Source organism: Adiantum capillus-veneris, chromosome 14 (assembly GCF_014529385.1).
Source record: "Adiantum capillus-veneris isolate H3 chromosome 14, ASM1452938v2, whole genome shotgun sequence".
Taxonomy (NCBI): Eukaryota; Viridiplantae; Streptophyta; class Polypodiopsida; order Polypodiales; family Pteridaceae; genus Adiantum; species Adiantum capillus-veneris.
In genome coordinates, this window is record NC_140944.1 from 99673775 (window position 1) to 99745863 (window position 72089).

The window sequence follows — 72089 nt, forward strand, 5'->3', positions numbered from 1 at the left end:
GGCTGGTGAGTTCTTACACTACAAGCATAAGCAAACAAAACACTTAGCTGCTACTTGTAAAAAATCTTTAGTCTTGGAGCGTAGCCTAAGCTCTAATACCACTGCCACAACGGGAGCGTAGAGAGCCCTGCAAAATACTCAAAATAGCGCATAGCAAGACATAAACAAATAAAATCTACGTACCTGTCGACTCGCACAAATCCATAATCGAGCACAATACGAACAGAGAGAGACGAAGTGTGAGAGAGAGCAATAGCGTGCGTGCAGACGCACCTCCTAGAACGGAGTGCTACGCCGGCACGGTGACAGAGAAGAGAAGAAGGGAGAGAAGAATGAGACGGACACTGGGTGCAATCTCCCTCCGTGCAAGAGTGAGCATTTCCCTCTTGCACGCATTTATTTATAGATTTCTTGAATGCCCAAAAATGAGTACAAACTGGCCGTCCGGACATAATTGGCCAAAGCTCATAAAGAGCACTTGAATAATCAAATATACATAAAATGTAACATCGTTCTACATAATCCATTATCTGCTGATGCTTTTGCCACGTGTCAGCTGCAATAGATAATAAAATATCAATTCTATAACAATTAAGAGGCGGTAAGATTATCCGACTGTATCTTATTTAGTTTAAGGACTATCCTTTTAAAGATGCTAGATGGATGCAAGGCATACAATTAAAGGATAACCTAAACCTTGTCAATGCACCTAAAGCAAATGTACAAATGTTGAAAATGAACAAAGTTTTTGTCTTATAAAACTTTTCTTTATTGTGCACAAATGTTAAGTAGTATGCATGCTTAGGATCAAGTTTGCGGAGACGACGTCTTCCAAACACCAAGTAGAGCTTGTCACTCTACTATGGAAGATTGATAGGACTAATGCGCAGACATGCTTGTGGCAGCTTGGGCTCTCAAGTGCCAAATGGATTATTCATCCATTCTGGAACGATGTCGTAGGGTAAGATAGGGATCCTCTACCCGCTAGAAAAAGGACTAATGACTATGCTTTATCATCTCTACCTCATAGTCGAGGACGAGTATGATTTCAAGAGAGAGGTAATGTCATAATAACTAATATCTAATTCTCCTAAATGATTTTCTCATGTTAAACTGATCATTTAATATGGGAAAAGTGCCAGGGGAGAAAAAGCTAGATTATTGGTAAGGCTAGCAGACTGGTCACAATAGGGATCCAAAGGAGGGAAAGTAGGGATCCAAAGGGGGACCATCTGCAGAAGAGCAATGTGCAAGCAATGGGCTTCAAAGACCTAAGGTTCAGCCCATTAAGACTTCCAAAATGCTAAGGTTCCAAATTTCAAAGGGTAAGTCCAAATGGTCAAGCTTAAGGAAATTGGATGCTTTGTAATTGTACACAAAGTCTTCCTAGATCCCTACATGGGAGGGGGCGAGCCCTAAAGGTAGGGGAAGAGAGAGAAAGAGGTGAGATAACACACACACACACACACACACACACTCAAAGGCTCCCCTTTACACAAAGGGCATAGTGGACACATGTCAGGTTCCTAGCCCAGTTGCCCCCAAAGTGTATTCAAATCCTATTGGATGACCATAGAGGTGGACCAATGAGAATTAGGCTAGAGTAAATTTAGTTTAATTAATTTATAAACACTTTATAAAAAGAACCAATGAAAATTAAGTCTCCTGGATGATTATTGGATAGCCTGCCCAAGGGGTCCAATAGGAATTAAGCAGCCCAATGGCTTGCTTAATTTCTATTGGCCAGAAGGTGAAAAGGTCCAATCGGGATTTAATAGAATCAATCTAATTAATTAAGCTCTCATTAAAGGGGAAAGAGGGACACATGTCACAAGGCTCTTCATTTGACCACTTAATTCCTATCGGCTAAGCTTGGAGAGGTCCAATGAGAAGCCAGCAAGAGGAGTCGACCAAGATGAGAGAGGGGGCTGATTTGTGAGGCATCATTCCACACACACTCACACTAGCTCATGTGTGAAGCAAGGAAAGTCTATCTCCTTCTCAAGCTTTAATGGAAAGCTCTTCATCTACTCCAAGCTTGTGAGAAGGGAAGCCTACATCGACACACTCTTGACTTGTGATGCAAATCCAACCAAGAGACAAGCTCCAATGCATGCTCATCTCCTCTACCATGCTAATTATTAAGCTATGCTAAGCTATTACGAGTGATTATGTGAGGAGAAATACTTCTTTTTCCTCTAGATCTACTCTCATACCCTGCTAGCTCTCACCATCTTTGAAGGTGTGTGAGGTCTTGGGTTTGAGACCAACGAGGAATTGATGTTGTGTTTTAAAGTGTTTGCTTAGTGCTTGAAGCTTCCATCTTCATTGCACTAGCTAGTTATTGAAGGAACACAAAGAAATGTATTGTAAAATGTCTCCCTTGATGGGGGAAACCTATAATACAAAGCCTTTTGGAGGGGGGACTGGCTCCATGTAAATCCGGTCCTCAACTGTTGTCAATATCTTAATTTCTCTCTCTTTTGAAGTATTGTTCATGCCTATCTAACTAGGTGTTATGCTTTTTGTTGCTCTCTCCATCCAAGCATTCTTGCTATGCTCATTAGGAATCTATTCTAATGAAATGATCATTATGTTTATGCTATTTTTCGCTACACACAAGTTACTAGGCCATTAAATGTTACACACACACACACACACACACACACACACACACACACACACACACACACACACACAGAGAGAGAGAGAGAGAGAGAGAGAGAGAGAGAGAGAGAGAGAGAGAGAGAGAGAGAGAGAGAGAGAGAGAGATCATTTTGAGGCTCTAGTAGCTAGCTTTTCACTGCAACATGAATATGGTGGATGAAGTTGCCTCTTCCTAGATTGATCTTTTCTCTAATTGTAACTTAATTTGATTTTTAACTTGAGCAGCTAATTTGCTCGGCTTTGATGAATCCGAGTGACTAGACATTCATTTTTTCTCACCAAGTGGTGAAAAAACATGGGAATCATGAGGGCTGTAAATTGGCCGTTAATTTGCCCCTGATGGTTATATATATCTTTCTAAAAAAGCCAGTAGATTTAGACTTGGGATGCTTGCTTACTTCTAATTTTGACCCAATACAAAGCTCTTGGGTATGTCACATTGAGGAAAATCAAGGATGCTGATATATACAGTACAATCTGATGCCTAAGTGTTCTTCTTTTGATTTGTTGTAAATAAAAAGTATGGAACAACTTACTAATTCTGCCAAAAATTATGAAGCTAAAACTCATGGTTTTTTTTTTAAATCAAAGGGGGGGGGACTCTCTTTATAAAATATCAAAGGGTTGGACATTGGTTATGGACCATTAAAATCTAATGAATATATTGCTCAAACCATTTTTTGCTACGCACATCAAGAGGAATGATAGTCTTTTGATGGAAATGAAGACGAATCAATATATAATAATGAGAAGAAGAGAAAGAAGTACAACTTATATTTTAAATATAACATTTTTGGAACGTTTGAGGATATCACTGCCCTTCGTATCCCACTTTAAGGTTTTAAGACAATTGCTCCTTCAAAAAGTTTTTAGTTCTATACTAAAATCCTAAAGTTTAAACTAGGCAGGAATGTAATCAATCTAATAATCTTTAAGTTTTGACATTTCTTAAATGTGTTTAGGTTTGTTGCAGTCAGACCTTGAAGATGAAGACTTAAGATGAAGACTTAGTTCATCTATAGAGTTGCTTCTTGTCGTGATGTATAGGGTAATTGAAACGAAAAATCATTTTGATTAAATATACAAGAATGCTTCGAATACAAAAATGTTTTTGTGCAAATACTTTCTTGATGTTTAGAACCAATTATCTTTTGAACATGGTGTTCTTTTGTGTCTAAGTGGTCTATTTAGAACACAACACACACACACACACACACACACACACACACACACACACACGAAATCATGTACATATGCATACTTCTAAATGAAGAATTTTTTTTCCCCAATATTTTGAGGTTGATTTGTATGTTTGTGATATTATCCTAATATATTAAACCACCCAAAAATTTGCGACGATAAAAAAAAGAATAGTTGAGAATTTCTCATGAGCTAGCCATTCCAATTTTTAAATGCTGACTCCATAGATATATTGTAGATTTTTTTTTTCTTTGGGAGCAACTCAAAGAACGATCGTTTCACTCGTTTATTACGACTCGGATTGGAACGCAACGAAATAACACTGTATTACTCCACCATAGGTCGATCATTTGTACATGTGGATGATGTATTTATAAGAGTCCATGTGAACCCGTTTGCTTTTGCTTTTTGCTAAAACAACCTGTACAACGCATTTACCATAGGCTACACACCTTCGTACGCCAGAATGTGGATTATCATGAAAAATCAAAATCGTCAAAGTAAAGCCCTTAGTGGGCAAAAAATTGATATGCTTCGCTTGGGCAGAGTGCATACAATTTTGAGGGGCATGGCAGTTTGGGAGAGATCCAGCAAAGGCAGCCCCAGGTTTGTCTGACCCATCGACTCTGGTTTTGGCATGTACTCGCATGTGGTTTCATGCACAGACATCATGTCCTCATGCATCCATGGTTAGGGATTGGCCCTCCTTTTATGTGTTATCATGTGCCGTGCATGTCCCTGCATGTCCTTCTATGTAAAAATCATCACATCTGGTCTTTCTACATGTTTCTTCAGGCATATACTCGTGTGTTTATATGCTCGTTATCCTGATTTGGGTATGTCTGCTTTCCCGATTTTGCCCTTATGTTCTATGTGGGTAGCTATGGTGATGACTCTTTGTTTGCGTTATTGAAAGAAATTCAGCATTCTCTTTGGTTATTATTTTGTATGTGCTATTTGTGCGTTTTAGGGCTCTGGTTGTATGGATGGGCATGTGGTACATCTTATTTTGGTATTTGATTTGATGTAAATTTCTGTGTTTTCTTTGTCCAGCATGCTGCTATTGTAGAAAATGATGTTACAAGCTCTCTGCAGCAACCATAGTTAGCACTCCTCCATACGTAGTCAATCGAAACACATTCCTTCCCCTCTTAGATGGGCAGAGATAACTGCCCCGACGACTCGGGGCATCACAAACAAAGAGGACAAGCAGCGAAATCAGGGTTTCTGGGTATCCCAGAAGCGCCTGTTTATCACCCAACAGAAGAAGAATTCAAAGATCCCCTGGTTTATATAGAAAAAATAAGGAAAGAGGCAGAAGTTTATGGTATCTGCAAGATTGTACCTCCTAAACAATGGCACCCTCCTTTCACTATAGACAGGAAGACCTTTACTTTCCCCACCAAACTTCAAGCAATTCATCATCTGCAGATGCGCCCCGCTGCACATGATGCTGACACTTTCAAGCTTGAATACACCAGATTTCTTGAGAAAGAGGGCCATGCGGCGGAAAATTGGCCTTCCTTCAGAGGTAAAGACTTGGACCTCTGCCAATTCTTTAGTGCAGTGAAGAGGCATGGGGGCTATCAGAAAGTAACAAAGGATAAAAAATGGGGAGAGGTGCTACAAATTCTGGATCCTTCCTACATGCTTACCTCGCAATCAGAGTCGTTGCAGACTATGCTATCTGCAATGTATGAGACTCATTTGTATGATTATGAAGTGTATTTGTCCAAGTTGGCAGGTAGAAAGAGAAACAGGAATATGGCTGACCAAGATGTGAAGAGTACATTGAGGGAACGCAAGTTGCGAAGGCTCAGCTCTAGTGAATGTGAGTTGAGTGATGGAGATAATAAGGAAGATATTCAAATGAGGGTGAATCAGATTTGTGAACAATGCCAGAGCGGAGTGCATGAGCAATCAATGCTTCTTTGCGATAGATGTGATCGCGGATGGCATCTTTATTGCTTAACACCACCTCTTGCATCTGCGCCTCCTGGCAGCTGGTATTGTTTTGATTGCCTGGCATCGGAAAAGGAAAGCTTTGGATTCACCACTGGCCAGGTTCACAATTTCGATTCCTTTCGGCAAGCAGCGAAACGCTTCAAGAACAAATGGTTTGGAGGCCGAAAGGATGTAAGCTATGCTGAAGTTGAAGAGGAGTTTTGGAGTGTGGTAGAGAGGTGCAAGGGCCCTGTAGAAGTTCTGTATGGCAGTGACTTAGCGAGTGAAGTGTATGGAAGTGGTTTCCCAAGGCCTTCAGATCGGGTTCCCCCCTCAGTAGATAAACATGTATGGAATGAGTATGTTAATAGCCCCTGGAATCTAAACAACTTTCCAAAGCTGGACGGTTCTGTCTTGAAGCATGTGCAGGAAAACATTCCTGGAGTAACAGTGCCTTGGGTTTACATGGGGATGCTGTTTTCTTCTTTCTGCTGGCATTATGAAGATCAATGCTTTTACTCCATCAACTATCTTCACTGGTATGCCTCTACAGTTAACTGCCAAAATGTTTTATGCATTTGCAACATGATAACCGAAGTGTGTGTGCTTCTTTGTGTTTCGCACTCCATAATCTGATGAACTGTGTTTTTTATTTTTCACCTTTGATGAAGTACAACTCCAACTTTTGTTTATTGCACTTGAGGAAATTGAGCAGTATGTCAGAACTAATCAAGACTTGGCTTTTCTGTTAAGCCAGCATGTAGATAGCTTGGCAATGATAAAGTAGAGGGAGAGAGCATGTGATCTAAGGCTGGAAACGAGCAGATGTGCAGTCAATAGGGTGGATGGCAGCTAGTAGGTATTAGTAATTACAGATTGGTGCTGTGGCATTCAACTTACGGAAGAGCTGGGAGCAGAGAGGGAGATTGTAGTTTGGTCACATAGCACAATGATGTGGCATCTTGTATGGATAGCGGTCATGGTGAATTGTACAGATTGACGTCACAGCTGCAAGCTACTGATGTGGCAAAAATTTATGCAAGCTGATGTGGCAGTTTTTCTATGCCAGCGCTTATTGCAAAATCTTAGTGTGGATTATTGGTTTAGGAGATGCTTTTATTAGTAGCTTTTGGGCCCCTTGAGCCTATTATTTGGAGGCTAGAGCTAAGGGGGTCTCATAGAATAATTAGAACCACAAATAGTGAGTAATATAAAAAGAGGTACCGCAGAGGGCACCTTCTAAGGGGCCAGTGCTTGTGAGGGGGGCAACTCCGCCTTTGTTTCTTGAATTATTTCAAGTTGAAAATCTGCAATTGAAAGACTTGAATGAATTGAAAAAGATCGCATTTACTTAGTAGATGACACAAGAGAGGTGGAGTATTGCTCCGGAGAGTGCCCTTGTTGGTATTGTTTTATTATTGTTCAAGAGAACTTCACAACTGTGCGATCACAAACTCCTCAAATTTTGTGTTCACAACTGAGGCCCAACCTCGTTTTAAAGGCACATGGCCTACTCCCCTAAAGTTCTAAGCAGTGTCCTTAAAATCTACCACGTCATTTTAGTTTCCATAGAGGCTACTCAATAGGGTACATCATCAATTGGTTCCATGCGGAGAGAAGCTTCAATTCAAAGGCGCCTGTGAGAGAACTTAGAAGTTCTAGCAAAAATAGTCTTAAACTGTGCCCACGTCTTTGCAACATAAGGTTTAATTATAAGGGCGCTCCACCACTATTTTCTTTGAGAAAATTGGCAACTCCAGAAAGCTTAGACTCTCCGGTATAGTAGCCATTATTGAAGACTCACATCAAATTGTCGGATAAACCATAAAGCTTTTGGTTGGTCTTGAATAGCTCGGAAAGTATCAAACTTGACCATCGATCCACTGTCTGTATAGGGTTTAGGGCCTCGTAACATAGGTAAATGGTAATAAGGAAATTAACTAGGATACATGGGATAGGATGTTCGCATAGGAGGATAAAAGTGTGCAAATGGTGGTGGTGGTGGTGGTAAAGTAGTAGATACTGTAGAGGTTGAAGAAAGAGAGAGAAAAGGGTCCTCATTACCCATGGTGCAAAAACTCCGCCCATCAAAGAGGGATGTGGAGAAGGGATCCATAATAGTAGAAATTGGGAGAAGAAAAATCTTCGGATTTAGAATTGAATAGCTAGTGTTTCGAAGTGATAGCCATGTGCAATTCTCAACAAGATCCCCCAAACATTCGTGATCAAAAGAAATTGTTGTAGGAGCCTAAAAAACAGGAGGATTTTGTGAAGTCGTGTAAAAAAGTTGGGTGATTATTGTGAAGGGGAAGAAGGGAATACCACCTTGCCGATGGAACACAAAGGAATCAAGACGATAGGGTTTGACAAGATAGGAGGATTTTGAGAAACATGAGGATCTTGTGAAGTTCCATTTGAGTAGTATCGTCCTCTTTGAGAACAAGAAGACCGAACTTTGATAACATTGTAATCACCCACCATTTGATGTGTCACAAATTGACGACGTGGCATATGCCGAGAAATCTGGGAGTATAGGTTCTTAGCTTAAATTCTCTCCTCACTTCATCCAGAGACAGACGGGCAGTAGGAGATAGCTAATTCTGTGGTCTTAAGACTTGTTAAAGTCTTATATCTCTAATCAGAAGACTTAGTGGGAGAAGTTTTTACCCTTGGTGGAGTTTGCTTACAATAACACAGCTCATACGTCTATGGGGAAGGCACCATTTGAGATTATCGAGGGTGTCAAGAAGGTTTCACCCATTCTGAGCACCAAAGATAAGATTTTTGAAGCAGATGATTGGGTGCTACCCCGGTTTGAGAAGGCATGATTACAAAAATGGAAGGGTAACGAGAGGCTTTTTCCAAAGCCAGAGACAAGAAAAGATAAATGATGTATCCTTCAGACTGAAGTTACCAAATACTTCGAAGATTCACAATACATTATATGTGAGTCTATTGAGACCTTTCAAAGGTGAAGTGCTAGTGGCCAGGGTGCCAGACGAGAAATCTGAAGTGGAAGAGACGGAAGAGATACTCACTCCTGAAGTTGCTGGCTCACAAGGAAAGGAAGGTGAAAGGTCAGCTGATTGACGGTATTTGGTCAAGTTAAGGAACTATTCGGCTCTTGATGCCAAGTGGATGGAGGACGAGGACTTAGCTATGACTTTATGTAAAGAAGTACTTTAAATGGGAATTCCTAAAATGGATCTGTTACATGTGCTCTCTCATGTGTGTATTGTTTGAGTGCATGTCTGAAAGGCGAAACGATCGCAGCATTTTCTCTTGGGTCACCTAAGGGGTGATGTGGATGTAATAGTAATGAGATTTAGTTGTAATGTACAACCGAAGTGATTGATGGTGAATGCTCAGGATGAGTGCTCTGTGGGTACTCAACGTTCCTTCTACTTCATGAGAGATGTGCAAAGTCTAGAGAGAGAAGAGTGATACTATGAATGAAGGTTCTGTGAGTGTCACAAACGGGAGCGCATAACAATATAAAATACATTCGGATAAATAGAATTTATCACTTAATACTGAAGCCAGAGTATCTAGAGAGAAATAGATAAAGGGAGAGAGAGAGAGTGAGAAGATCGACACAGTACTGGGGACCAGAAGATGGGCTGCCCCCCCCCCCCCCCCCGTAATAGTATCTTTATTACTGAGGAGAAGTCTATACAAGCACTTGAACCGAACGTATTACCACGTTCGTCCTAGAATAAGACTTGATGGTTCCTGGAAGCCTTAGCTTCCGATTCCTAGGGCAAAACCCTATTCCAAGGAACTTCCGTTCCTTATTCCAAATCCGTGAGAACCAAGGTTCTCGCCTCTGGATCTCACCTTCCAGACTCAGGGCATGACATCCCTGCAACTCTCTTTTCCAACTCTATTTCCAGAGTCCTCTTCCCGCAGAACAACTCTGCTTTCCCGGACGCGAAGTCCTTCCCTTGGGAATTTCAACTTCCGGACCACATCTCGAGAGTCTACCTCTCTTCGATCCGAGGACTTGCTTCCCAAACTCGGGTACGAAACCCTTGGGCTGATCTGGCTCTAGTTCCCAGAGTGCTTTTCTCCTGCGGAGGCTCATGCCTTCCTCTGCTCCTACTCCCTCACTAAGAGGAAGTACACCTGCAAACAAATACTCATAACATGAAAATGTTACGAATGAAGGAGTTCCAGATCAATGGCTGACGCTCAAACTCCTCCAAGCTCCGAGGGGATGTCTGACAAGGTCTTTCCTCATCTTCCCCCAAATCCACCACAATAATGATTATAAGGGAATAACAGAATTGAAAGAGTTCCCGCGGCTCGTAACTCCTGTCGCACCCCCCCCCCCCCCGCCCCCCCCCCCCCCCCCCCCCCCCCCCCCTCTCGCCATCCCTGCCTTCCCCCCTACCCTCGCACGCCCTGTGCCTCTCAGTCCCCCCGCCTCACCCGCTGCCCCTCAGCGCGCCCCTGTGCCCCCCCCCCCCCCCCCCCCCCCCCCCCCTCTCCCGCTGCCCGCTGTGCCACCCAGCCCGCCTGCTGCCCTTGCCGCTCAGCCCGTTTCCCCGCCCGCCTTTGCCCAGCCCACCCGCTGCCTCGCTGCTCAGCCCACTACCCCGCCTGCCACTCGCCCATCACGCTCGCTGCCTCTCCCGCTCAGCCCGCTACGCCGTTGCCGCTGCCTTATCCGCATTGCCCCCCCCCCTCCCCCGCGCATCCGCCTTTGTTTTGTTTTTTCGCCTTCCTCCTCGAAGATTTCCTTCAGCTGGCATTGGCAGTACCCCCCTCCTGGGACAATGCTCGTCAAGGTCGTTGACAACGTTATCTCTCTTTCCTCCTTTCCGACACAGCAGTAGACACAGATGGAGGCTCCAGCTCCGCCACAGAGGGACTCGCCCGAAGCCCCCTTGCCCGACCCCGCTGAGCCCACCATTCGACTTGCTCTTTCACCGGCAGAGCAAGCGAGCCTAGCCGCTGAGGTAGAGCGCTTGCAGGCGACGTCGGTCATCTGCAAGATTCTCGGCACCCGACCTAGCAGAGGAGAGCTGCGCGACCTTCTCCAGGGCCGCCTTCTCGCAGAGGTGGGCAAGATCTTGGATGTCCAGATTCTCGGACGGGGGTACTACTAGATCGAGTTCGAGACCTCCGAGATGGCTTCCAAGGTCATAGCTATGAGTCCACTGGCCATCCGAGCATCACGCACCCACTTTCGACAGTGGCAACATGGTTTTGACCTGACTTTGGAAAGCAGACATCCCCATCTCAATTTGCTTTCCGGGTTTACGGAGGGAGTACCTACCACTTCTTTCCAGGATTGGCTCCGCCATCGGGATTGTCCTGGAGACACCTCGTACGGCAGCATCAGTAGCTGCCAAGGCGGCTGGCATCCCCTCAGTGCGAGTTTTGGTGAGAGATACCCACACACTCCCGAAGGTCATCCTTCTGCCTCGGGTGAGTGGGGGTTGGTTTCGACAGAGTGTGGAGTACTCGAGCCTCCCGAACCGGTGCTTCATTTGCAGGCAGATGGGCCACCTAGCGAAGGCCTGTCCACGGAGGAGGCCACGACCTGCACCTCAGTCTCAGCCCCAGCCTGCCAAGGCTGGGCCGCAGCCTTAGCCAGCGGCACAGTGCACAGATTCAGAGCCACCCTCCGAGCCTGGGGCTCCAACGGAGGAGGGGTGGCAGCAGGCCCGTGGCCGTCGACGCCAGGGGCCACAGCGATAGCCTGGCACTCAGAGTGGGCCTCAGGTGCCTACTTAGTAGCAGTGGGTTCCCACGGGGAACCGCTTTGGTCCTCTTGAGCAGGAGGAGCCCCCTACGCCAGCCTCCACCTCCACTTCACCCTCGCCAACCGCCCCTCCTTTAGATGTCCCCTCCTCCTCCTCCTCATCCTCCCCCCCGCCCTCGGCTCCCGTCCACCCCCCACCTCGCTCCTCTACCTCTGTCGCCCCCCCCCCCCCCCCCCCCCCCCCCCCCCCAACAAGCTCCTTCTCCCCCCCCTCCTGCTCCAGTTCCACAGTCGACTCAGAAGACTGGTCCCTCGCCGGCAGCTAGGAGATCTCTTGGCAGCACCTTTGCCACGAGTCGCCTAGCGAGAGAGGGTCAGCCCTTCTTGCGGCCCCCTCTGTAGATTCAGACATCTTCCCTTGTAGCTATCCCTCGCGGTCTGACGAGCGTTGACCTCCGACGCCGTTGGGATTTCTTCGACTACGGGTTCACTCGCTTTCTCGGCGATTCCGCAGCAGACCACGAGGCAGCCTGCTTCAGGGTCCATGCTTTGTTCCTCGCCGCTAGGGGGACAGAGGCCTTGGACTCAACAGTTGGTTTCTCCTTCCCCCTCTGTGGTAGGGCCAAGACAGAGTGGTCCCTCAACTCAGTGTTGGGATGGTTGCATACACAGGTTCTCGAGTTCTCTCACCACATGGGAGAACTTGGAGTTATAGATTTGCTGCAGACTTTGTGGCCACTGGCCAAGTTTGCGGTGACACCCCCAGACTTAGCAGGATGTAGGCAACTTGTGGTGTACTTTTTTGCTGATACGCAGTGTTTGCCTTGCTATGTATACATCCATGAGGACTCCTGGACAGAGGAGGTTGCTTTACGCACGGCTCGCTCTGCTTGGGCTTGGACCAGGCACTCACTGCAGTCTCGCCTATCTAGAGGACGCTCGGATGCGGATTACTCCCCATGCAAGCCAGCCTCGAAGATAGCTCGTCTTGCTACTGCGGCAGCATCTGTTCTCTCTCGCTCCCCATGAGGATCGTCTCGTGGAACGTGCAGGGACTAGGTGGGCCCCAGTTTCAGCGACAGCGGGGCCGATTGCGTCAAGAGCTTCAGCGTTGCCTTGTGGGAGGAGAGATTGATCTCCTTATGCTTCAGGAGGTGTGCAGGCTTTGGAGACCTTCAGTTGTGCATCGGGCGCACTGATCAACTAGAGAAAGACAGTGGCTTTCTTGGTTGGTAGTGCTCCTGTGCCAGATTGGATGCCAGGCGAGGGTTTCAGGTGGATTCCCCGAGGGACTGCAGTTCGGTACTTGGGTTGTTAGGTTGGTTTGGACTTGTCCCCCGAGCAACAGATTGCTCCTCTTCTCCTGTCCATCAGGAGAAAGCTGTTACATTGGAGATCAGCATGGCTTTCGCTGGTGGGTAGAGTAGTAGTTGCCAACCAGGTGTTGTTGGCGACTATGTGGTACATCACTTCTTGCTGGATCTTCTCGAGTTCTTGTATCAGCTAGGTAGAGAGGCTGATCAGGAACTTCCTTTGGTCAGGTCGTGACACTCAGATTGCCCGAGCCAAGGTGGCTTGGTCGGTCATCACACTTCCTTGTTCTCAGGGAGGGCTTGGGATCATTGATCCAGCACAGCAGAGCAGAGCCCTTCTGGGGAAGTTCGTAGTCAGAGGACTTCTTCCAGGAGAGGAGCCGTGGAAGGAGTTCTTGCTGCAGAGGCTTCGTGCCAGGGTGCCTCAGTCAGGAGGCCCTTGGCAACCTTCGACCAGATGGATCTTTACAGAGCTGCACCGAGTTGGTTTGAGCAAGAGACTGGAGGACCGCTTTGCTGTGAGTTTGCTTCGATCTTGGGAGCTCTTACGGCGTGGCCTGGAGCAGAGACAGCCGACGTGCACGGAGTAGCGTCTACGGCAACCCCTCGTCTGGAACCCCATGGTTAGCACGCAGAGAGGCCACTTGGTTGGTAGTAGCAGGTCCAGCGCGCTCTCTAGGTGACTGGCTAGAGTTCAAAGGTTTGTCAGAGGAGGTGCAGGGTTTCCAGCTACAGGACATGAGAGGGGTGCAGAGCATGTGTCAAGACATCACAGAGTCAGTTCCAGCTGAGTGGCTCACGCCTCTCGAGCCAGTGGCACCCCGGTGGATGGGAGCCTTCACACGATTGGAGGTTCTCATTTCAGTCAGGGCCTGCTCAGAGTCTGTCTCAGCCCTGTTCTTCGAGCTTCAGGGTGGGGGACGACTACAGCGAGTTGCAGTAGAGGCCTCGCAGGTAGCAGAGTGTTGTTTTCAGAGGATCCGAGTAGTGGGCATCTGTGGGAGGACTTGCGTCATAGACCCTGACCCAGCAGTTCTTAAGACAGGAAACAGAAGGCAATGGGCTTGGAAGTTGGGAGTGTTGTCCGCTGGCACGAGTACAGTGGGATCCTGGTGAGTGGCTATGGAGGGACCCCTTCTCTTCTGCAGACCACCCAGGAGTCCCTTTCTTTCAGTACACTGTTCGATTGGGACGTCATATACTAGCGGCACAGAGAGAGGCCCTCCCTGCTGCAGCACGTCATTGGCAGGAGGAGGGTCTCACAGTCGAGTTCTTGGCAGACTTTTGGGAGAGGTTGTGGGACTCCAGACAGCCGAGGCGAGTCACCTTGTTTCAGTGGTGGCTGGTCGCACATAGAGCCACAGCAGTAGGAAGCTGGCTGGTGCATAGTGGTCTCTCTGCCACATGTGCAACTTGTGACCATTTGGTGGAGAGTCAGCGTCACTGTCTTTGGGACTGTTCCTCGGCCCAGCAGGTGTGGCTACGAGTTCTTCGGTTGATGCCTGCTCTCTCCACGGCTCGACAGTACACTGGGGGAGCAGCAGCTTGGTCCACCCTCACGGGCCCGACACTTCAGTTTGAGCTATCTTCCACCAGCAGGATGATAGTGATACAGGGGGGGCATCCTACACTCCAGCCTGCTACAGAGCTTACTCCACAGGAGTGGTGCAGTGAGAGAGAGGAGTGTTGGGAGCTCATCAGTGGCCTGACACTTTGGTTCATCTGGCGGGCCCGTTGTTTCCGCATCTTTGAGGCTCGCCTTGTGCCACCAGTAGAGACTGTTCGTGACTTTTGGCTAGAGCTGATCCATACTCTCAGAGGACAGCTTGAGGGACTACAGGACAGCTCCGACCTCATGCGGGAGCGCCGCGAGGCTTTCCTCTGACTCTGGCGCCCTTGGCCTTTTTACACCATAGTCCAGGGGGTGCTCAGATGGCACTACTGTTCACCTGTGTGGCTCTTCCCTCCTCCCATCTCTTGATTTAGCCTCATTGTATATATGCTGTTTTTTCATTGGGAGAGTCTCCCCATCATGCTTGTTGTAGCCCTCTCTTGTAGAGGTGGTTGTAGCCCTATGGGCAATTTTCATTAACTAATAGAAGGATCTTTTTCTCAAAAAAAAAACATGAAAATGTTACCTTCAAAATCTCGACGCTCGAAACGCAACTCGGTTCTCGAAAAGCAATTCCCTGGAAGAGATCTCTGCATAGAAAATCCTCTCTTCCAATCCTACACACAAAAGGGGTGTGTTCTCGGGTTCCTTCTCGTAAATCAGCCCCGTCTACGCCGTTTATGGGCTGAAAACAGAGAAAAACAGCAGCTTGTCGCAATGGAAACTCGCTCCGTAGGCACTTCTTCGCGAGGGAACTCGTGCACTGGGTCTTGGCGACATCAGGTACACTTGGGGAAAGTCCTGGGCATCACTGACAAATGTCTTCTTTGTGGGTGAACTCTGCAGCAGCAGTATCTCCTTCTTGCAAAAACTGATCCTCCTCTCTGAGTGAGGGCATGTGATGCTTTTATAGCTCCTAGCCACAAGCACGAATAGCTGCTCGCGTAGAGATCGCGGCCGGTTTTTTTTTTTTTTCCGATTTTTTTTTCATTTTTTTTTTCGTTGTTCTGCCGGAAAAAAGAGAGAGAGAAAACGTTGGCTGATCTGTTGCCTTATTTATCAGATGGCTGCCCACTTATTAAGTGGGCGGTCGGCGTATTTTAAAAATAGTCTGAACCTGCCCAAAAACTCAATAAAACCTTATAAGTTAAAAACAATGCTTTCACAGCACTTCCCAGGCGACCCTGGATGCAATCACATGCACAGTTGCAATGCAAACATAGACTTCCTCGCGGGAAAGCATCTGCTTTTCCGAAAAGCAATCTCGCTTTCTCAAAAAGCATATGTTTTTCCTCAAAGTTTCCTTTGAACCCATCTTCATTCAAGTGCTTGCTTTTTCCTTGTGCACAATTCTAACACAGTTCGGAATTTCCTCCTGACTATGGATATTCCCTTTTTGATGCACCCGTCACCCACCTTGTGACGCATCAAGAATACCCATCACTTAGTCCTTTCCTACCGAACTTATGGTACAATCTCCTTCACGATGCTCTATGTCACCGATCCTATGACGCATCAGAGATGTCCGTTCCCGGATGGTCGGATACTTCTTTCCGTTGCTCCCTGTCACCCATCCGATGTGACGCATCAGAAGTACCCGTTCCTGGTGGCCTTACAGATATTCCCGTTCTCAGTGCTCCCGTCATTACTTTGAATGACGCATTAGGAATACTCTGTACGCGGATGTCTCTACTGAGAAAGATCCTCTCAATTAAAATTCCAATAATTCATTTAGAATTATTTTTCCTGGTGTTCCAAGCGAGAAAACCCTCTCACTTATAAATCCAATAATTCATTTAGAATTATTTTTATGTCAGATAAAGCCAATTTAGCAACACCCCTCTCACTTATAAACAGTTGTCCTCAACTGTAGAGGTCCAACTCAACTGCCGGAGAGAAACCCGAAAGATTCCAAATCTTGCTCAAGGGTGAGTTGAGCTAGTTCTTTCTCAAAAGAGAACTTAAAAATTAAATTAAAGAAAAATTCAAGAATTCAATACTTACCTTACCGGTTCATGTCCTTCCACTAGTACCTCGAGGAAATCCTTCACCAATCATCAAACTTACGAGCCATGTAAGAACTCATCATTCACGTCTTCCCAACAGATCGAAAGTTTTCCTTATCCGAGAATCTGTTAACTCAATTCCACCTTCTCAATCCCGAGAAGAAAAATTCTCCTAGAAATCAGTCTAGGTCTTTGCCCTTGCACATAACCTTGCGCTATTAGTCCTGAGGATATTAAACCTCTTGTGTCCTCTCGCATAGGGCATGTCGAGAGCATTAAGCTCATGTGAATCTTCCTGTGGCAGACAAAGTGTGCCTTCTTACCAAAGTAAGTTCTTATTCCGGAGCCTTTGCTTTGGGTAGGCCAATTGTTCTGATCCAAAGTTTCCTTATCGGAGACTCTGTTAACTTGATTTTGTCTTCTTAAATTCGAGAAGAATAATCTTCCTAGAAATCAATCTAGGTATCTGTCCTTGCGCATAATCCTGCGCGGTCCATAGGGTATGAAACCTCTTGTGTCCTCCCACATAGGGAATGCCCAAGTCATAGAGCATTAAGGTCGATGTCTTTCTTTCACAATTTGCGATCACCTTAAAGAAGATTCTTGTTCCTGGCCGTCGCTCAACGTAGGCGGACGGTTTCAATCCGAAGATTCCTTGTGCACGGCGGCACTTCCTTCCAATTTTTTCCTCCTTGCGAGCTTCAATGACGCCTTGCAAAATCTCAGGCAGATAGGATTCTAGCCATAGCATTTTCTGAACGTACGTTCAAACCCGGTTCACAATAGAGCGAACCCTCTTTGATTCTCAGGGATGTTCTCCCATATGTAATTCTTACCATTTTGAAACGGTTGGCGAACTATATTCTTACGAACATACTAGTTCAAATTTATTCCAGCAGCGTGTAAATGCTACTTGACGTGCTCATGGAGAAACATATACCGCAACCAAACGTTGCTGCTATAATGGTAAAAGCACATAGCATACTCAATGATCAATGACCATAAAAAAAACCTCTTCTCCGTAGAGAAACTCAAATTCCTTCTACTGAACACATCTCAAATAGAGATTCTCGTGTCGGAATATCCTTGCGCGTAAAAAGGCGCTCAAGAGAGTATTACAAACTCTCGTCCAGTTCCTTGGCATAGGTCTGCATCTTCGTGTGTTATCATGTACTCAAAATTATACATAAGTTTCAGTGAGCCCGAGGAATTACCTTCCCTTCGTAATATCCTTAGAGCGAAGACGCTCAACCTGACGATCCCTTGGCTCAATCTTAGAGCAAAACCCGCTCATCAAATAAACTAGAATTTCAATGCTTGGATTCCTTGGCACAGGCCATAGTCGTCACTTGTTCCTTCCCTCGTAAAGAGAGTGTTCATTCACTTGTGCGAAAAGCACTACCATGTCTTCCCTGACCGGGTAGGGGGTGTTGGTTCATAAGCTTAGTGAAAGCTTTTCTTGGTTGAAAGCTCGGAATGGTTCCTTCCTTTCTGCCGTCCTACCCGCAATAGCAAGTAATTTGTTGGTGAACTACCGGATACGAGATCAATAGTTGACCTTCCGGATGGTTGAGCAAACCAATTCATCTCAGTAAACAATGTTTCAAATTGATCCTACTCTCATAAATACTCGAGAGTGATTGTCCTGGTTAGACACATGCATATCTCGTGCGTAAAAGCAATACGCATTTTATGAGTTCTTCAAAGATTTAACTTTGATCAAAGACCTACCCTCTCACTTAAAGTTTGAGGGTCAAAAACTCAGGAGTTAGATTGAATTCCCTTACTCCAAACTTTCTCCATGTATCCTTCGAGGAGAGGTAACAAAAATTCGTTGTTTCTGTGTTCAATGGTTCTCGTCCCACTGCGGGGATTGTATTCTATGTACATCAAGGTGTACACTTTCAACTTTTATTGCTGACTCCACCATCTGCTGCAAAGTATCTTGCAGATGGGTTTACAAAATTCGGGCAAAAGTCCTTCGTTAAATTTGTTTATCTTTCCTTCCTGAGAGAGGATCAAGAATGGAGCTACCTTGGCAAGAGTGAATCACTACTTGCTTTGACTCGCTCGTGTTCCTCTTAGGCAAACTGATCCCAATCTTCTTGGATGCCTTCCTCAAATCAGATGGCTGCCCACTTATTAAGTGGGCGGCCGGTGTATTTTAAAAATAGTCTGAACCTGCCCAAAAACTCAATAAAACCTTATAAGTTAAAAACAATGCTTTCACAGCACTTCCCAGGCGTCCCTGGATGCAATCACATGCACAGTTGCAATGCAAACATAGACTTCCTCGCGGGAAAGCATCTGCTTTCCCGAAAAGCAATCTCGCTTTCTCAAAAAGCATCTGTTTTTCCTCAAAGTTTCCTCTGAACCCATCTTCATTCAAGTGCTTGCTTTTTCCTTGTGCACAATTCTAACACAGTTCGGAATTTCCTCCTGACTATGGATATTCCCTTTTTGATGCACCCGTCACCCACCTTGTGACGCATCAAGAATACCCATCACTTAGTCCTTTCCTACCGAACTTATGGTACAATCTCCTTCACGATGCTCTATGTCACCGATCCTATGACGCATCAGAGATGTCCGTTCCCGGATGGTCGGATACTTCTTTCCGCTGCTCCCTGTCACCCATCCGATGTGACGCATCAGAAGTACCCGTTCCTGGTGGCCTTACAGATATTCCCGTTCTTAGTGCTCTTGTCATTACTTTGAACGACGCATTAGGAATACTCTATACTCGGATGTCTCTACTGAGAAAGATCCTCTCAACTAAAATTCCAATAATTCATTTAGAATTATTTTTCCTGGTGTTCCAAGCGAGAAAACCCTCTCACTTATAAATCCAATAATTCATTTAGAATTATTTTTATGTCAGATAAAGCCAATTTAGCAACAGAGAGAGAGAGAGAGAGAGAGAGAGAGAGAGAGAGAGAGAGAGAGAGAGAGAGAGAGAGAGAGAGAGAGAGAGAGAGAGAGAGAGAGAGAGAGAGAAAGGAGACTAACACCAGATGGATCCCAAACCCCCCTCCAAGGTTCCCCTTCTCTATCACTATCGCTAGAGAGGTATTTGCTTTAAATTGCACAAAGGTTGATACAATGATCCTAGATGCTGAGATGCTGATGTGATCTTGTTGTAGGTGCTTGGATCTGGAAACGCTCAGACTATGGCTGAAATCTGCAACTTCTAAACCACGCTAGGGCTGAAAACTGACGGCAATGTGAATCTTTTACTGATGGTCGAAAACGCTGATGGTCTGCTGGTCATGACTGAAAATACTGATGCAAAAACGCCATGGATGCTGACGGTATTGCGAGTACTGGGTGCTGGTACTGAGGGTACTCACTTATGCTTGAGAAGTGACCCCTAGGGTTACTTGAGAAGTGACCCCTAGGGTTACTTCTGTAGGGGATAAAAGCTAGGCCGGGCAAACTCATTGAAAATCCCATGATTTCGAAAATGTCACTTATTAATGAGTTAATAAGCTCAGTCATAAGAGGTGCCTCACATGGAGGTAAATACCTAATGCAACTATATGGGAACACTCCCAAGTGCCTACACTTGGCAGACACGGGCTGCGCTCATGTGCAATCAGAGGGTATGCAACTACTCTAAAGTGCTTGGACATGCACGTTCTGCGTACAGGCTCACAAGGGTGCCATAACACTTCCTAGGATGTCCTAAACCCTAGAAATAGGAGTTAGCTTGTCGACATGCACATAGGGTTAGATGTGCACGTGATTAGTATATCAAGATATCCGAGAAAAGATTAGTGCAGTCTAGATATGATTGCTAAATAAGTCACAATGATCATGATTCTCATCTAAGATCTTGACGGTGATAATGATGTGAATGTTTAGTGATTGTTGTCTTCGTGCAAGTGCTAGATGTATGTCACAAACGAGAGCGCATAACAATATTAAATATTCTCGGATAAATAGAATTTATCACTTAATACTGAAGCCAAAGTATATAGAGAGAAATAAAAAGAGAGAGAGAGTGAGAAGATCGACACAGTACTGAGGACCAGAAGATGGGCTGGTCCCCCCCCTTACAGAGAATTCTTTATTAGGGAGAATCTTTTTACAAGCACAAGAACCGGAGAAAACTCCTCCGTTCTAATTCTCTGATTCGATGGTCGTTCCTTCCCGTAAGGGAAATCCGAGAGACGAGCTCACAGTCCCTTTTCCGTCTGTACTCGAAGCTGAGACTCCGCAGACAATTTCCGAATTCCATTTGCGGAATTCCCAAGCGTAGGCCGAAGCCTTCCCGCTTCTCCTTTGCGATAAAGTACTTGCACACACACACACACAAACAGCGACAATAATTCGTATGGCGAATCCACAGTCGCTCTTGCGTGGGAAAAGCGACTTCCGTGCTTTGTAGTCTCGCGATCTCTTGCGTAATCTGGCGACAGAGTCTTCTCTTACTGACGTTGGTAACTCTCTTTCAATGAGGGCATGTGGTGCTTTTATAGCTCCTTGGCCACAGCACGAATAGTTGCTCACGTAGAGATCGCGGCTGTTTTTTTTTTGCGCTGCTCTACGAGAAATAGGGAGAGAGAATGCGCTGGCTGGTTTTATTGCTTTATTTTCTAAGTGGCTGCCCACTTATTAAGTGGGCGGTCGGTATATTTCAAAATTGGTCTGAACCTGCCCAAAAACTCAATAAAACCTTGTAAGTTTAAAACTATGCTTTTCACAACACTTCCCAGGCGTCCCTGGATGCAACCACATGCACGAATGCAATGCAAACATAGATTCCTCGCGGGAAAGCGTCTGCTCTTCCCGGAAAACTCGTTAAAATATTCCGCTTTTTAAGAAAAGCTTCTCAAAACCCATCTTTATTCTTGTGCTTGCGTCTTTACGCGTATTCCTCTTTCCAGTTCGGATTTCCTCTCGACTATGGATATCCCCTTTCCAATGCACCCGTCACCCACCTTGTGATGCATCAGGAATACCCATCACCTAGTCCTTTCCTACCGAACTTACGGTACAATCCTCTTCACGATGCTCTATGTCACCCATCCTATGACGCATCAGAGATGTCCGTTCCCGGATGGTCGGATACCTTTTACTGATGCTCCCTGTCACCCATCCGTTGTGACGCATCAGAAGTACCCGTTCCTGGTGGCTTTACAGATATTCCCTTTCACAGTGCTCCCGTCATTACTTTGAATGACGCACTAGGAATACGCTGTACTCGGATGTCTCCAGTGAGAAAAACCCTCACTTAAAATTCCAATAATTCATTTAGAATTATTTTCTTGGTGTTCCAAGCGAGAAAACCCTCTCACCTATAAATCCAATAATTCATTCAGAATTATTTTTCTGTAAGAGAAAGCCAATTTAGCAACAATGTATGTGGTCTAGTACGTCGGTACTTAGAGTCAATGTCTACTGAACTAAATTTTGTCCTATGTTTTGTTTTGTAGGCGTAATGGAGGGCGATTACAATTTTTTCAGGAGAGGGGGGGGGGGGGGGGTAAAGTGATGACGTGGCATGATCTAAAGGACACTGAGCCCGGACAGAAGGGTCCAAACCCCTATCGAAAAAGGCAAAATAAGTTTTATCATTTTACCAACTCATAGATTATGGCTGAGTGGCCCAGAAGGCGTTAGTTTTAAAAACCTAACCCATGCCAACTTAAGGCACTTGGCCAAGGGGCCTAAAACTTTTAAAATAAAAAGCAGGGCCCTAAAAATTGCGTAGCGCGGATGACACGGCAGGCTGTACAAATGTCCGTGATTTGCGACGCTTTTTGTGGATGGTTGCTGACGTGACAGACCATAGGACAACCCATGGGGCACTTGCTTTTTGGCACTAGATGCTTTCAGAATTACAACTTTTATGTAATTGCTCTTGAGTTTGGCCAAGGGCCTTTATAAGCATGCCCAAGGCCTCACTTCTACTCAGTTTTGCGTGGGAGCGCTAAGAGGAGGACCCTTAGACGTTATACCTTGAGAAGCATTATAATAAAGAAATACCAAGCAGGGGCGCCAGTCTTTGGGGCCAGTGCGTCTAGGTGTGGAACTCCATCTATTTTCAGTTGTGTTCAATTGTTTCAAGTTTTCCTTATGTGTGTTGCTGTGGATCTTCGCGCTTGGAGTGTCCAAGTCTATTACAATTGCCAAAAGAGATTCGACGGTATTGTTTGCAACAGAAGTCTGATTCCATTCAGAGACTTGTGGGACATATCAAGCAAGGTTTTGGTATGCATGCCGGCTCATTGACCTACCCTACGGACAAGCCAATGTCCACCTCAACAAGGCAAGAGTTTTCCAAGGATGAGAAAGAACCAAGGGAACCGGATGATAGTTTATCAGAGAATTCCGAAGAAGTAAGAGAATCCGTTGATAGTGCATCTGAGGGTTTCGAGGAAGCAAGGGAATTAGTTAATGGTTTATTAGAGAATTCCGACGATTTAGATTGAGGTGTTAGTGGACAAGGGAGGCCAGCGGGGCTACCAACAGGTCACAAGGCACAAGGCACAAGGAAAGAAAAGAAAGGTAAGTTGGATAATTTCATCAAGGGCACTTTTGGCTCTCGATGCAAAGTGGATGGAGGAGGAGAACATCACAAATTCTCTTCAGTTTTGAGCTGTACCCTGAAGCTTTTGGATTATTTGCAGTGTCTATGCCAAAAGTTACAGAAGAATTAGCAAGTTGAATTTGGTGCGGTGCGGAGAGGGGAGCCACTCCACTCCTTTGTCACAGATTGCCTAGATTGAATAAAGTCAATAATTTCTCATTGAGATTTTGGGATACTGACGGGCTGATAGTATTTTTGGAGTGACTTTATGGAAATATGTATATTGAATTGGAAATTTTCTCGAATTGAACGTGCTCTTTCATTTGTGTACGGTTAAGAGTATGTGATGGAAAGATGAAATGTCTGCAACATTTTGTCTGATGAATGATTTGAACTTAGTGCATCTAGAAATTTGTTAGAGATTAGCGAGATCTGGATGTGATGGCTAAGTGAATGAGATTCTAGTGTATCAAGATTTCTATCTGGATGAGATGACTAGATACTGTTGTGAGTGCATCAAGAGTTCTGGAAGCATGACATTGGCTACACAGGGATCTAGGTGCATCAAGAGTCGTGGATGGGATGAGGTGGCTAGATTGAAAGATTGAAACAAAGTGTTCAGTGTGAACTAAGTGTGTGCATCAACATTTCTATCTGGATGAGATGACTAGATACTGTTGTGCGTGCATCAAGAGTTCGGGAAGGATGAGATTGGCTACACAGGGATCTAGGTGCATCAAGAGTCGTGGACGAGATGAGATGGCTAGATTGAAAGATTGAAACACAGTGTTCAGTGTGAACTAAGTACTTGATTTTGTAAATTGTATCCTGTGTGAATGTACTGTCTTGGGCATGGCTTGTTTGAAATGTGAAAAGAAAGATTATGAATCTGATAGTAACAAGATTTAGTAGATCAAGACATTCATGAAAAGATCAATGCGGTCTCGACAACATTGTGATTGATCAATGATTGATGTCTTTGTAAAATTGCTTGATTTGTGGAATCTAGTGCATGGGTACATAGTGTCAGTGTCTACTGAAGAAAGTTTCTGTCCTTTGGCTATTTTGCATGCGTAATCGAGGGCGATTTTCTTTCAGGAGGGGGGAATGTCACAAAGTGATGATATAGCGTGCCCAACTGGATAGAATTGGCCGAGAGGACAAGAGGAATTGAATCGAGAAAGTGTGACAGAGAGGACCATAGGGTTAGAGTCGAAAACTCTTAACCCCTGAAGGTTATGGTTGAGGGGCCTAAACCCTAACAATGCAAAGCGTAAGGACTAGTTGAAAAGTCCGTGATTTGTGTTGACATGATGATGTCGCATAAATTTTGTAATTTGAGGTGACACGTTGACGGGACAATGCTGTACGGATTTCCGCAAGTCATGTTGGGGTAGGTTTTGCACATGCTTTTTGACAACAGAAGCGTTTTGGCTCAAGTGCTTCTGGATGAGAACTTTTGGGCTTTCTTTGTACGTTTGATGCCCAGAGGACCACTCTTTTAAAGGCATCTGGACCGTTGGGAGTTGTACCTTTGCGAAGCAATAATAAAGAAATATCGAAAGGGGCGCCAGTCTTTGGGGCTAGTGCGTCTTGGCTCGGAACTCCGCTGTGCCGTGTCGACCCTCCTTTTCCTCCTCTCGCTTGAAATGCTCAGAGAAGTGGATTTATCACAGAGGGGGCTTACTAGAAACTCACAGGATAAAGAACACACTGAATATGGGAGACATCTCATGGAGATGGCAACTATACATGGTTTGGCCATACTTTATGGTCTAGAGAATTTCCCGTCATCTGGGGGATTCACATGCTTTCCGCACAGGCATGGGGCCAGTACAGTGGATTATGTCATGACCTCACCAAGCTTTATTTCTAGTATCAAGGACTTTAAGGTGGACCCATACCGGTTGGGATTGCAGTGGATCATGCTCTCTTGACCTTATCAATCTCCTTCCAATACAATGCCTCTCAAGTACAAGGGAAGAAGACACACACAAGATATACTTTCACGCCAGAGACCGATTCAGTCTATGTGGAAAAGATCTATAATAGGATGTTGGCAGCCGAGTCAGTATATATTGTAGAGGAGATTACTTCTCAGTTAACAGAGATACTACATGGAGCAGCACAAGAGGCATACCCACAAACTCAACCTGATCAGAAGAGAGGATCTGGGAACATGCCTCAAAACAGTTGGTATGACGAGGAATGCAGAGAGACGAGAACCCAGGTCCAAAAAGAGCTTACACTTGGGATCATCACATATAAGCAGTCTCGGATTGCTCTTCGACGTATAGTACGTCGCAAGAAAAGGGCATTTTTAGCCAAACTGGAGAAGGATTTATATCAGCTCTTCTTGAGTCAGGACTCGCATGAGGCCTGGCGCTTATTTCACGAGCACTCACCGCCTCCGACGATTACTTCTCTTGAGATTTGGGGTCAATATGTAACATCATTATATATGGTATCTGGACAGCCTCCATTACCAGATCCGCTAGAACCATGCCCTGCTACTATTACTTTCTTTACTACGGAAATGGTGAAAAAAGCCATTGATAAGATGAAGACAAGAAGAGCATATGATCATGATGGTTTAGTAGCAGAACATCTGATCCATGCCAGGGACCTACTTTCAAAAGTCCTTGCTCGTCTGTTTAATCGGGTCATGTGTGAAGGATTACCTGATTCTTGGAAATTATCTACTATCGTACCTATTTTCAAGTCAAGGGATCCTATTATACCCGGGAACTACCGTACCATTATGGTAGGTCACACATTGACCCGACTGTACGCATTGATTCTTGAACAAAAATTGAGTAGATGGGCATAGAATGAGGGCATAAGGGCAACAGGACAAGCTGGATTTAGAAGGGGTTATTCCACTTTAGATCATATTCTTACGCTCAGAGCCATTATTGAGGAAGGAAGAGCAAACGGGAGAAGGATGTATTGCTGCTTTGTGGATTTTCGGAAAGCTTTTGATACAGTACCAAGGGCCAGATTGATGCACAGGATGCAAGAGTTAAGGGTCCCCAAAGAGATTATTTGGGGGATCATGGCCTTATACGGGTCAGTAACTGGTTATGTACGTACTCCAGAAGGGGATTCGAATATTGTTCATTCCACCGTTGGAGTAAAGCAGGGATGCCCACTGTCCCCTACTTTATTTGGTATGTACATAGATGAGGTATCAGATTACATTGATAGAAAGGGTGACAGAGGTGCTCAACTTGCAGGGTCATGGATCCCTTTGTTGTTGTATGCAGATGATATTGTATTGATAACAGAATCACCAGATGGAATGCAGAGGCAGCTAGATGCATTACATAAATTCGCGGAGGACAGTGGACTGTCGGTAAACTTGGGTAAAACCAAAGTTATGGTGTTTAACACCACACCGCAGTGGGTTAGGAGATCGGCACCTACATTTGCATATGGCCAGGATACAGTAGAGTACATAGATGCATACACATACCTTGGTGTGGTATTTGCAGGACTGAAGTTTACTCTTAAGAAAGCAGCGGATGCTAGATTATCCAGAGCCTCTGCGGCCTTGGGAGGGTTGGAGAGGATGTGTTCACAAGTGCAGTTTCAGGAACCACGAACAAAACTATGGCTCTTTGATACTGGGGTGGCCTCGGCTATGCTTTATGGGGTCTAGATTTGGGGACCATCTATGGATCAGGATAATTGGAAGTCAATGGAGAGACCTTTGGTATCTATGATTTCCCGAATGATTAGAGCCAAGGCCTCCGTACCACACGCGATTACCCGAGCGGAGCTAGTTGCCCCTCCGATAGAAATTGAAGCTCTTACCAGATCAGTGTCCTTTATACATGGTTTGTGGGATACAAATAATTGCCGATATACTAGACTAGCCCTCGAATCCTCTCGACAACTGGCAATGAAAGGGGATACATCATGCTGGTATGCGCAACTATCCTCGTGGTTTCAGAGACACGGGTTCAATATGGACAGATTACCCCCCTTCCAATACTCTCTTGAGGCTCCATCACTGGCAATTACACGAACGGAGATTAATAAAATCATCCGACAGGATCTTATACAGTTGGATACTAAGAGGACATGGGTAGACCCTACACAAGAATTGGGCACGAAGATGGCCGACTACAAAGAAAACTTCCTACAACTATCTGAAGATGGATTTGTGATTCGCCCGAGCTACATGGATACCCACATGTCTCATGGTTTGAGATGTGCTATTGGTCAGATTCGTACATCCTCACACCAATTGGAGTTTGAATTTGGCAGATTTAGGGGAATCCCACTCGAGAGCAGAATTTGCAAGTTATGCGGAATGGAGCTGGAGACAGAATTACACTACATATGCCACTGCACAGTATACTATGAGATACGTGGGCGTTTCCATTGCCTATTTAAAGAAGGCTTTGGACCTCTAGATAGAATCATGCAATACCAAGATCAAAGATGCTTAGGCTTGTACCTACTGGAACTACATTGGCACAGGGATAATCTAATGAGAAGACAAAGAGCACTACAGCCTCAGAGGCCGATCACAGATTTCTTCGGATCGAGAGAAGCAGGAGTGGAAGGAGAAGCAAGAGGCCAGCAGCCAGCACAAAGGAGTACCCACATTCATACCAAAGGCACCCTAATTGACAGAGCGATTGAGCTTAGGAAATCGAGACGACCACGACCAAGATGCAGAAGCACACTTCACCGGAGGAGACTACAACAAAGGATTAGAAGCATTCTAGCCAGACACCCAGAATGCTCCTAAGAAGTTTATTTAATACTTTGTATTTAGTTTTCACATTTATTTTCACACTTTCACACTTTCACACTTTTCACACTTTCACACTTTTCACACTTAGTACTTTAGTACTAAGGTACCCAGACATTGTAACAGATTCACCACTTTTGTATCGGTTTGGTCTCATAGGTCATTCTGGCCTTTTGAAGACGTTAATATAACATTTCATTTCATTTCATTTTCTCTCTTTGGTCTCATAGGTCATTTTGGCCTTTTGAAGACGTTAATATAACATTTCATTTCATTTCATCTCTCTCTCTCTCTCTCTCTCTCTCTTACGAGGCCGCTTCCATTGCTTGTTCGGAGAGGGTTTTGGACCACTCTCAAGAGTAATGGGATACGAAGATCAAAGATGCCTGGGTTTGTTCTTGCTCGAGCTGCGCAGACACAGAGAGAGCCTGATGAATGGCGAGGCTAACCAGTCTCGAAGACGGATCACAGACTTCTTCAGAGTAGACACGGGACAGCCGCAAGAGCCACTCCCACAGCAAAGCTCCCCCTTGTCTCACACCAGAGGCACACTGATCGACCGAGCGATTGACTGGGGAAATCCAGGCGCCCACGACTGCGAAGGACTACACAGCATTGACGGAGGCTACGGCAAAAGATTCGGAGCACGTTGGCCAGGCATGCACGACGCTCGGTTAGACTACTAACCATGGAGGAAATTGATGAGATTTGCCAATGACCGATGCTAGATCTTTTGTGATTCAGCTATCCCAACAAGCCGCCCATTTTTGCTTAGTTTTTTGCTTAGCTCACATCAACCAATCTAGGATCCCATAGTATATATTTTTGTTTTGTACTGTTGTTAGGTTATTTTGTTACTCTGACTTTGTATTAGATTCACCACCTTGTAACTTTCTGGTCTCATAGGTCACTATGGCCTTTTGAAGACGTTAATATAACATTTCATTTCATTTCTCTCTCTCTCTCTCTCTCTCTCTCTCTCTCTCTCTCTCTTCAAGTTCAAAGATTTTGCAGTTTGCTCGTCTGTTGCTATTGATTTCTTGCTTGGAGTGTCCAAGCTTGTAACTCTCTCTCTCTCTCTCTCTCTCTCTCTCTCTCTCTCTCTCTCTCTCTCTGTGCCTTTGCCCCTCGCGCCCCTCGTTGCTTGCGCTGCACCCTCGCGCCCGCCCCTGCACTGATCCACGCGCTCGCCTCACTGCCCCCCCGCCTCTGCCCCTCGCTGCTTGAGCTGCACCATCACGCCCACCCTGCCCTGCACCCGCGCGCCCGTCGCCAAACGATCTCACCCTCTCGTAGATCTCCATATGCAGGAAGTAATGCCGGAGATTAGAGCGGCAAGGGGAAAAGGCAAGATCGCTTTTTACCGAGACGGAAAAGTGGTAATACTTGAGCGATGCTCCACATGACGGTGCGAGACTTATGGGACCACACTCAAAGTAGCTGCCTGGAACTGCAATGGATCTATGCGTCTTGATGTGGGTGCTTTTGAGGATAGCTTTACTAAAAGAGACATCATCTTCTACTCTGAGACACACCAGGCCCCTGGGCAATCCATGCCTCACATCAGTGGATATAGGTGGGAGACAGCCTACAGACAGGAGACACGCTCAGAGCACAGAGGGCGGGGCTCGGGAGGAGTGGCAGTGTTATTTAGAGAGGATCTGCAGCCACTGATACATATAGCCCGCAGGGACGAGCAGGCTAGGTACATGTGGGTGAGACTGAAAGCAGAGACAGGCAGATACCTCTATCTAGCTATTTGTTACTTCCCCCCGAGTACATCAGTTTATGCACCACCCAGAGGACAGTCCCCTTTCTCTATTTTGGATGATGACATATGGGAGTTCTCTAGGGACGGTGACATTATCATCCTCGGGGACTTCAATGCTAGGACTGCCCATCACCAGGCAGTGTTTTATGATACTTCAGAGGAGATGCTAAGAGAGATAGATGTGGCAGAGACGGGCCTTTCCAGACTATCACACGATATGGAATATACTGTGTATGGGCGACACCTGATAGACATGGGCACTGCACATGGATTGGCCATCTTGAACGGCCTACAGAGATTTCCTGCTACGGGAGGTTTTACATGCTTCCCACACAGACATGGAGCCAGCACGGTGGACTATGTCATGGCACAACCGAATCTCATCTCTAGTATCCAGGATCTCACAATTGGGCCCAGACCGGTCGGGGTGGTGGTGGATCATGCTCTGGTGTCAATGACCATCTCCTTCCATTTCAGTGTAGCACACAGGCCACGAGTAGCAGCCCCTACTCGCTACACATTCACAAGGGAGACGGACTCTGTATACACGGACGGAATCTACATACGCCTATGCACTGAGGACCCGGGGCGACCTCTGGAGGAGCTAACTACTATACTGACACAGACATTACATGAGGCAGCAGCTGAAGCATACCCACACACCCAGCCTAAGCAGAGCCGCCGATTTGGGAGCATGCCTCAGAACAGCTGGTACGATGAGGAGTGCCGCCGGACTAGAGCCAGACTTCAGAGGGAGGTGCTGTTGGGGGACGTCACTCACAGACAGTCACAGATGGACTTCCGACGCCTGGTGCGGCGGAAGAAGAGGGCTTTTTTGGCTAGACTCGAGCAGGATCTATATCAGCTATTCTTGAGTCAAGACTCGCATGAGGCGTGGCGGCTCTTTCATGAGCAGTCCCCCTCCCCCCCCCCTGCTATTTCCTCCACAGAGACCTGGGGTCAGTACGCATCATCTTTGTACACAGTACTTGGACAGCCGCCCCTCCCCAACCCCCCCACCCATGCCCACATACATGTGTCTTTTTCACTGCTGAGATGGTGAAGAAAGCCATTGACAGGATGAAGACTGGGAGAGCATATGATCATGAGGGCCTAGTAGCTGAGCATTTCATGCATGCCAAAGACCTACTAGCAGAGCTTCTAGCAGTTATGTTTAACCGTGCCATGTGTGAGGGCCTACCGGACACTTGGAGCCTATCTACAATCGTACCTATCTTCAAATCAGGAGACCCCATGGAGCCTGAGAATTATCTCACTATTATGATTGGGCACACATTGGCACGGTTGTATGCATCCATTCTTGAGCAACAGCTGAGTAGATGGGCAGAGAGGGAAGGAATACGTGCAACTGGACAGGCAAGATTCAAGAGAGGCTTCTCTACTCTTGACCATATCCTAACACTCAGGGCCATCATCGAGGAAGGCAGATCTCATGGGAGACGGATCTATTGTAGCTTTGTGGACTTCCGCAAAGCTTTCGACACGGTACCCAGAGCTAGACTGATGCGCAGATTACAGGAAATGGGAGTACCCACAGAACTCATTTGGGGGATCATGGCATTGTACAGATCAGTAGTAGGGCATGTACGCACCCCAGAGGGACTGTCTACACCGGTTCACTCCACTATTGGGGTGAAGCAGGGCTGCCCGCTCTCTCCCACTCTTTTCGGTATGTATGTGGATGAGATTTCTGACTACATTGACAGCGATGGGGATAAAGGTGCTCAGTTGGCAGGGACATGGATTCCACTTTTGTTATATGCTGATGACATGTGTTGATCTCCGAATCCCCAGAGGGAATGCAATGTCAATTGGATGCTTTGCATACGTTTGCCCACGAAAGTGGTTTGTTTGTCAACCTGGGTAAAACCAAGGTTATGGTGTTTAATACCACCCCACAGTGGATCAGGAGGTCAGCACCTACACTCACATACGGCCAGGAGACTGTGGAGTACACAGACGCTTACACTTACCTTGGAGTGGTTTTTAGCGGACCTACATTCTCACTCAGAAGAGCAGCAGAAACCAAACTTACTAGAGCCCACGCAGCATTGGGTAGATTGGAGAGGATGTGTTCGCAGGTTCAGTTTCAGGAACCCTGAACGAAGCTCTGGCTCTTTGACACCTTGGTGGCTTCAGCATTGCTCTATGGAACCGAGATATGGGGACCTTCGGTGGATCACCACGGAAGGACGGGTCGCTCAGACGGATGGGGGAACATGGAGAAACCTCTCGTCTCTATGATCTCGCGGCTCATTAGAGCCAAGGCATCAGTACCACGGGCCATTATCCGAGCAGAGCTAGCGGCCCCCCCACTTGTGGTGGAGGCGCTCACCAGATTAGTCTCCTTCATAAACCGCACATGGGAACTTCCTAGAGACAGATATGCTCGCATAGCATTTGAATCCTCTCGACAGTTAGCCATACAAGGAGATACAACATGCTGGTATGGGGAGATGACATCATGGTTTCAGGCACATGGGTTCAGCATAGACCGGCTGCCACCATTCCATTACTCATTGGATGCACCATCTCTCACTCTTACACAGTCAGAGATCACCAAGCTCATACGCCAAGACCTGACCCAGCTAGACACCAAAAGGACATGGATACAACCAGCACAGGAATTGGGCACGAAGATGGCTTTCTACAAAGACCACCTTCTCCAGCTTACGGAAGATGGTTTTGTGGCGAGACCCAGATACATGGATACCCACTTGTCTCGACTCTCATGGGATACGATGTGCTATTGGCCAGTTACGCACATCTTCTCACCAGTTGCGGATTGAGACTGGGAGATACAGCGGAGTACCAGCGAAGGACAGGACATGCCCCTTGTGTAGCATGGAACTTGAGACAGAGCTACACTATACATGTCGCTGCCCCGTCTACTACGAGATACGAGGCCGCTTCCATTGCTTGTTCAGAGAAGGTTTTGGACCACTCTCAAGAGTCATGGGATACGAAGATCAGAGATGTCTGGGTTTGTTCTTGCTCGAGCTGCGCAGACAGAGAGATAGCCTGATGAATGGCGAGGCTAGCCAGTCTCAAAGACGGATCGCAGACTTCTTCAGAGCAGACACGGGACAGCCGCATGAGCCACTCCCACAACAGAGCCCCCCCTTGTCTCACACCAGAGGCACACTGATTGACCGAGCGATTGAATTGGGGAAATCTAGGCGCCCGCGACTGCGAAGAACTACACAGCATCGACGGAGGCTACGACAGAAAATTCGGAGCACGATGGCCAGGCATGCACGACGCCCGGTCAGACTACTAACCATGGAGGAAATTGATGAGATTCGCCAACGACCGATGCTAGATCTCTTGTGATTCAGCTATCCCAACAAGCCGCCCATTTTTTGCTTAGTCTTTTGCTTGGTTCACATCGATCAACTTAGGACCCCATAGTATATATCTTTGTTTTGTACTGTTCGTTAGGTTATTTGTTACTCTGACTTTGTATCAGATCCACCACTTTGTAACTTTCGGGTCTCATAGGTCATTATGGCCTTTTGAAGACGTTAATATAACATTTCATTTCATTTCATTTATTCAAGCTCTTATTGCAGATGTGGAGCGTTGATTATTAGCCTTGTTGTTCTGGGGCCAAGTTGTACCTAGCAGATGCTTGAAGTATCTTTTTTTATCCTTGAGCATGTAAATCAAAGGCCAGGGTTCCAGCTATACCCAGATCGCGTGAGTGGGCTTACAAAACGATTGTAACCACGCTCTTTCGCCATTAAAAAAGAAAAATACTGCAGGGGGTGCCTAGTGAGGGGTGAGTGGTTTCAAGAGGGGAACTCCGCCCCTTTGTGCCGTCACTAAAGTGTTGTTTCAAGTTGTGTGTAAGGACAAGGTGGTGTGGGATGCCAAACACATGACACAAGTTATCCTATTGCGGCCAACCTGCACCACATTTGAGAAGATGCAGCAACCAATTGTAACCTTGAGACCACATGCGGTCGTCGCAATCATAATCTTCAGGACCACATGGGATCAGAAATGTGAATCAAGCCGCACCTCTCTTGTGTGGACCCCTGTAACCACTTTTGAAGAGACTGCACCCGATTGGACGAGTCCGAAAGCCGCAAGACTCCTCTCAAAACTCGCGAGTCAGCATAACGATTAGCTGTAGTACTGGAAATTAAAGTCATCTAACACAAAGTGAGGGGCAAGTCACTTGGATGACTTTGACTGAACTCAAGCCTATACTCAAATAGGGGGCTAGGACAAAAGATGGTTAGCCGGACGCTAAAACGCCCAATCAACACATTGGTTAAAACAGTAAATACTAAAAGTAAGCTATAATGCATTTGCAAGGCTAAAATAGCCATACAACCATGAGAGGCATGACAATCGTGATGACACAATTTCTTTCTTGGTTTAGTGATTACTAGACAGGTATGTGTGTGTGCATAAACCATGAGAATAACTCTCTTTTCTTGTGGGCTTTCTCTGAGCCAAGCAAGCGAAGAAATAATGCAGGAATGATTCTCTGCACACTAATAGGCACCATCAGTCATGAGAAATATCCATCTTCTAGAACTTTGTAGGTCTTTTGTTGTTGAAACAATGCAACAGTATATGCTGTGTACAAATTGTCATTGTAGTGGGTGTTATGGTATCCTATGTGTAAGCTTGTCAAAAGGAGAGATTTAGTTGTGTTCTGAGCTTCTGTTTTTGATCTTCATTTTGCATTCGTTAATAAATCTGAAGCTTTGTAGTTTTGCTGGTGTTTGGGCCCTATAATATGCCTTTTCATCATTTGTAATATGGCTAGACGGACTACTTGCAGGGGAGAGCCGAAATGCTGGTATGGTGTTCCTGGCAGTGCTGTAGATGCTTTTGAACAGGTATTTTGGAAGCCGGGTTACATATCCCATGCTTGTGACATTTTATTACCAGATTATCTACGTGCATTAAGTAAACTTCCATGCCTTACTTGTTGTCAATATTTATCCGCAGGTCATGCACAAAACTTTCCCTGATCTATTTGAAGCACAGCCTGACTTGCTGTTTCAGCTGGTTACAATGTTGAATCCAAAGGTGCTACGTGAGAATGATGTACCTGTCTGTACGACCATTCAGGTTTATTTCTTTCATCATACTTTGGCAGACTGGACAGTGTTCTCTTATGTTACCTAGAAGCAGCTGTATGTAGTATTCTAGCATAGTAACAAAAGAAATGTGTCCGAATGCGCAGTGTGAGTGATTGCACATTATCAACTTCTGCTTGCCCTAGATTGTTCCGTGCACTTTTTTGTTTCTTTTGCCTACCCTCGTATCCACTTTGTGATTTAAGGGGGTGGTTTTTTTCTTACAGGAGCGCGGTAACTTTGTCATTACCTTTCCAAGATCTTATCACGGTGGCTTCAACCTCGGTGAGTAGCAGTGCTCTTGTGGTGCTTTTACTGTTATGCCAGGTTGTTTTCTCCTCTCTGTTAGCATGAACTTTCATACCAGTAAGTCTTTGGTTGTACAGGTTTGAATTGTGCAGAGGCTGTGAACTTCGCAACACTGGATTGGTTGCCTTTTGGTCGGTTTGGTGTGGAAAGAGCACGACTATATCACAAGGCAGCTGTACTTTCTCAAGAAGAACTGCTTTTTGTTGTAGCTAAGGTATTTGAAGTATGGTACTCTTATTGTTGTCCTTTAAAAGGTGTCCAAGAAACTGCTACATTTATTGGGAAGCGAGTCTGACTTGTTGATGTGGTTTTAGAACGAGCAAAGTTATGAGAGGTCTTCCTCTTGGGTGAGGGAGGAGTTGGAGGAGATGATCTCTGTTGAGCGCAATCAGAGAATGACACTGTGGCAGAGTGGGATTGTACGAAGCTCCAAAATGTTGCCACGCAAGCTTCCAGATGTGGTTGGGACAGAAGAGGTTATATGCCATGATCCAATAATTATTGCCTGTAATGTTTTTTCAATAGGGAGGCAAATGCCCATGACAACTTTGTCTCTCCCCTTGCAGGATCCGGAGTGTGTGATTTGCAAATATTGCTTGTTCTTCTCTGCAGTAACATGTAGTTGCTGCCCTGGACGGGCGGTATGTTTACAGGTATGTGGATATGCTATCTCCCTCTTGAGCAGCTTATTGGGTCACTAATCTTGATCTCCACATTGATACAGCACAGCGAGCATCTTTGCGAATGCAGCAAGGATCAACAACACCTCCTGTATAGATATAGCCTTGCAGAGTTGGATGAGCTGCAGCTGCAGTTGGATTCTTGTGATAGTGCTGATGATGAATCCGGAGGGAAACAGAGAAAAGGTTGCCGGCAATCAAATGCAGTGGTAGCAGCTAAAAGGATAAAACAGGTTACTAGCAGAAATCTATTATGGCTGTGCACATGAGATTTGCTTTCTATCTTATGAGCCCTTGTTTTACAAATTCACAGGCCAAAAGCAGTGCAATTGCTCATACCAAGTTGGCAGACACTTGGTGTTCGAAAGCAAATGCGCTTCTTTGTACTACTCCCAAGTTGCTTGATGTTGAGAATTTGCTCAGAGAAGCAGAGCAGTTCTTATGGGCGGGCCATGAAATGGATTCTGTTAGTATCGAAAGCTTTAGAAGAGTTTAAAATTATGCATGCATTGCAGCTGTCTCAGATTCTCATGTTTGTGATTGACTTGCAGGTGAGGTTGCTAGAGAAGAGACTTCGATCTGTACAAAGCTGGGCCCAAGGTGTTGTCACCTGCCTTGCCTCATCTGGAATAAAGCTCGAAGATAAGGAGGAAAATGCTGGGAAGGCACTCTTAGCCACTGCACAGGAGCTTTTGTCTGTGGAGCCAGCTCCATGTGCTTTAGAAAAGTCTGTTCTGAAACTTAAGGTACTGGACATCCCTTGAAAGAGACAACTTATTAGTTTATCAGACCAACACCCTTTATTGATGACTCATAAAATTCACAGGGACTTGTTGAATCTGCAAGTAGCATGCAGGAAGAACTTAAAATCTTGTTTTCTTCAAGGACATGTTTGGAGGTAATGCTTTGGGATCTCCGTTAGCTGTTATATGCATGGTGTGAAATTCTGCCATGCAGAAAATTAGCATGTCAACTCGGATTTTTCTGATGTTTCTGTGCCATTTACCTCATCTTATTGCAGCTAGCAGAGCTGGAAGGGCTCCAGCAGAAACTTTCATTATCTCTCTTCAGATTTCCTGAAGCTGATAAGCTAGATGAACTCGTCAAAACCACTTATGTATGTCATAAATATCTAAGCAAAAGTTGTGCATGCATGCTTTATGTGTGCTTCTGGAATTGTCCTCCCATGTGCATATGAATGGAAGCTTTTTCACGAACACTTATTTCTAATCATGTGAAAAAATGGCCAAATGTTTGGTTCATCTTCTAATTTTTGGCAGGTCTGGCGAAAGAAAGTACAGAGGCTGTTTCTAGAGCCTCGAATGTGTTGGATTTCTGGACAGAAGAATGGAACAAATATGGATACGTTACATGCTCTACAGGCAGAGGTGCTTCATCTGGTCAAATTTGGTTTTTGGTGTACAGTATGGATTTTTATGCTAGTATTCTCATACATCTATGTGTCTAAGCAGGCAGGAGAGCTGTTCGTTCTGCTTCCTGAAAAGAAGATATTAAATGCCTATGTAAGCAAGCTGGAAAAATGGCAAGAGCGGGCGAAGTTGCTCCTTGAGACGGCTGTCCCTCTACAGGTCTGTTTTGGTCAGACCAAAAATTTGTTGAAGTTTCCTGTTAATGATTGTAGACTTACATATCGCGACTATTCAACAGGTTATTGAGGAGTTTCTCTCTGAAGTTGATAGCGTCCCAGTATATTTCAAGGAAGCTGAGATTCTGGAGAGAAGGATATATGAGATCAATGAATGGATTAGAAGTGCCTATAAAGTTATCGCTGATGTCCAGCAGCAGAAGTATTATAAGTCGTCCATGGAGTTGCTATCTGCTCTAATAAGATCTGGGGAGCTTTTAAAAATTAAAGGTACTTTCTTAGAAACTTGCTTGTTTCAGCTCAACTTGTAAGAGTTGTGCTGCCTGCATTGTCCTGATTTCAATGCTCTTTCTTGACAGTAAAAGAGATGGACTATGTGATACTGGAGTTCAAGCGAGTTTCTTGGCTGGAAAGAGCAACAAAGGTATCAAAACTCGGGCCAAACGGCATCTGTGTGCCATTGTTAGGCTCATACATTAGAATCTCTTGTCCAAACATTTTTATTTCCTTATTGTAGGGTTTGCAAAGCCAATTGACAACAAGGGAATTGGCAGATCTTCTCAAGGAGGCAAGAAGGTGAAAATTCTAAAGCTTTCTTGCTTAGCACGGTTTTCACACCAACATTGTGATTAAGTTTATAGATAAGTTTTGCAAATGAGTACATGGGTTTCTGCATTTATGCACTCTAAAACATGAGGTGGTGCATTGTTACTTCCATATTATAAAATTGGTTGGGATAGGTGAGGTTGACGAGTTTTTGAGCATATTCACACTAGTTTCTTGCAAGGTCCCTTGCAGATTAGTAGAAAGATATACGCATGAAATCAAGAACCAAATTTATTGCAGGTGTGCTTGAGAAGCTTAAGATGCGAATAGCTTGTGTTTTTATCTATTGCTAGATCTCATTCCATACCCACTTAGAAAGGGTCAATTAGCCGCTTCTTTCTTAGAAAAGGGTTCTTGTTTTGGAGTATACTCGCCTAAAGTAGAGATGTACAGAGTTCAGGCTGCACATTAGTTGTTCATCAGCTTGATTCAGTATGTGAGAAAAAGCTGACAAAGAAAATCAACAAATTACTATCTGCTGTGCAGCTTATCCTTGGAAAATGAAGAGGTGTATGTAGAACTCTGTCAAGTAGTTGAAGCTGCCCAAGAATGGGAGGCCAAGGCTTCACATTGTTTGCAAGATGGAGCGTTTATGGATGATTTTAGAGCACTTCGACGGTAATATCAAATCCCTCCCCCCCCCCCCCCCCCCCCCCTCCCTTCCTCACGTCTTTTCTTCCCCCATATCCTATCCCCCCGCTCTTACCCCCAAAAATTGCTGGCAAGAAGAAGAGCCCCTCCCAAAATGAATAATTTGGTTTGCATCTCAAATTTTGTGCAGCTGGAAATTTGTGCACTCAACGTTTGATCTGATAAAAAGGTTATACTTTCAGGGGTTCGAGTAAGATCTATGCAACTTTATCTGGCTGGGTTGGCATAAATCTGGAGTTGATGCAAGCAGAGGCATTCTTGCATCATGCTCAGCCATTCATTGATCACGCTTCGCCACATACTGATGCAACACTAAATTTTCATGCTCTACAGGTCAATAAGTCAGTTCTTTGTTCTTTTTATTCAGCCTTACCAAGTGATGTTTGTGCAAGTCTTCACTTCTTCAACCATCTGCTGCAGGACCTGATCAGCCAATCACACAGTTTCAAGGTCAACCTGCCTGAAAGGAGGCTCTTGTGTGATGTCTTCAATAATATTGAGTCTTGGAGGAAGAAGGCTGTAGAATTAATAAACTATGCAAAGCATTCTCTTCAAGGATCTGATTTGATCAGCCAATTTCACCTTGAGGTGGCAGTAGAGGAGGTGAACTTAAACATCATTGCAGGAATGAATTGCTCGCTGACTGATCTAAGGTGCGTTGTGGACGAAGGAAAGGCCCTTGGTTTTGAGCTTCCAGAGATAGAGACTTTGAGGATGTTAGTTGCTGCAACAGAATGGAGTATGAAATTTTCTACCATGCTTCTAGGACGTCCTAGTATTGAGGTAAAAACAGCAAAATGCATAAGGAATACAAGAATGTCAGGAGTTTTGTCTTTAGGATAATATAATCACAAAGTTTACATTCTTTGCAGGAATTAGGTAATTACCTTAAAGAGACAGAGTCTTTCCGGGATTGTTTCTGCCAGTTACAGCAACTTCATTGTGCTGTAAGTAAGGCTAAGGATTGGTCTCTCAAACTCAGAAGGACCTTGCATCAACAAAACTGCGATTTGAAATGCAGTGTATATGATTTGGAAGATTTGCTTTTTGAAGCGAAGGTTTGTAAATTGATTTATGTTTGACAATTAGGAGCTTTTCTTATCGTCTTCGCCTGTCTATTTTATTCTTAGCTTGAATTTGTATTTGTAAACAAGTTTGTAAGCAGCTCTAAGCATCGCTTTTTACAGATGAATGTGTCTTGAGTCTATGTGTTCTACGGAGTGTTGTCCATTTTATTGATTATATTTTCATATGCCTTTTCCGGTTCATTATGACTTTGTGCCTTTGATTGCGTTGTCAGATTGTTAAATAATAAAGCATCTGTAGTTGTGTTTTGTGGTTGTGTATGGTCTTGAATGATCAGAATGTTTACTGTTGTTTTCATATTTGATTGTGTCGAATGGAGGCAGTTTCATATATATCTCTTATTTTGTTTCAGACTGGGTTTGTGAGTTTCACTCTTATGTAATTGTGTGTAGGATTTGGGAATCAATGTTTTCAGTGATGTTACGTACCTTGAAGAACTGCTTGCCTTTCACAAGTACCATTCTATCTCCACTCTGTTTTTTCCTCTTTGTTAATTTTGTCTTGTTAGTCATGAATAAGCTGATAAACTGCAATGCTTGTAGAGCTTGGCAAAAGCAGATATCGAAGTGCTTGCATTCGTCCGCCCAGTCCATTTCATGGGAAGAGTTGCACCAACTTCAGGTGTACTTTGATCTAGCAATTTTTGTTTGAAATCTGTGGTGTTAAGGTGGGACTAATTTTCTTACTATCTGTTATGATGTCAGAACATTGGAAAGACCAGCCAAATACGGTTTGATGATGCTGAGGTCCTGGAGAATGAAGTGGTGAAGGTGGAAACATGGTTGTCCAAGTGCCTTTTAAAGTTGTTGGGCGAGTCGGAATTGCCTTCTATGCCTTTGATGGAAGTTTTATCAAAGGTAGTCTTTGAAAAGTGCACCATAACCTATTTGTGATTGGAGCTTCCCATGGTTCGCAGCCGATTAATATTGCATTGCTTCAGGTCCAAACTTCTGTGGATACTTCTTTACAACAATTGCAGAAACGAGCATATATAGAGGGAGATGACTTATGCACGGAAGACGGAGTGTGTCATTTGTGCAAGAAATTCGTTGATTATGTGAACAATAATCATCTGAAATGTGATAATTGCAATGATAGGTCTGCTTGGATTTTTTTCCCCCTTAATTTGATGAGGCTGTTCTTGGCTAAGCTACAGGTTTTGAAGCATGATGGGAGTTTGTAATTGGGTGTTTGGTGTCCAAACAGGTACCATAGATCGTGTTTAGCATTAGAAAATTATCAAGAGTGGACTCAAAGCCAATTTGTTTGCTCGTTCTGCAACGCATTCAATGCAGGAGTAGTGTGGCTGGATGAGGACGTTCTTTCAAAGGTTTTATGTTTGCTTATCCTGTTGAGAGCTATGCACGAAGAACATTGATGTTTGATCTCACTAGTCTATTCGCACTCTGTGCAGATATGTATCACAAAAAGGCCCACCTTGACTGCTTTGCAAGACCTTCTCGAGGCTGCTGAAGGTCTTCGGTTTAGGTTTGTAGTTCCTTTTTTGGAGTAGTCTGTCAACTGCTTGTAAACCATCTATGGTTTGTGTTGGTTGTTCTTAGCTTCTTTAGTTCATGCCTAATCTGGCAGAATGAAAGAAGTTGAACTTCTGGAAGACATCATAGAGGGAGTTCAGGAATGGGAGAACTGTCTACAACAGCTTGTGGATCCAATTTTAAGATCGCACTCGAGTCAAAGTTTCTTTTCCTCATCTTTGCTATCTGCATTGAAGGTACGCCCCATCAGAATTTGTTGTTTGTTTCCCTCCCCTATTCTCGCTTCAGATGCTTATAGAAGTTGGGTAATTCAGATAGCCGGAACCATGGAAGTTCAAGGGGATGAGAAATGTCAGCTGGCCCTGGCTCTCGCTGTGAATGCATGGCGAATGCATGCGAAAAGCATAATGGAAAGCCCAACCAAGCCTTCTTATCGAACTGTGTGCAGGATTTTGAAAGAGGTCTGTGTAAGGAATATGGAAAGTGCGAAACGTCAATTGAGGCTCACAAAAAAGGGCACTTTGTTAATGAATTCATCATTTGTTACAGGTTGATTCTGATGAACCTTCTGTTTTTTCCAGGGCTTGGCAATACCTTTCCTTACACATGATTGTGTGCTAAAAGATTTGAAGACCTGGGAGACTATGGCTTCTGTCTGGGTTAGCCAGGCAAAGATGGTGGGGCTTCATTATTTTTTGCGGAGTCTTGGATCTTTGTTTCCTTGGGTTTGCTAATAACTGTTTATCCCCTGTTTAGGCTGTAGAAGATGATGGGGACATGCCACTTGAGGATGTGTTTAAGCTTATAATGGAGGGGGAAAAGCTTCCGATAGCTTTCACAAAAGAGCTTGCGGTAACAGAGTGCTACTTTTGGGGCTTGGCAACGTGTCTTTCTCAGTGTGCAAAGCTTTGGACATAAATTCTAAGTAATTGTGTGCATTGGTTGCATGGAACAGGATTTGAAAGCACGAACAAGTTTGTATTGCATCTGTAGAAAGCCTTACGACAAGGAGAGGGGGATGATAGCCTGCGATTCCTGTAGTGAATGGTACCACTTTGATTGTGTGGGTCTTCCAGAACCTGACAGCAGTGATGATGAGTGCTCGGATTTGCTTCAGCGATGTGGATCGGCGGGGGAGTTCTTGTGTCCGAATTGTAAAGATGTTGAGCTGGTGGATTCATCAAATCTGATCACAGAGCTTCAAGACGACATGTATGAGACTTTTCCCTTGGCCTTTTTGTTTTTTTGTGTGGATATTCACACACACACACACATACAAAAAGAAGTCACGGTGCTGGTATAAATCTCTCCCTCTCACACACACAAGCACGTGCACACTCACGTGATAAACGCATGCAATGTGCAAAACTGAACATTTGCGAGTGGAAAGTTGATTCCACTCTTTATCCTTTGTAGCCCAGTTTGGTGCTTCAAGCATCAAGCACCTCAGCACTGAGGTTTCCCATTCTCATCTCCACTTCCGTCAATTCGTGATCTTCGTTTGTGTCCAAAGCTTTCTTCAAACCCTTAGCACTTGCTCGCATGCAATAAGGGCAAGGGAGAAGAGAGTTGGCTCCTAGCTTGCATCCCAGCATGCATTTGATAGTCTTTAGAGTGGTGTAAAAGTAATAGCATCAATAGAAGTCATCATGGGGCTGTCCTGTTCTCATTTCAATAATTTCAATAAGTTTGGAGTTTCTTTTCCTTTGCAGATGTGTTCCGATGAAGGTCGATGATATACATGAAGAAACCTTGTTTCCAATGAAGGTCGACGATGTACGCGAAGAAACCTTATATACCCCACCATTATGGTATGCAAGGGGGAAGCGAAGCAGCCGAGTGTCAGTAAGAGTAAGAGCAGATCTGCAGGAAAGGTGGCAAAACCACAGCAGTATTCTGTACTGTTCAAAACCTCTGGCTAAGGGGGCAGATGGTCAGGCCACAATTGTGAGTGCGAGTGGTAGACCGTGCAGACGAACGGCTGGTCAGAATAGCAGATTTGAGAGCTTTGTGCTACTGATGCATTCGGGTTGAAGAGTCGTGACTCCCTTCATTGCGGGGTGGATCCACCCAAAGCCAAGCTAGAGAGGAGAAGACATGCTAGCAGTCCCATCAATATGGCCCCTCTCTTCAGCTACCATGGCTGCTTCTATTCTGTACAGGTCTTTGCTGTGCTTTGCGAACCACTTCCGACGCTGGAGTTGCAAAGCTACTCTTCCAATCTGAGTCTCTGCAGGTATCTTTAGTCGGCTCAGTTTGGAATGCGGCCGAGAGAATAGAAAACCCTTCTGAAGGATGCATGAAGAGCTCAACACAGTGAAAGTGAGGGCCTTCAACTTCAATTCAACAAGGGGTGTACAGTAAAAGTGTTATGTTGGCGGGTTTTTTTTTGTGACAAAAATAGGCGGCCCTATTGGGCTTTGTCTGAGGCTGAGTTGACCACAATTTTTCCAACGGCATTCTTTCTCCTTTCCCATATTCTTTCTTTCCAGATTTGTCACACTGACATGATTCAATAAAAAGGTTGCTTTGGGCTTGTTCATGTACAGGTTCGTCGAGTGCTTTGCGCTGTGTATGTGTGCAAATATTGCCTCGTGGATCAAATTAAAGCCCTTGTTATTGGTGCTTTCTTGTACATGAATTTTGGCTTTTCCTTGAACTAATTGAAAGTTACATACATGGCTGAGGGCGGTTATTCCTTGCGGTGTACACAAGGAGTATGGAGCCTACAGATTTGAGATTACATATGGTCCTTGTTCTTTACAGACTACTAAAAAGAAAGATGTAATATATTTATGAGAAGTAGTATTCTTCATTTTAACTAGCTATTGGTGAGTCACCCTACTATTTCTCTTCATGTGGGTAAAGTAATCCGACTTCAATCAAAAAGAAAAATTACAAGCTGAGAGCTCTCATCAAGGTCAAATTAATAACTGATCACAGGTTTTAAGGTTAAGAGGTCCTTCTTGTTTTTTTTTCTTTTCTTGGGTTTTTTTTTGGGGGGGGGGGGGGAGAGAGGCAAGTTGAGATTTAGGTAAGATCTGAAACTTGGTGGAAGGCTATTGAATTTCTTCCCTTTAAAGAAGGATATACAGTTTTTGGATTGTTGCTAATATAGTCTAAGCTTAAAGGCATGTACATCATTTTTTGCATTCACTAATTGTCCCCAAAATTGGTGAGTTGCAGAGTATCAGGAATCAAATGTTATAAGCACTTCGAGAGTGTTAACGGAGTAAACACAAAATTAGTGTTTATGCTGGAGGAAATTTCGTCATTGAACTAAACACAATCAATGACAGGATATGGTCACCTCTTGCTATCATGACATACTGAGTCATTGGTAGATCTGTAAGGTGGAGATTATGGTGAGAGATGCTTGAATGGCTTGTGGACTACCACCAAAGGATGGGTTGTTTCCCCACAATTGTGCCAAGTGATAAAGGAAACCTTGGCTGGGGCAAATGTAGAGGGAGGTCAAATGTAGAGGAGAGGGTGCTTTACATGGTTGTAGAGTATGCTTTGCTTATCCTCATTAAGCCAACTTACCAAACATTTAATTCAAATGATATAAATGATGGGTTTAGATAGAAAGTGATTCCATACATAGCAGGAAATAGACAAAGGGTCTTTCCCACAGAGTATTCCTTAAGTTAGTAGCAAATCAAAACATGAAATCTTGGCTTGCCTTACTCTACACTTTGCTTTCCATAGTCACATGTGTCTTTGGGTTCGACCGTTGCAACATCTTTTTCTAGTATGTACGGGTATCATCTTTGAGAAGAATGTTATGTCCATTTTTTTCCCCCACATCTCAAGCTTTTGAAACAGGACATTGTGAAGATCCGTTCACAAGTCACTGTATTTCACACACAGTTTTGAAATGATTGCAAATTTAAAATTTTAATATTACTTCTTCATGGCAATAAACCGTCTTCCAAGACAGTTTTTTTTTTTTTTTGGGGGGGGGGGGGGGGGTTTGGTTGTGTGTGGTGCCCTTATTGCAATGCTATCATCTCTATTTACCATCGCTTCTCTGTTTACTTTCATTAAGTTTATGCATGTTCTCTTGATCACCCACACCATTATGGTTTGCATGGTGCCATTGTTGAGTAAATTTTCACAAAAAGTCAAAAAGTCACATTGGAATCAGAGTTTTAGGTCTTTCATCTTTTTAAAAAAGGAGACAATCATGGATGGATCATAAATGGTGAACTCCAAGCAGAAGACAGGCCATGGGGATTAGGAGGTAAAACTTGCTTCTATGGCACCAACCACCGCTGTGGAAGCTCGCCTCTAAAATATTTCTCCTTTTTCCAAGAAAACTACTTGTATACAAACCTTTATATTTTGAGATTGGGAATACCAATAGACCTTTATATTTCCCCCCCATTATATAGATCTAGCCGTCCATATTTGATTGCACCTTGGCAAAGTGTGGAGAGTTGGACTGACATTGGCCAAGCATGCCCAAGTCTATGACGTGCCAAGCTACACATCCCTATGGCTCTCTAGGCCTCCTCAAAATCTTGTATGGGCTAATGGCCCTAGCATGGACTCCACCCCTAAACATTGCATCCACAGTGTGCTCTATGCACCCTAACCATGCATGTCATGTGCTTAAACATTCATAAATTAAGCATCCCATATTACTTGGTTTAGCATCAAAATGTTTTATTTAAGGTAATCGTTGTTTATCTTACCTTTAGAGTCTTTATACCATTGGCCAAGTGAGATCTCCAAAGTTATAGAACCTTTGCTCAAGATGTTAGTATTATTGGCTTGGCAATCTTCTTTGGCCTTCACCCACTATTTTCTTTTGAAGCCAATAATGTTCCTTTTCCCACAAATGTGCTTTTCACCAATAGGTATTAGCCTTTAGGTTTTGTAAGTCTCTCACCTTACGGTGTGTCATTGGATACATTAAATGTGTTTCTTCCTTGAGACTTACATTGAGCTCTTAATTTGTTTGCTATCCTCTTAATCATGAGTTTCTACAATCATGTTTTCTTGAAGGATATGTGATCCCTTTACTTTCTTCCTCCCTTGAGGAATCTATCTGTCAACATATAAAGCTTCACTCTCAGATGCAACAACCTCTTGAACTTGTCTTTAAGTCAACAGAGTTAACTCAAGACCTTTAAGTTTCTACTTGTGCTAGAAGCTAAGCACAAAAAGTATACAAAGTGCTGTAAGATAAAACCATTTGTCCCATGTTGTACAACTTCTTTCAAGGTTGGTTTGTTGATGAAGCATGTCAAGGATCACAAATCCTATTCATTGAGACTAGTATTCAAATTGTGAACAAGCTTGGTAGCATATATATGTGATTTTATATTTTGGTTCTTTGCACTTACATAGGGATTGACTCGTCCATAGGTGACAACTAGAATCTTGTGTGGCCTAACAGCCCTAACATGCATTTCACCCTTAAACTCTGCATCCACAATGTGCTCTACATACCTATCCATGCATGCGATGTGTGCTTCATGGTCTCTATGCTTTAGTTGACGTGACAAGAACTCTCTAAAGAAGTTCAAGATTCCTCCAACTCTAAAACTCTTTCTACTAAAGTAGTAGTATAAATGGGTGTAGATAGTTGTCTCTAATCCTATTACATCATAGAAGTTAAGACCGTGTCTTTATATACAATTATAGCTGGAGGATTAGATGGAAGTACAAGTACAAGAAGGGGAGGCTTTCCATCTCTTACCTTATGCCCTTTAGTTAGCTAAATAATTCTTACAATTAGAACTTCTTTTCAAAGGAAATTTTTCTTACACCGTGTCTCCTCACCGTAAGAAGATTACCCCTTTCCAAGAATAAGGAAGCAATCAAATACTAAAACCTAGGGGATTTTATATACAGGTCAAAAGTAATATTGGGCATTGTAACGTGCACTAGGTCTCTCTCTCTCTCTGTGTGTGTGTGTGTGTGTGTGTGAGGAAAAACAAAGTGTGTCACCATGAAGCCATCCCAAATCATGGATTCTAACACTATTTCTTTCTTTTTTTGTACCAAGGAAATAATACTTAAGCTTGTCCATATGATAAGTGGACTATGAACCACAATTCTAATAACTTTTAAGTAAAAAGTATTTGTTGGAATTAGGGTTGCAAGAAAACATACACAGCTTGGAGAAGAAGAAGGAAGCTCAAGGCACACAACAGAGTGTATTACTTAGTGTGCAATGGAAAGATTAGATAGACCTAGAGTGATGGGGGTATATACAATGCATGGGGGAAAAAACATCCTAGCGAGGGAAAAAATGCCCCGCCGATCCTAAGTGTGTTCAACACTACCACATGTATATGGTAACAAATCCCCCTTGAGAGTGATGCGGTGAACGAGAGCTGGCACATAGGGTATAGGGAAGTGCCATGCCTTGAGGACATGATCAGTCTACAAAGGGGAGTAAGCCAAAACTTTGTGAAAAGCGTTGAACTTCTCACGAGACAATGCCTTTGTGAAAAGATCTGCAAGGTTGTCCTGTGTTGGCACATACGCCAAGATGATCTCTCCTGCTGAGAGCCTCTCCCTGACATAGTGGTAATTCACCTCAATGTTCTTTGTGTGATCATGAAAAATTGGGTTCCTCACAACTGCCAATGCACTCTGACTGTCAATGTAGATAGTGTTGGCAGTGTCCTATCCAACACCCAAATCATCCATAAGGCGTCTGAGCCATACACACTCAATCGTAGCTATGAAGACTGCCTTGTACTTAGCCTCACAACTGGAAGCGGCCACAGTAGGTTTCTTCTTGCTCAACCATGATATGCATGAGCATGAAACAAAAACCACTTGTGGACACTTGTGTGTCAAAACAACCAGCCCAATATGAGTCCGAAAAAACACATAAATATGGTGGCAATGATCCCCCCTTGGGATAAAACAAGCCAAGATGTAAAGTGCCACTCAAGTAGCAAAAAATACTCTTGACACCCTACCAATGATTAGACCTTGGGCTATGCATGAATCTTCTGACTTGTGAGACTGCAAACTGAATATTCGGCCTCGTGTTACATACATAAATGAGGCAACCAACAACAATTTGGTAAAGAGTGACATCGGTAGGATCACGAGCATCATGAAGACTCAATTTCAAACCTGTTTCCATGGGAGTGGCAATAGGTTTGCAATCCTCAAGTCCAAACTTACGTAGCAATGTCTCTATGTAACTTTTCTGACACAAGGCAATACCACCATCACACTCCTTAAACTGTATACCCAAGTAATGATGCAACAACCCCAAATCTTTCATCTTGAAAGTAGCATTCAAATCAGCCTTAAATTCAGCAATATGTCTCTCATTTGGTCTAGTGATCAACAAATCATCCACATAGAGAACGACAATGAGAAGTACATCACCCTCATGCTTTACATACAATGTGCTTTCTGTTGAACTATTACAAAAGCCTCGTTTGACCAAATGAGTGTCAACCTTCTCATACCAAACATGAAGAGATTGCTTCAAACCATACAAAGGTTTCTTACATTTGCACACTTTATCTTCTTGCCCTTTAATGACAAAACCGCGAGGCTGCGTTACATAAACTTCCTCAAATATGTTACAATTCAAGAAAGCAGCAACAGTGTCTGACTGATGTACATCCCAACCAAAATGAGTTGCCAATGCACATAGAAAACAAAGAGTAGTCATACAACAAGTGGGAGCAAAAGTCTCTTCAAAATCTATGATTTTGCTGTGCATAATCTTTTGCAACAAGTCAAGCCTTATAGTGATCAATCTCACTATCCGGATTGCATTTCAACTTGTAAACCCACTTCGTATTGATGGCCTTTTTGCCAGGAGACAAATCACATAAAGTCCATGTGTCATTTTCTATAAGTGCATCATATTTAGATTGCATGTTAGCCATCCAATTTTCCAAATTTTGTGTTTCATCAAAAGACAGAGGTTCCTCAACATCATGTAAGCTAGACATAGCCAACACATAACAATTTGATGCATAAGATGCATGGCAAGAACCTGAACGAGTATGACTAGACAAAGGTGCATCCAATTTACTGTCATGCAAAGTATGCACCAACCATTTTGGCATACCTCTTGAAGCACAAAAACACTTCGGACTTCGCTTTAAGCTGATATACCCATGCATGCCTGGATCAATGAAAGTCATGAAGTAAAGGTAATTGTCCAAGGATGAAGTTTGCATGGGCCCACAAACATCACTATGCACAAGCTGCAACCTGCATGTGACCCTAACTGAACCATCCTTTGGAAACTTTGAATGCTACATCTTATCCAAAATATAGCCTTCACAAACATGTTTGATAGGTGCTTCAAGAGGCGGCAAAGAAGCAATCATATCAGATTTTTGCAAACGCAGCAAATTGGCAAAATTCAGATGTCCAAAACGTGCATGCCAAAGTTTTGCATCTGAAATAGCCTTAGAATCTACAACTGCATTTGCAAAATTCTACCCACACTTGTCATACAAAGTTAGATTATACAGCCCACGGCATAAAATGCCAGATGCAAAAATCTCATCACTGAAACTGAGATCATGTATTGTACATCTGTCATCCACAAATTTGACTATAAGACCAAGTCTAGCAAGTGCAGATACAGACAAAAGATTCTTCTTGATCCCAGGTACATACAGTGCATCAATAGGTGGTGTGAAAGAACTGTCATTTGCAGCAGTAAGCACAATATTTTTAACTCCCTTGATCGGGTAAGAGGCATTGTGGACACAAGTGACTGAAGTCCCATAAGAGACATCCTTGAGAGAGGTAAACAAGTCACGGTGAGAGGTAATGTGATTTGTAGCACCACTATCAAAGTACTACACTTGAGCATTTGCAACAACTGACAAACATGCATCATGGAAATTACAATCGTAAGTGCACTCTGCACTAAAAGCCCATTCTGTATCAACATCAACATCACAGTCTCCTTTCACAGAAGACTCAACAATAGCTGCATTTGTAGTGGAACCAACATTAGTAGTGGAACCAACCTCTTTCTTCTTAGCCTCTTTGGCCTTCAACTTAGGACACTGCCAAGTCATCATTAGCTTTACAATAATGGCAACGCATCTTCTTTTTACCCTTATCACCAAAATTCCCAGATAAATTTCTGCAAGCAGAAGCATTAGAAACAGGTGATTTACCACTCCCAGGAGAACCATGAGAAGTGGCTACATTGCTGATACCACCTTCTATTTGAGCAACAATAAAGGCCTGTTCAACTACACGCTGTCTAGTCCTGTTTTTTTTTTTGGAAAGTGACTCTTATAACAGCAATGTGCATAATGGATCAAACTTGACAACTTGAGGATTTCCTTGGGTCATAAGTCTCCAAGTACTAGCAAAAGTCTGGTAAGAATCTGGCAAAGCATCAAGAACAGTCTGTACAATGGAACTGTCAGAAATGACTTCACCTGCAAAAATAAGTTGCTCATTGATATCTCAACAAGGAAAGTTTCCATGTCATCTTCCTCATGCATAATCTTTGATTCCAGCTCTTTACGCAGCAAAGTAAATTTTTCCTCATTGCGACTTGCATAAAGACCAACCACAATATCCCAAGCATGTTTTGCAGATTTCACTGAAAAAATGTGGGGAGTAATAGTGCCCTTCATAGACAATGCAATCAATTCATGAGCTGGTGCATCTTTTACACCCCAACAAGCTTGCTCAGTTGTAACAAAAACAACTCTAATAGCAGCAATCCTTGCAGCAAGACCTGCAACATCCTCAACATCACCTCTATCCTCAGAACCAGGATGTACATCAATGCCCTGCACAATGTTCCAAACAAACTTTGACACAAGAACATGTTGCATCTTATAAGCCCACATATGGTAATTGTCCCAATCCATCAACAACAAACATCTTGAACACATTTGTGTTGTTGTCAGCCATGGTAAATGCTGCACCTGATGTGAATATTATCCAAAAAGAGGAGAAAGAAAGAGGGAACAACACGTGATATATAGCAAAAACCGTTGAAGACTATAAGGGACCTGTTATGCAAAAAATGGCACTGATAAAATTTTTGCACAAAATGACAAAATAGCCTGCACAGTACAGCATGTAGTGAAAACAGAGGCCGAAATGAGCCCGAATTAGAAATCTGAGCAGACTAAGCTCTACAAGTTTTCTCAAAATATTTGTCGACTTGCAAATGCTCGCCAAAGCTCACAGAAATGGGAGAAAGTGAGTAGGTGTGTGCTAGAGCTACTGGCAACTAACCTCGGGAGGAGGCAACCTGATTTGAGACCAATTGTTGGAATTAGGATTGCAAGAAAACACACACAACTTGGAGAAGACGAAGGAAGCTCAAGGCACACAACAGAGATTTTATTACTTAGTGTGCACTGGAAAGATTAGATAGCCCTAGAGTGATCGGCGTATATACAATGCAAGGGGGAAAAACCTCCTAGCGAGGGAAAAAATGCCATGCGGTCCTAAGTGTGTTCACACACATCACTACCACATGAAGGAGTACGAGCGGAAGTGCGATGCGAGAGAGAGTGCGAGAAGAAGAGCACGACGATATGGTGAACTTGCTCTACTGTAATGTGTAGAGCATAGTGAGTTCTTATTAGGTTTTTACAAAAGAATATGTGTACATACCTGGCGGCCCACCCACTTACCTAGGCGACCACATTGGGCTTTATACCCCAACAACCTCCCACTTAAAGTCCAATGTGGTACTTTAAGTGTGAGAGAAGCTACTATACAAGCTAATATACAAGAGATGTAGAGAAGTGATGTACTACCCTACACCTAACTGGTTGCGAAAATGCGCAAAGCTCTCTGAGGGAAGTCCTTTTTTAAGTACATCAGCAGGATTTTCTGTGGTGTGAACTTTGACAAGCTGAAGTTGCTTATCCTCGAGCATTTCCCTGATGAAATGATACTTCACATCCACATGCTTTGTCTTTGAGTGATAAACTGGATTGCGAGCCAATTGTATAGCACTTTGACTATCACAATATAACACAGGCATCTCTTCTTTGATTCCCAAATCTGTTACTAGTCGATTAAGCCAAATTGATTCTTTGCATGCCTCTGATGCTGCAACATATTCAGCCTCTGTAGTAGACTGAGTAACACAATCTTGTAATCTAGAACGCCATGATACTGCTCCACCAGCCAATGTAAAGACATACCCTGACGTAGACCTTCGGTTGTCTAAGTCACCTGCATAATCTGAGTTTGTAAAACCCTTTACACTTAGCTCCTGACTCCCATAGCATATACGCATACTCTTTGTAGCTTTCAGGTATCTCAATATTCCTTTCACTGCCTCCCAATGTTTCTTGCCTGGGTTTGACATGTATCGACTTACTACTCCCACTGCAAATGCAATGTCTGGGCGAGTAGCAATCATTGCATACATCAAACTACCCACTGCAGACGCATATGGAATCTTATCCATTTCAGCCTTTTCTTCCTCAGACACAGGACAATCTTGTTTGCTAAGTTTCACATATGGTGGCAATGGAACACTCAGTGCCTTTCCCTTCTCCATATTGAAACGTTGCAAAACCTTGTCAATATACTCTGTTTGAGATAACCAAATCAACTTCTTTGATCTGTCTCTCTCAATGCGCATACCAAGTATATAACTTGCCTCACCCATGTCTTTCATGTCAAACGATTTTGCCATCTTTGACTTCAAAGCTGAAATTTCTTCCAAGTGCTTGCCAGCAATCAACATGTCATCCACATACAAAATAAGGATCAGCCAACTGCCATCCTTAGCCTTCTTTGTATATAGACAGTGATCGAACTCACTACGTTTGTAGCCTTGAGAAAGCATAAACTTGTGGAATTTATGGTACCATGCCCTCGGTGATTGTTTTAAGCCATAAAGACTCTTTAACAACTGGCATACCCAATCTTCCTTGCCTTTCTCAACAAACGCTTCTGGCTGCTGCATGTAAATTTCCACATCTAAATCACCATGCAAGAACGCTGTCTTGACATCCATTTGGTGCAACACCAAATTTGATATGTCAACCAATGCAAGAAAGCATCTCAATGTAGTCATCTTGACCACCGGAGAGAAGACTTCATCAAAGTCAATGCCTTGTTCTTGCTTAAAGCCCTTGGCAACAAGCCTTGCTTTGTACTTTGGCTGACTATCATGAGCGGTGATCTTATACTTGTAAACCCATTTACAAGGTAGAGCCTTTTTGCCCCGTGGTAATTTAACTAGCTTCAATGTCTGGTTTTTATGTAGAGCTGTCATCTCTAACTGCATGGCCAATTGCCAATTCCCGGAGTCCTTCATTTGCACTGCTTCCTTGTAACATGAAGGCTCATTGCAATCAGTCAACATGACATAGTTCATAGATGGAACAAACCTATCAGGAGGTCGCGTGATACGTCTAGATCTACGCACAATAGGTGGCTCAGGCTCAGCCACAACTTGTGGTTCCACTCTATCCTGTCCTTGCTCCTCTTGAGCCCTGACATTTTGTCTTGCACGTGCAGGTCCATCTTCTTAGAAGACAACTCTTCTAATCTCCTCAACCCTCTCTGGTTTAGAATGATATTTGGATTCACTAAAGTGAACATCATTGCTGCGGACAACCTTTCTGGATTCGGGATCCCAAAGTCTGTACCCCATCTCACCAGAATTACCATAGCCTAGAAAGATGCACTTTCTACTCTTTGGCTCAAGTTTGTTCCTAAATTCCTTTGGAACGTGAGTATATGCCTCACAGCCAAAGACTCTGAGATGCTTGTATGAGGGCATTTTGCCTGACCATACCATCTCTGGCACTGAATCCTTCTGCAAAACCTTGCTAGGAGATCTATTTACAAGATGAACAACTGTTGATACAGCTTCAGCCCAAAACCCATTTGGCAGCTGTGCATTAGACAACATACTTCTGACCTTCTCTTGTATGGTCCTATTCATCCTCTCAGCAACACCACTTTGAGGAGGATTGTAAGGAGCAGTAAGTTCACGTTTTATACCTTTTGACTCACAAAAGTCCTGAAAGGCCTTTGAAACATACTCTCCACCATTGTCAGTGCGTAAGCATTTAAGCTTCTTGCCACTCTGATTCTCCACAAGTGTCACAAACGTTTTGAAAACACTAAACGCTTCATCCTTGTGCTTGAGAAAGTAAACCCATACTTTCCTCGAGTAATCATCTATAAATGTCATAAAGTAAGAAGCTCCCCCTAGAGATAGGTTAGGCATAGGTCCACACAAATCACTATGAACAAGTGCCAACTGTGTATCTCTTCTACTGCTTCTATGTTTATGTGGCTGCTGTGTTTGCTTACCATACAGACAATGTTCACAGAATTCAAAATCATTAAATGAAAAGCCAGGCAAATAACCAGAACGAGACAAGATTTCCATTCCCTTCTTGGACATATGTCCTAACCGGCTATGCCACAAAGAAACGTTCGGCTGCTCGGTTACATTGATTACATTTTTAGAGACATTTGATACATAAATCATGTAAAGTCCTCCAGACTTTACTCCATGTGCTACTGTCATAGAACCCTTGGATATCTTCCACATGTTCTGTCCAAAAGTGGTGACGTACCCAGCATCATCAAGTAAACCTGTGCTGATCAAGCTCTTTGTAATTGTGGGAACATGTCTCACATTCTTCAGCGTGAAAGAAGATCCATTCTGAAACTTCAATTGAACATCTCCAACACCTAAGATCTCACATGTCTGCCCATTGCCTAGCCGAACATGATCTTTAGTGGTCACATAAGAAGTGAACCACTCCTTGTTTGGAGACACATGAAGTGATGCCCCTGAGTCTATTATCCAGTCACTCAGTGCATTTCCATCAGATGCTGTAAGAAGAGCTGAGTCCATTGTATTCTTCAAGAAGTAGATGTCTCCTGACACTAAACTGTCATCCTCTGCAACAGTGTTTGTCACATTTATTTCTTGAATCTTTACTGAGGACTTGTTCTTCTCACCATGGTCTTCAGCTTTCTCTTTGCCTTTTTCTGCTTTCCATTCTCTGCAATCTCTTTTAATGTGACCCTTCTTGCCACAATGGTAGCATTCTATGTCACTCTTGCCTTTAGCACTGCGGGACTTGCTACGAGACTGATTCCTCTTTCCACCTTTGTACTTTTCTTTGGTCCTTCCCCTGACAACTAAGGCTGTTCCTTTGCCTTTGTCCATTGTCTTTCTATTGGTTTCTTCAGTAAGCAGACTTCCTTCTACACCTGCTATGTTCAAACCATCTGGAGGTGCAGAATTACTCAAAGCTGTGCGAAAAGTGGCCCAACTTTCCGGCAATGTGATCAACAGGAACATAGCTCTAACAGGTTCATCAAACTTGACACCTTGAGCTGACAACTGACTGTAGATTGTGTTGAATTCATTCAGATGATTGGACATAGGTGTCCCTTCTTTCATCTTCAAGTCAACAAGCTTCTTAAGCCAGTATACCTGTGAAGCTGCACTCTGCTTCTCATAAAGATCACTCAGCTTTAACCATGCTTGATAAGCCGACATGTCGTCTGCTACATTGAAGTAAACGCTTTCTGCCAAAGTCAGCATAATGGTAGAAAGTGCCAATTCATCCATTTCGCTCCATTCATCTTCGTCCATATCTTCTGGTTTCATCCCCTTGAGCTTTATAGGTTTTATCTGCTTCTTTTGTACCAACATGTGCCAAATCTGCTTCTTCCACAATGGGAAATTGGTTCCATCCAGCTTCTTGATATTGTAAAGAGCAGTGTCCTGTGATCCAGCCATAGCTACGCTTCACAGTAGTTTACTTTCCTGGGAAAAATTCGGCAGAGTTTCCCCTGTAAACTGACCTCTGAACCAAGATCAACCTATCAAATGAACCAAGAAAGCTTCAGATTCTGCAGAAATTTTGGCAGAGTCTCCTTTGTAAAATGGCTTTGGTGTACTAAAAACAGACCAAAAACAGCTCAAAAACACTGTCTCTCTGACACTGTAAGCTGCGGGTAAACCTGTCCTGCACCTGTACTGTCTCTCACTGTCCTGCCGCTGTCCTATAAGCATAGACTGCGACAATGCCTCAATGGCAGTAAAGCAAAGATGCAATCCCAACTGTCTAACTCACAGTCAATACATCCTAGCTGCCTATCTAAGGGTGCTCGAGGGATCGCTCCAAGACCTGTATCACCGAAAGGATCTCAACATTCGAGAATCCCCCAGCTCAATAAAACCTCACTCGACCCTCAACAAAGGCTGCAGTAAATCTGACAGTACATAGACTTCCCACAAAGTCATACATCCACAAATTTCCCACTGTATGCTGTAACCGCTGCGGCGGTTGTTTGCTGCGTGACTCACAGCCAGCAAACCCTCAACAGACATACATCATCTCTGACAATACATCCCATGTGGAAGTACCTGCAATGTCAGGATGAAATCTGGAATATCAAGCAGCAAACACAAGCTACTTGATGAACTAGTGGATGTCGCCTACAGTCTGTGTGTAGATGCGCCCGTGTCGTATGTGACACACCTCCAAGAACTGTGAGCCGTCCTTCGATGTGTAGACAACCACAAATCAACACTCTGGGAGTGTCGATATCCTCAGCACCTGCAGTTGTAGGCCGAAAACCCCAAATTTGCAGAGTCGGATCTGCACCCGCTGAGACCACGTAGTCGAAAATGGCCTGCGCAGATCTTTGTCGAAGCCGAACGGTGGCCGAGATGACCTCAGAATGAATTTTTGACAACACCGAGCCCTTTGTGTTCTTCCACGAGATTTGGGGCCGTGTCTTTGCCTGTCGAATTTCACTCCAATCTGAGCTGGTGACTCTAGCCTCCTGCAGTGCTGCCCCGAGCCTCGATCTGAGCTCTGATACCAGTTGAAGGAGTACGAGCGGAAGTGCGACGCGAGAGAGAGTGCGAGAAGAAGAGCACGACGATATGGTGAACTCGCTCTACTGTAATGTGTAGAGCATAGTGAGTTCTTATTAGGTTTTTACAAAAGAATATGTGTACATACCTGACGGCCCGCCCACTTACCTGGGCGACCACATTGGGCTTTATACCCCAACACCACATGTATATGATAACAATATTGCTTTATCACCCGAGTCTTCTAATCCTCCTATATATGTGGGAGAGATCAAGAAGACAATTACCACTCATATCTACCATTGTAGCTTGAATTTCATGAAAATTACGGCAAGGACATAGCATGATTCTCGCAAGGAGTAGTAACATGTGTTAAGAAATCAAAGATTGCTATAAGATTTTTCTTACATATGACATTTAGACTTTTTGGGTTTTCTTACATAATTGTAGTCAAATAAACTTATCTCGTAGAGCTACTACCTATGCAAGACATGTGAATACCATGAAATCAAAATTTCGTATGTTGAGAACTCAACAAGCAACCTATCAAGAAACAATGACAACTACTAGTGCTCTATAATCCTCACACAACTCCATCTTATCTCCATGAACACTTTGGGAGTGTCGATATCCTCAGCACCTGCAGTCGTAGGCCGAAAACCCCAAATTTGCAGAGTCGGATCTGCACTCGCTAAGACCACGTAGTCGAAAATGGCCTGCGCAGACCTTTGTCGAAGCCGAATGGTGGCCGAGATGACCTCAGAATTAATTTCTGACAACACCGAGCCCTTTGTGTTCTCCCACGAGATTTGGGGCCGTGTCTTTGCCTGTCGAATTTCACTCCAATCTGAGCTGGTGACTCTAGCCTCCTGCAGTGCTGCCCCGAGCCTCGATCTGAGCTCTGATACCAGTTGAAGGAGTACGAGCGGAAGTGCGACGCGAGAGAGAGTGCGAGAAGAAGAGCACGACGATATGGTGAACTCGCTCTACTGTAATGTGTAGAGCATAGTGAGTTCTTATTAGGTTTTTACAAAAGAATATGTGTACATACCTGACGGCCCGCCCACTTACCTGGGCGACCACATTGGGCTTTATACCCCAACACCACATGTATATGATAACAATATTGCTTTATCACCCGAGTCTTCTAATCCTCCTATATATGTGGGAGAGATTAAGAAGACAATTACCACTCATATCTACCATTGTAGCTTGAATTTCATGAAAATTAAGGCAAGGACATAGCATGATTCTCGCAAGGAGTAGTAACATGTGTTAAGAAATCAAAGATTGCTATAAGATTTTTCTTACATATGACATTTAGACTTTTTGGGTTTTCTTACATAATTGTAGTCAAATAAACTTATCTCGTAGAGCTACTACCTATGCAAGACATGTGAATACCATGAAATCAAAATTTCGTATGCTGAGAACTCAACAAGCAACCTATCAAGAAACAATGACAACTACTAGTGCTCAATAATCCTCACACAACTCCATCTTATCTCCATGAACACTCTGGGAGTGTCGATATCCTCAGCACCTGCAGTCGTAGGTCGAAAACCCCAAATTTGCAGAGTCGGATCTGCACTCGCTGAGACCACGTAGTCGAAAATGGCTTGCGCAGACCTTTGTCGAAGCCGAACAGTGGCCGAGATGACCTCAGAATGACTTTCTGACAACACCGAGCCCTTTATGTTCTCCCATGAGATTTGGGGCCGTGTCTTTGCTTGTCGAATTTCACTCCAATCTGAGCTGGTGACTCTAGCCTCCTGCAGTGCTGCCCTGAGCCTCGATCTGAGCTCTGATACCAGTTGAAGGAGTACGAGCGGAAGTGCGACGCGAGAGAGTGCGAGAAGAAGAGCACGACGATATGGTGAACTCGCTCTACTGTAATGTGTAGAGCATAGTGAGTTCTTATTAGGTTTTTACAAAAGAATATGTGTACATACCTGACGGCCCGCCCACTTACCTAGGCGACCACATTGGGCTTTATACCCCAACACCACATGTATATGATAACAATATTGCTTTATCACCCGAGTCTTCTAATCCTCCTATATATGTAGTCTTCTAATCCTCCTATATATGTGGGAGAGATCAAGAAGACAATTACCACTCATATCTACCATTGTAGCTTGAATTTCATGAAAATTAAGGCAAGGACATAGCATGATTCTCGCAAGGAGTAGTAACATGTGTTAAGAAATCAAAGATTGCTATAAGATTTTTCTTACATATGACATTTAGACTTTTTGGGTTTTCTTACATAATTGTAGTCAAATAAACTTATCTCGTAGAGCTACTACCTATGCAAGACATGTGAATACCATGAAATCAAAATTTCGTATGCTGAGAACTCAACAAGCAACCTATCAAGAAACAATGACAACTACTAGTGCTCTATAATCCTCACACAACTCCATCTTATCTCCATGTGAGAAAACATCTTGAAACTTAAGAAGAAAAGCCAAGATGATTGTTAGCAAAAAATAATAAAATAAAATAAATAAATAAATATACATAGAGAGAGAGAGAGAGAGAGAGAGAGAGAGAGAGAGAGAGAGAGAGAGAAGGTGCGAAAATACTAACATCATAATCATCAAAAGAGATTGTGCGATGAAGGGCTTACATAGCCAACATGAGAAGCGACCGTAGGAGATGGCATGAAAAGATAAATGCTCAAGAGGATCTAAAGGAAAAGGAAACTAGTATGGCCTTTGAAAGGTTTTGAAAGGTCTATGTGGTAGCCCCATAGAAAAAGAGCCAGAAAAAGAATCTCCCCTTCATGGTATCCTAAGGTTAAGTTGAGATGTAAAAAAGTGTGTAGAGAAAATGCATGGGGTAGCCTTATCTCATGCAATAAGACAAAGGGAAAAACTCATGGAAAAAACCTTTGAGTTTCTTAGTGAAAATGAACAAAAATTAAATTTTTAAGATGAAAAACCTAGAAGCCCAAGAGTCCACAGTATCAAGTGAGTCTTCTACGAATCTCTCTATAGAGGGATTCTTTACTTCTTCAAGTTGTGTAGAGGTAAGCTGGGCATGATGATGGTCTTGTTGCTTCTCTAGATTTCTAAGACATTGGTCAACTTTATGACCAAGCTTCGTGCAAGATGTAAATCTTTTTTATTTTCCCTTTCTAAGAAAAGCATTTTTAGCAAGAAAGTACAACCTTTTTTTCATCCTCATATAGAGGAGCCTTTTGAATAGCAAGTTGCTGAAACGAAAGGCTAGGAGTATCAAGATGCTTCTTAAGGGTATCACATGCTTGGAAGGTAAAATTATATAGCTACATCTTGAGAACTAACTTAGAATTAAATATGTTACCTCCAAAGTGGACTCTAAAGTTGCCCATACTTCCTTAATAGTTGTTGTGGAACAACGTGGTGAGTCAGATCTCTACCAATCCAAGACCAATGAGAGCAAGAGCCAACTCATTTTTGTCTATCCATGCTGATTGTTTGATAGGGTCGGTGCAAACATGCTCTGGCTCATCATGAGTGACCATTTTCCAAGCACCTTCGTGCACCATAAGCAAGCGTATCTTTTTTTGTCCAAAGTGAGATGTCGGCCCCAGAAAACTTCTCAATGCTAATGACGTATTTGGACATATCAATCTTTGCCATAATAGAAGATAAATCTAAGAATTTGGTTGTGGGGTGAATATATTCTTGAGCACTAAAATTTACACTTCCCTTTCAATATACCCCTTTTCTTGACAACCTAAAAATAGTTAAGCAACCATGTAATGGATAAAAAAGGAGCTACAAGCTTTTGACTGACACAACCACTATGGTGACCCCTGTCATAGCACACTCTTGCTTGTCGATGCATGATTCTAGAGGCATGCTGAGGTTGCCGATTGTGAGCAAGAGGTGTTGATGAATTAGTTGATGGTTGAGTTAAATTCTCAATAAAGGTGCCTTGCCACACTGTCGTTGCTACCAATGTAGTCTTTGTGTGTGTTGATCAAGGTAATAAAGCACTCTACTAATTACATGGCTTAGACTCTAAAATGAAACTAGTCATAGATACCACATGGAGAGAGAGAGAGAGAGAGAGAGAGAGAGAGAGAGAGAGAGAGAGAGAGAGAGAGAGAGAGAGAGACTAACACCATAATCATCATACAACAATGTACAAAGAAGGGCTTATATAGCCAGCATGAGGGTGCAAATGGCCTCATAGATTAGGGCATAGTAAGATAGAGTGACCTCATAGCTTAGGTCAGAAGTAGGATGCTAGCATGGAGAGTGTTCCCACTAACAATGATTGTAATAAGACGGTCACAATGACACAATCAATGACCTCTTGACTTCAAATCCATAACATGCTCAAACTAAAAATTCTCATTCTAATGATCTCCATAATTTATGTACAATACTTTTAACATTCGAGATAAAATCATGTTTTTTTTGTAAGGAGTGGGAAGATAGACATGAATTGAGAGAACATTGGGGACAAGAAGATGGGCTGGTCCTCCACCTCTTAATGAAAGTTTCATCAGTGGAGAGGATCTTATTACAAGCACAAAGATCGAGAAGAGCCGAGTGTAGAAGACTGCACACATTCCATCCTATCTTTTTGTGGTACAATGTAATTGTCCCTTCTCGCTTGTTAAATTTTCCTAAAAAAAGAGGGTGATGCCTTCTTTTTGTGGGAGTGGCTAAATAAGGCACAAGCCAAGAGTGTAGAGGTAATTTTACTGCATGAAGGCCCCACATTGGAAAATCAAAATCTACACGCTACAACAAGAGAAGGGATGCACATTTTTTTGAGCTCATGTGGGCAAGTTTTGGAAAGTCCAGTTCCCTTTATGAACAACTCTAACGAGAAGAAGCAGTGAAAGGTTGAATCTGGTCTCCAAGATCCTCTTTAGAAGAGCATAAAGCTCTACTCACATGATACACTTCAAATTATGCTGGAGTTAGCATTGATCTCTAAAGGTTTGATTCCCAAAGGGACTCCTTGGAGGTAAAAGTATAGGACCTACCAAGAAAGCAAAGAATATACTTTTTTTGAGACATTTAATCAAAAGTGTCCTCCATTGAATCTCCACCCCAAAACTTTCTGCAAGAGAATAAGCAAGAGGGTGCAAAGAAAAGTAAATACCTCCTTCATTTTGAAGCAAAAACATACATGCAGCAAGGAAAGTGTTTTTTCTATGGCAAGAAAGGCCACACCAAGCAAGAATGTCCCCATCTAAATAAGGATACACCCCCCTCTGCTCTAACTTAAATCTAGATGGTCAGAGACTATGGTGGTACTCTTATAGCATGATCCATGTATAACATGCATAGAATATTGATCTCTTAACAAGATCACAACAGATAACAGACTTCCAATCCATTTGATTGATGAAATTTTAGGAAAGTTACAATGGCCACGATTTTCAGCTGGAGAAATTTAAAGAGTTTATTGCTCGAGGATATACATAAGACTGCATTTGGTACAACTATCAGGTCATATGAGTTTCTAGTCATGCCTTTTGGTTAGCCTAATGCATCTGCAACATTCAACCAAATGATGATCCATCTATATAGGAGATTCATAGGGGTGTTTTTTGATGACATCCTAGTTTTTTGTCAAAATGAGGAAGAGCATCAAAAGTTTCTTCGCCTTCCAAAAATTGCAAAAGCATAAACTCCAGTTCAACTCTAAGAAAAGTGATTTCTTTCTCCGAGAATTCCATTATCTAAGACATATAGTCTGTCACAACCAAGGGAGGATGGACCCAACAAAGATTCGACCTCTTCAAGAATGGCTTTTTCCTACACAAGTACATGGTGTACCCCACTTGTTCTATGCTCAAACGTTTTATGCACATAGTTGCTACTCTTCATAATCTTACAAAGAAGAAAAGTACTTTTATTTGGAGACTTGAATAGAAGGAAGCCTTGAAGAGACTAAGTCATGGACCTATCTTAATAGTTCTCGACTTAAGATGACCATTTGAAATTCAATGCAATGTATCTAGAGATTATATTGGCTCACTTTTGAATCAAGAAGGTCACTCTATAGTCTATGTAAGTCAAAGACTAAGAGATTCAAAGTTGCATGCTTCTATTTGGATGCATTACCTCCTTGGAGAAGATTTTGTCATTAAAAGTGACCATAAGAGCCTCATAATACTTTCTCCCTCAACGAAACCTGTTTGAGAAAAAGATGCGATTAGCTAATTTCCATAGATTTTCAAGAAAAAACCTTAGTGTTACTATTTTAACTATAGCTCACTTAATGAAAACTTCTTAAGGAACAATGAATTGATATATTTTCTACGTGCACATATGAATGTATGAAAGATTTTGGATCCAAAAAGATTTTTTTAATAGAAAATTTCTAGCACAACACATCATTTTACGGAATTCCTCGTGTTTTGAATAGGAAAGTAGTATGTAAGTAGCCCGGATGTAGTATAGAGTGCATTAGTACATGCACATGGATGAAGATGGATTCCTACTATTGAATAATGATTTATTTTAAGAGAAATCTATTAGTATTTGTATATGAGAACTACTTGAATGATTTGAGTTCTATTAGTGCTTGTGGCCTCCTCAAATGATTAATTAAATATTTACTTATAATGTCGGATTTTTGCTAGTAGAGGTTTGGTGAATATACCATGGACAATTTTTCTAATGACATTTCAAAGTGACAAGGTATGCAGCTCTCTTTGTACTTCACTCTATTTTGCCATCAATTGTGCACTATTTGGCATGTTGGAGGCTAGAAGAGTTTTATGGGGAGGTAGTAGACACATTAGAAATTGCCAAAAGTTTCTGAGGCTTCTTGATATTAGAATTCTTGCTACAATGATGGTAGGTATGTGGATCTTAAGACCCTTGGGTTCCACTATTACTATTTGGGCTCTTCTAATTAAGAAAATGTTTTCATTATTTGCTCCAACCCAACGAAAATCTTGGACAAGATTTAGAATCAACGATTCGGCCCTCTCTTCTGCTAGCTTCATGCCTAAGGATCAGTTGTATGTAGATTCCTCCCAATTCAATGCCATGTTTGATCTCATTCTTGAGTTTATTTTGTAGGATTCTATATGGTCTAGCTCCTATACACAACACATTGAGCCCTCACACCTCATAGTTGCTCACAAATCTTTTAAGGTTGGCATCTATTGCTGGCAAAGCCTTCTCAACAATGGCATCTAGCCTTCATTAAAGGAGCTACAATAGACTTTTGGTATCTACAAAGGAGCTACACTAGCCTTCATCAAAGGAGCTACAATAGACTTTTGGTATCTCGTCTATAGAGTGTTTTCAATGTTTGTGAAAAAAATTCTCTACTCCTTTAGAAGATATCCACAAATATGTAAATAACAAATTAGTCCACTCAATTAAGGAATCAACATGTAAGGCCTGGCAAGGGACAATATTAATAAACACTGCAATTCTCCTCGATTTGACTTTTTATAATACAATATAGACCTCTAACAAATCCAAGAGATGTCACAAACAAGAAGAAGCTCATACATTTTTGTTTCTCAATTGCCCTGCCAATGGTCATCTTATTTATATGCGACATTAAGTCCTTTTTCCCCAACACCCTCAACCATTTAACTTCTTCTAATGGGGGTACCATGGGGTTGATGTCCTTTTATGGAATTATTGTAAAAGTAATCCTCCGCAGCGCCCACAAGCCTGCTCGTCCTGCGCTGCACCCACAAGCCTGCTGTCTTGCGCATGGTATCTCTTCCACCCCCTCGGCACCCAACCTCTCCTTGTCTGCATCCGCTCTACCGAGAGACACACAGAGAGAGAGAAAGAGACAGTTCTGCACGGATATGACCTGCGCCCAACACACATACACAGGGCACCTCTTCGTTTCCCTCTGGCATCGCATCTCTTCCTCCCCCACTGCACCCAACCTCCCCCCACCTGCATCCGCTGTACCGAGAGACAGAGAGAGGAGAGAGAGAAATGAAATGTTAATATACATGCGCCCAACACACTGCATCGCCCTTTTCTCCTAGCTCCACGTGTGTCCTCGCCGCTTTTTCACTAGAAACTTTTCAAAGGGATCTCCCAAGATACCCTTTGATCGACCTGCTCCCAAAAATTGGGCACGCCTACCGGCATAATTGGAGGACCCACAATATACTTTCTTTCCTATTTCAAGGGCTTAAGTTCTTACTAGCTATATTCAACCTTCAATCCCACATTAACACTAGGTTGGTAATCTAACGAGACACACAAGTGACTTTTCAGGCTTTTGGGGAAAAAAATCAATACTCCTAGGAGACTTCTTAAGTTTTAGAATCCTTACTTACTTGAGCTTGAAGCTCAAAGACTTATCCTCATGGAGAAAATAGATAAGATATAAAATTCCTCACTGTTTGATAAGATAAGATGTAGTGATGCATTTTACCAAAAATAGAAAATTCTCTAGGTGAAGGCAATATTCAAAACTTTAGAAATCTTTGTAAACCACCTGTCCATTCCCACAAAGTTAAGTGGTTGTTGATTAGCAATTATGATACCATAGGTTCAAAAATCACATTTTTCTCACACCTAACTAATTACTTATGTTTTTTGAAATTACGCTCATGATTTCTACCAAGGATAAAATTAGTTAGTACACATTGGTTCAACAAAGTGTCAAAAGCGTCAAAAATTGTAACAGGTAGAGAATGTCAAACACAATCATGAAGCATCAAAACTGCACGCATGAGAAAATTCACTTTCACAATATAATCCCCTATAAAACTATCAATACTTAGCCAAATTCTAAAGGTGCCATGACAATTTTATATAAGATATAGTTACCCAAATTTTCTTATCAAATCATCAATATCTAAGAGATTATAATCATATCTAAAAATAAATCGAGTTTTGATATTAATGGAAAACAATGTCAATGTGGTAATGGTAGCTATATGGGATATTTAGTGATATAAAACTAAAAAAAGTTAATAATATATGAAATCAACATGACAAGAAAATTATATGCATCTAGATTGTATTTATAGTGCTGAAAATTTCATAAGAGATACAAGAGAAACACAGAGAGAGATACACAAAATGATTCCATTGTTCATTCCATTATTGACTTACCAAGCATCAAGAAATACTTCAAACCTAATTCAAGAAATTGCGTGACTAAATGACAAGAATATAAGAGATGGCTATCATCCGACACCAGAGGAACCAACCATAGATTCTTCATGGTTGATGAGTATCCTGAAGTCTAAATTTTGTCAATACAGTAAGTAGCATTAGCAATTCAAAAAAAAATAAAATATAGCAAAACTCACAATTGTGAGTGAATTATATTTATCAACCCAAATAATTACAAGGTCTTGACATGCTCATGTTGAGCCATGACATCATCCAGGGACCATAATTACATCGGATATAAGGGCAGCCATCACACCCAACTTGCCCCCTTATCCTTGATACATAGGGTCCCTTATCATGTTCTTCTGAGATCTTTTAATTACCGATAGCCAAGATTTTCCCTCGTCCTAGGCATGCCCTCCGCTGTCAACAACGCACAAGTAGTCCTAGACCAATCCTCCGAGTGTTGCTTGCGTTCGAGCGTCCATATTAGCACTTTGCTCTCTTGTATAATTTATGTGAAGCTTGCCACCTCAAGACCTCCTTCAAACACATGGCGGTTCCTTATCTGCCATACATTATGTAAGAAGACGTACCTGACGATTTGAGTGCTGATGAAGGGCATTAGCAAATTTTAAACATCACTTACAACTTTAAAAACAAACATCCACTTACAAGCATGAAAAAATGTTAAAAACTAATAGACATAGTCCTAAAATACTCTAAATCTCAATAAGATGAGATATTTGTGCCAAATATAATGAAGAATGACAAAAAAAAGTCCTTTGAAGCAGCGGGGACACTGGAAAATCTTTAGCACGTGTGATGTGAAAGATGGCATCCATAGACCAAAAGATTTTCAAGCTTTTTTAGAGCTCATAAAACAACTTTGTGGATATAAACAGATTAAACTTCATTTAGTATCTCTTGTTATAGTTTTGAAAAGTTGCTCACTTAAGAGGACATACAATTGTTCCATTACCAACCTTGTGTCAAAGAGATTCCTTCAATCTCAAACCCTTTCATAAATTAGTCTTTATGCATGCTCTGTACAAATGGCAACTATGAAACATGAAACATGAAACTAGTGGCTCTTTCCTCTACAAAGAGGCCACATATGAGACAATGTCTCCTTTCACATTACGACTACCTTCACATTACGACTACCTGCTAAGAACAAACATTATTTGGCATTCTCTCTCTACAAAATAGGTGGGCTAAAAGAAAAGGGGTCCTGAATACAAATGTTCAAAAAGATTAATTACAAGTAGATTCTTTCCACACTGCCATAATGACTATGATTATTGAGGAATGTCTTATTTTAGTTACAATGGATGCACCTCGTCATCTTGGAGGGAGACTAAAGGACTCCACAATTTTCTTCCATTTGCAACATCTCCACAATGTTATTCTCCTATTTTCTTGCTCTTGGCAATACTGGATTTCTTGTCCACACCCTTAGACCTCCTCACTAAACATCCTAAATATCATCTACACATTGACTTGGATCCTCAATATGAGCCATTATGTAAGCAAAGCAAAACTAACACACAAGTGACACTCATCGCCACAAAGAAAGAAAGACTCAGAGCAGAGGGAGCAAAAAATGTAAATATTTGGTCACATGGTTTGCTCTATCCTTTGAATCCTATGACTAATGTCTATCTTGCATTTGCAAATCCTATTGGTTTATTGAACTTTTTTGGTCATGGAGAGAATTTCTTGCTTGGCTATTGCAAAGCTCTAACTAGCCAAACTGAAATTTATAAATACATGGTGCATCAAAATGCAAATGAGATTGTATGACTTTCACATTTGCATTGTAATGGAAAAAAAACCACATCGCAATACATATAGGAATTATATGTCCTTTGAGAAGATATGGTACAAACCATATGAAAGAAAGATATCAGCTTAGGTACTCGTGTGCAAAAGAGAAACTATGGATTATTGTAACCTTGAAGGCTACCTCTAGTAGTCTTAAGAAAAGAATCTAATCATTGAGGTGAGGATTCTAAACTATTTGAACTAAACCAATTGGTTTTCTATGTACATATTGCTTCCTTTGTAGACATGCTATCTATCTAGACAAGGAAAACATTGATCCCAAAGACAATGTAGGAAAGTAATTGAAGCCCTTGATAAGTAGGTGTCTTGCAGAGGATATAATTCATGACGAGAAGGTTAAGGTATTGCAGTGAGATATGGTGGACTGTTTTATTTGAGAAAAGAATGCAGTGTTTTCTAATCATAATACAAGGCACCCTTGACTCGCTTGGCGTGAACAAGAGAGGATATTCAACTAGTCATCAATCTATCTCGTCCATATTTGTGAAGAAGGGGATAAAGTCTAAGCACTTACCAACAACAACAAGTTTCTGGAAAGAGAGAATTTAGTCCAATCACGCACAAATTGATTTCCTTGGATGTCGCCTTCATATTCAAGCTATTTACAAAGGCAAATGAAAAAGTGTAACTTATGATGAGTGCAACAATATCTTCATGGACCTCGCGTTGTTGCAAACTTTAATGGCAGAGTTTTACAATGTCACATTTGGAGGCTGGTGGGGTGCTTCATTTTATTTTGAAGCTAGATGAGTGTGGGATTCTTTAACAGAAGAAGCTAGAGTGAGTCATAATCAAATTATTGAATAGAGAACTTTTGAAATGTCCCATCGATGATCCTTTATACTTTAGTGTTCAGTTAAAAACAAACAAATGGTGGCTTAGTGCTTTTGAGATAATTTATTTTCTACCAACTTTGCTACTCGGTCTCCATGGGGGCAATTCCAAAATCTAGTGAGATAAAAAAAGATTGATCAATGATAAGGATGTTCCTTGAAAACTGGGGTCAATGAACCCATGCTTTTATCCAATCCAAACCACTACGCATAAAAGTTGTGAAGCTAACAAAGCATGGGGGGATATATCACCACCTATGTTAGCAAAGTTGAGTGTCTACAATGGAAAAAACTATATATGGTAGTGAAGGATCAAGAGCTAGCTACTTACAATGCCTAGGTTGATGTTCCATAGACACACTCTTTTTGATGTGTGACAAAGATGATTGGTCACAAGACAATCTCAACAATTTTAAGGAGAATCTTCAACTACTAAAAACATCATTCAAGACAGTATGGACTGACATTCATATTACATGGTATTATTCAAGCACTCTTGTAATTAGAAAGAACTATGTGAGTGTCTACTTTTCTTGACAACTTGCTTAATTTGTAGCACATCATGTTCAACCATTTACCATAATTTGTTCAAAAGTATGGAAACCAGATATACGGAGTACCCAAGGGTTGGAAAAACCTCATTACATGGCTAGGAATGCCTCTTTCAGACATACATAACATGGTGGCTCTCAAGACAAAGCAAATAGTTTGAAGGAGCTATTTCAATAGTCCTATCATAAAATCCGCCACCACATGTAGCAAAAGTAAGTATTAGCCTCTTCGAAAACATCACAAGCAATTAAGTATGTACAACAAATAAGGATTAAACAATCACATACATTCAACAACTAAAGTGCTCGTGAAGGCCAAAGAAAGTGGATGGAGATATGGAATATGTGAACCATAGGTGAAGCAAGAGACTCTAAATACTCAACACAACATGTACAAGTCACAATATTATAAAATGTGCGCATCTGTTGCACGTGTCAAAGCAAGGTACTTGCCGTACACTGTGTGTGAGCCACAAATGGTTGCAAGCACACAACTAGACTAATTTAGCAAGCGCAAGAGAGCAAGGGTGTGTCACTCACCGCCCTACGCTCGCCTTTGTGGAGGATTCCTTGCCGCAAAGAAGAGGGAGCTACCACCATGTTGCACTTAACCACCTCGCCGTCGTGCCGTCGTAAAGCTAGATCACACACACACACACACACACACACACACACTCTCTCTCTCTCTCATGCATACACATACACACAAGGAGATGAAGAAGAAGATAGAGATAGAGCAAGAGCACTCTTCAATTGCACAAATGAGAGAATAAGTGATTTTTAGGTCTAGGTGACTTTTATATGAGTCTCCCATTCACACTTGGGTACCCATGCTTAACCAACTAACCCTTGAATATTCCAGTTAGAGTGCATCTCTCATCAGCGATCACTCTTACCCTTTTCCTATTGGACCGACAAGCCCGACCCCTGACTCAAAACAATGTAATGTCCGTGGATGTTTACTGAGCCGACGCCTATTTGCCAAGGTCAGCACCAAGCGATAGGGGGCATTGGGTAGTCACCAAGCCTCCTGCTATTTTCTCGGTGTTGACTTCATTGTCGCATGCAATGTCTTTGACAGCAAGGTCAACATCAAGCGATAGGGAGCGTTGGGCAGTCCCCAAGCCTCCTATTCGCCCAGTGATGACTCCACTGTCTAACTTGTCGGTTAACATGCCCCCCTTCTTGATGTAGATTTTGTCCTCAGAATCTATTGTGTTGAAGCTCGTTCGTCAAGGTGGAAGAGCATTTGAGATGAATGTCCTTAGCCTTCTTCAATCATTGCAAAATCAAACAACATTGGCATAGTAATTGCATTCTCATATACAATTAAAAGACATATGTAGTTTGTAGGTGGACAATTTGATTGGTAATAGAATTTTAAACCATTTGTCAGCAATAAACATTAAATTGTAATATAATCAAACATATAAACAGTTGTAAAGGTAAAAAACTAAACAAGTCTGGGGTCGCTAATTTAACGGTTGAAAGGCACTAGAGATCAACTATTAATACCATGGGCAAGCTTCTCAATTTTCTTTGGTCAATTAAGTTGTTTAATCGGAGAGCCAAGTATTTCATGTCTGAGGGCCGACTAGAGGCTATACCTAGAAGACCTTATAGTTAAGCTACGATAAAAGGAATTGCTCATGGAATCATCGCCTAACTTATTTCCTTTTCTTTGACCCCCCAAAGTCTTTTCACCTTGATTCAATTTTGATGTGTGTGCTTATTTTGTATGACTTGGGTTTTTTGCTTTTTAAAGAAAAGCGCCCACACTGAGAACCTCTAGGGCTCTAGTACCATAGGTGATACATGTGAGTGACGTACCAAATCAAGCTGAGATTTCTCTTCCCGCTTAAGATTTTACATTGTGGCACTTTGATTTTTGTTTGTTTGTTCGTTTTTTGCATTTTAATTTTGTAACTTTGGGGGGTCATATAACAGTGTTACCCTCCCTAGGCTCATCACATTAGTCCCTTTATAATACTTAAGCTAAAGGTCAATAGGGACTAAGCCCACTAGAAAACCTTAGTACATTGCAGACACTGCTGTCTAAATCAGATTAAGAACCTAAGTAACCATTGATTATTAGGAAGGCATTCCCCATGGTATTAAGAGAAGATCTCTAACTAGCTTAGTCGGACTGCTTGATTTTTAAACCTAGACAAGTGATTATGACAAAGAATTACATTGAATTTAATGGTTGATACTAAGCAAATGCGCTAAATATTATGCTACCACTCACAATTTAAGCAGGAAAACATGGATGCAAAAAAGATAAGGGACAATGCTAATGGACAAGAAACACCTATTTGTGTTGATGATTGCGCTTCATTTGAAGAGTGAACGAGAGAAGGATTCCATGAAGGTCCAAATTCTAACAACAGCAAAACATGCCTGTACTACACACTAGGAAACACAAAGAATACCTCTAGGAGGCACCTCAGTGGGAAGAGGTACCAACCCTTATTGAACACAATTAAACAACATTAGGAACGTTAACTTAATTATTTGCACTCCCCCTAGAGAGTCAAGGGAATATAGAGATTGGGGGAGAACCCTAAGGCTAAACCCCTATCCTCATCGTCAAAAAACACAAAGTCATCATACGTGAGACCATATGTGCCACCCTTGTAATCATGTAAATTGTCTTCATCATTAGAGGCACCAATGTTTACTAAGAAGGTCACTAGACGTCTATAGTCATCTTGGTCAAAAGGGTAGGCTTGTGCAATGGGAGAAACGCTCTCTACTAAGTATGGATCAGTCGTGGTCAAGAGACATATCAACCATTATAATTCATTGAAATTCCTCTCACATGCTAGCATACCTACCAAATCCCATTCATAGGCAAGAACCAAAAAGACCATGTGAAACACTTGTGAAAAGTAA

General features: G+C 42.9%; 1 protein-coding gene across 1 annotated transcript; it reads left to right on the plus strand.

Annotated features, from left to right (window-relative positions):
* Nucleotides 1-4287: 4287 nt before the first annotated feature.
* Nucleotides 4288-43903, plus strand: LOC147442831 (transcription factor jumonji (jmjC) domain-containing protein). The gene is made up of 34 exons (XM_086528850.1): nucleotides 4288-4473; nucleotides 4921-6350; nucleotides 34343-34400; nucleotides 34513-34635; nucleotides 34871-34928; nucleotides 35030-35166; nucleotides 35267-35428; nucleotides 35519-35605; nucleotides 35677-35865; nucleotides 35946-36098; nucleotides 36184-36378; nucleotides 36459-36530; nucleotides 36654-36749; nucleotides 36913-37020; nucleotides 37105-37221; nucleotides 37301-37508; nucleotides 37598-37662; nucleotides 37756-37814; nucleotides 38331-38462; nucleotides 38678-38828; nucleotides 38916-39278; nucleotides 39368-39553; nucleotides 39974-40035; nucleotides 40124-40202; nucleotides 40286-40438; nucleotides 40522-40679; nucleotides 40788-40911; nucleotides 40996-41069; nucleotides 41172-41313; nucleotides 41392-41538; nucleotides 41659-41754; nucleotides 41834-41929; nucleotides 42033-42289; nucleotides 42790-43903. The coding sequence occupies exons 2-34, from the start codon at nucleotides 5023-5025 to the stop codon at nucleotides 43109-43111; spliced, it is 5757 nt and encodes a 1918-aa protein (XP_086384976.1). The 5' UTR covers nucleotides 4288-4473; nucleotides 4921-5022; the 3' UTR covers nucleotides 43112-43903.
* Nucleotides 43904-72089: the final 28186 nt, after the last annotated feature.

Excerpts from the sequence above, each read along its gene's own strand:
- LOC147442831 (XM_086528850.1), top strand. The coding sequence starts at position 5,023 with ATGGGCAGAGATAACTGCCCCGACGACTCGGGGCATCACAAACAAAGA. Across the intron at positions 34,636-34,870 it reads CTGTCTGTACGACCATTCAG|GAGCGCGGTAACTTTGTCAT; the intron begins GTTTATTTCTTT and ends TTTTTCTTACAG. Across the intron at positions 42,290-42,789 it reads ACAGAGCTTCAAGACGACAT|ATGTGTTCCGATGAAGGTCG; the intron begins GTATGAGACTTT and ends TTTCCTTTGCAG.